We start from the raw sequence: 72,089 nt of genomic DNA, 5'->3' as shown, positions 1-72,089 counted from the left end.
GCAGCATGGGCAACTGCTGGTCTTCCATACAACCTTGCCCAGGCCTGCGCCCTGGACAGTGAAGACTTTCCAGGCGCAGGTCCATGGTCTCGCAAGACCAACGGATGCCAAGTATCTAGAGACCTCATCCTTAATAATCAACTCCAACATCTTCCCAACCATTGAGGTCAGACTAACCGTCCTAGTAAAGTGTAGAGTGATATTTGCAATATCCAGTCTTCCAGAGCCATTCCAGAATCTAGTGATTCTTGACTGATGCTTACTAATGCCTCCACAATCTCTTCAGCCACCTCTTTCAGAACCCTAGGGTGTACATCATCTGGTCCATGTAATTTATCTACCTTCAGACCTTTCAGATTCCCAAGAACCTTCACACTAGTCATGGTAACTTCACACATTTCATGACCCCGACACCTTGAACTTCCACCACACTTCTCGGGTCTTCCACATTGAAGGCCGATTCAAAATATTTATTCAGTCCGTCTGCCATTTCCTTGTCCCCAAATTCCTACTTCTCCAGCACCATTTTCTGGCAGTCCGATAGCCACTCTCATCTCTATTTTACACTTCATGAATTTGAAGAAACTTTTGGTATCCTCCAATATTATTGGCTAGCTTACTTTCATATTCCATCTTTAACTTCTTAATGACTTTTTTAGTTGCCTTCTGTTGGTATTTACAAACATCCCACTCCTCTAACTTCCCACTAATTTTTGTTCCATTATGCACCCTCTCTTTGGCTTTTATGTTGGCTTTGACTTCTCTTGTTAGTCACGGTTGTGTCAACTTGCCTTTAAAATACTTCTTCCTCTTTGGGATGTGTATATCCTATGCCTTCTGAATTGCTTTCAGAGATTCCAGCCATTGCTGCTCTGCTCTCATCCCTGCCAGTGTTCTTTTCTAATCAGTTCTGCCCAACGCATCTCTCATGCCTCTGTAATTCCTCTTACTCCACTACAATACTGATATATCTGACTTTAGCTTCTCAAATTTCATGGCAATTTCAATCATATTATGATCAATTCTCCTAAGGGCTCTTTTACCTTAAGCTCTCTAATCAATTCTAGTTCATTGCACAGCACTAATTCCAGAATAGCTGATCCCCTAGTGGGTTCTACCACGAGCCACTCTAAAAATCAATCTCATAGGCATTCATAGAAACTCCCCCCTCCTGTAATCCAGCACCAATCTGATTTTCCCAATCTACCTGCTTATTGAAGTCCCCAATGACTATTGTAACATTGCCTTTTAGCATGCATTTTCTATCTCCCATTGTTTTTTGTAGCCCGCATCCTTACTACTGTTTTGGGAGTCTGTATATAACTCCCATCAGGGTCTTCTTACCCTTGTAGTTCCTTAGCTCTATCCACAATGACTCAACTCCTTCCAACCCTATGTCACCTATTTTTAATTATTTGATTTCATTTTTTACCAACAGTGCAATGCCACCCCCTCTGCCTTTATGCCTGTCCTTTCGATACGATGTGTATCCTTGGACATTAAACTCCCAGCTATAATCTTCTTTCAGTCATGACTCAGTGATGCCTACAACATCATACCTGCCAATCTGCTATAAGTGCTACAAGTTCAACAACCGTATTCTGTATACTGCGCACATTCAGTTACAACACCTTGTCCTGTATTCACCCTTTTTCGATTTTGTCCACCTTTTACATTGCAACTCATCCTGTTCACTGCATTTTTGCCCTATTAGATTAGATTAGATTAGATTATGAGGACAGGCAGTCCTCTTTTATTGTCATTTAGTAATGCATGCATTAAGAAATGATACAATGTTCCTCCAGTGTGATATCACAGAAAGACAAGACAGACCAAGACTGAAAAACTGACAAAGACTACATAATTATAACATATAGTTACAACAATGCAAGCAATATCGTAATTTGATAGAAGAACAGACCATGGGCACGGTAAAAACAAGTCTCAAATTCTCTCAGAAGTCCCAACATCTCACGTAGACAGTAGAAGGAAGAAATCTCTCCCTGCCATGAGCTTCCAGCGCCGCAAACTTGCCAATGCAGCATCCTGGAAGCACCCGACCACAGTCTGACTCTCAGTCCATCCGAAAACTTCGAGCCTCCGACCAGCCTTCCAACACTGAGCACCGAGCACCATCTCTGCCAAACGCTTCGACCCCAGCCCCGGCCGCCAGCAACAGGCAAAGCCGAGGATTTGGGGCTTTCTCTTCCGGAGATTCTCGATCGCACAGTAGCAGCGGCAGCGAACCGAGCATTTCAGAAGTTTCTCCAGATGTTCCTCCGTGCTTCTCACATCCGTCTCCATCAAATCAGGATTGTGCACGGCCCCTATTTAACAAATACAATATCACTTCACCAGAGAGGCCGCGCGCGCTGCGTCGCTCTGCCACCCTCTCTTCCCTCCCTTTTCAACTGCCTCTCATTACCGCACATCGATGTGCATTGACGTGAACAGGTGCATATTTAGAGCTTGTTTATTAGCCCTGAAATTTCTAGATAACTATCTGATTTCCCATTTCTTCAGAGCTGCAATAATCTCAAGAATAAACCCTTCCCCCACGATGATTCAAGAAGGCAGCTCAATAACTTGGGATAGACAATAAATACTGGGTTTGCTACTTAACACTATAATTCTGAAAACCATAGAAAGAAGTGCTAATTGTCACTTGCAGATCTCAACACCCTGCTGTTGTGATAAAGCTGCCAACTATGTGATAGCAACTGCTGGATGCCAGAATCATTAAATTTAAGCAGACCACATGATTCTGGTAAAGTATTCAGTTTAGAACGTAGTCACTGAATTTCTTCCAGTACTGTTCCCATGTGCAGCAAGACATGTTGAAGATACTCATCGAGTCTGGTACAGTCTTTAGAGAGAGAGAAACAGAATAAATGTTTGCTTGGGTTGCGCTAGTATGATGCTGGATCATGGACAATCTAGGCGTACGTAACATTTCAATATGAAGGACCAGCACTGCAGAGGAGTAATCCACTTGACTGTGTAAGTAGTGCAGTCAGGTATGTTTCCTTAAATACTAATGAGTCCTAATCAGGATTGGGATTCTGACCATTTTCCTTCTTGTGGCTCCTACGCTAATAGTAAAGCGCAGTTGTGTTTTGCATAAGAACAGCCCACATGCAAATTGGACTGGAGTTTCTATTCATTGTCTGGCTCAGCACCAATCTGAGTATGCACTGAGCCATTGGCTGGGATCAAATCATTCTCAACTTGTAAATTAAAAATTTAAAATGAATAGTATTTGTAAAACATTCCTGATGGCTTTTGACGAGCTACTTTCTGAATTATGATTGTATTTTCTTTCGGGTATAATTTACATAGCATCCAGTAATCTTATTTGAGCCTTGCATCTGAATTGACCCCTGCTTCATTGTACATGGTTCACCAGTGGGATTAATAAAACATACATCGAGAAATATAGAATCATAAAGAGCTGTAGATGTTCAAAGGAAAATTTTATTACCTGAGTACATATGTGTCACCACATACAACCCTGAGATTCTTGTTTTCTGTGGGCATACATAGTAAATCTATAGAACAGTAACTGTAAACAGGATCTATAAACATCAGGAACTGCAAACTGTGCACATGCAGATAATAAATAGCAATAAATAACAAGTACTAAATATAAGATCCCTTAAATGAGTGTAGCTATCCCCTTTTATTAAGAGCCTGGTGGATGAAGGATAGTAACTGCTCTTGAACCTAGTGTTGTAAATCCTGAGGCACCTGTACCTCCTACCTGATGGCAGCAGCGAGGAGAGAGCATGAACTGGGTGGTGAGGATCTTTGATGATGGCCGCTGGTTTTCTACAGCAACGTTTCATGTAGATGTGCCCAATGGTTGGGAGGATATTACCCATAACGTACTGAGCCGAATCCACTACATTTTGTAGGATTTTGCAATCAAAGACATTGGTGTTTCCATACCAGGCTGTAATGCACCCAGTCAGCACACTTCCCACCACACATCTATAGAAGTTTGCCAAGGTTTTTGATGACATGCTGAATCTCTGCAGAATCCTGAGGAAGTAAAGGCACTGTCGTGCTTTCTTTGCAATTATATTTATATGATGGATCTTCTGAGATTGTGACACCCAGAAATTTTAAGTTACTGATCCTCTCCACCTTTGATCTTCCAATGAGTACTGGCTCATGGATCTCTGGTGTCTCTCTCCGGAAGTCTACAATCAGTTCCTTGGTTTTATTGATATTGAGTGAGAGGTTGTTATGACACCACTCAGCCACTGTGGATGTAAGTGCCACTGGCCGATTGTCATTCAGAACCACACATCAAGAAAACTTGCCTTATTGATGGTACATGCTCATCAATAATTCTACTTGCTGCTGTTTGGCCCATATTCTTCTGACAGTTTTTTTATGCCATGGATTCTCCATGGACCCCAGGTTGGGAAACCCCATCTCTATGTAGTTTCTTTCCAAGTGCCTTTTAAATGTTGTTGATGTACCTGCCTTAATACTTCCTCTGGTAGCTTATTGCATATACTAACTACTCTCTGGGCGAAAATGTTGTCCCTCCGGTTCCTATTAAATCTCTCCCCTCTCACCTTAAACATATGCCCTCTAGAATTAATTCCCCAACCCTGGGAAAAAGACTGTGTATCTTCACCACATCTGTGCCTCTCATAATTATATACTCCTCCATGAGATTGATCGTCATTATCATAATTATATGCACCTCCATAGGTTCAACCCTCTTTATCATAATTATGTCTCCATAAGATCAACCCTTATTATTACAATTACATATGCTTCCAAAATATCTCTGGGAAACAGAAACTCTCTGTCTACACTATTTATGCCTCTCACAGTCTTATAAACCTCTATCAGACCTCCCCTCAGCGTCCACCGCTCCAGGGCATGCTCAAGGGGACGAATGACCTACTCCTGTACTCAAACAGAATAACAGAGTTGAAGTGGACTACTAACAGAAACAGAGATAGATGCTAAGACAGTCCGTACCAAGATAGGAGGAGGGAAGGCCCTCTGTAATTGCCAGTCAGTGTAAGCTGGAATGGCAATTACAGAGGTGTTTTTATTACAGATTTCAATAATTTGTAGTATTGTGCTTTCAGATAGGAGTATAGCCTGCAGTTCAAGAAGGACTGGCTGTAACAGTCTGGTGGCTGTGCAACCAGAATAGGCCAGAGGCCTGGTTGTAAGGCTTAAAAGTTGAAGTCGGATATGGACATTGAAGAATATAAAGAAAGCAGGAAAGTGCAAACAAAGAATTAGGAGGGTCCAAAGGAGCTATGAAATGTTATTGACAAGTTGGTTTAAGGAGAATTCCAAAGTATTTAATTTGTTAAACAAAAGTAAAAGGGCTTGCCATTCTTTACTACCTGACCTACTCATACTGTATTGCTATCTTTAGGGAGATAGGGAGATGCACACAAAGATCCCTCTGTACATCAATGCTTATACTTTCCTGTTGCATATAATCTCTCAAAATGCATCACTTCACACTCGTCCAGACTGAAGTAGGCATTATGTACACTTCCAGTCATCAGTTCAGGTATTGAGTAGAAAAGTTGTGAAGCTGTTGCAGCTGTATAAAACTTTAGTTTGAACAAACTTGCAGCATCATGTGTAGTTCTAGTCCCCACATTACAAGAAGGATGTAAAGGCCTCAAAGAGAGTGAAGAAAAGGTTCACTGGAATGACGAGTATGAGCTCTAAGGAGAGGCTGAACAAACTAGGATTATTTTCTCTGCAGCCTTGGAGGTTGAAGGCCAATCTGTCAGGAGTAGAGGCCGTAAATTTAGAGAAAAATAGATTGGGTGGAGAGACAGTCTTTTTTCTGAGGAAATGTCAAAAATTAGAAAGCATAGATTTAAAATGAGAGGGGGAAAGAGGACATGTGCTAGTCAAGAATTGAAATGCAAGTAGTGATAGGTGCTTGGAACATGCTGTCAGAGGATGTGATAGAAAAGTTTAAGAGGCATTTTGACAGACTGAACAGGTAGAGAAAGAAAGGATACACACCAATGCTGGCAGGTTATTTCATTCGGCATTATTGTTGGCAAAGGCATGGTGTTAAAGGGCCTGCCCCTGTGCTATACTGTTCTACGTTGTAGTACAAGGAACTTGTCAAATCCATCCAAAACTATTCAGTGATTATAAATTCAGTATTTTAAAAAATCTGAGAATATAAATAATTATATCAATTTGAGTGAAGCCACTGAATTGTGGTGATAAACCAACAATTTTGCTGAAATGTAGAAATAAGTCAGAATATTTACAGCTTCAGTAACACTAACTTGGTTAATCTTAACTGCACTCTAAAGTGGCCTGGAACCCCTCAATTTTAGTAGGCTGGTTTCCCAGTGACATGTACACACTGAATATACTGTAGATGCTGTTTAAGAGCCAGTGGAAATTGGGTTGAAAACAACAGCTGGAATTAGCCAGCAAATGCAGACAGAGAACCCACAGATGCTGAAGCAGAATTGTTTTTCGCTGATTATTGCGAACTCTCTTAACACTTTTGACCGTATCTGCTGAGATTGGGATTCAGGTCAAGCAGGTGTATTGATTGATGGCCAAGATAGTGATACACTTGCTTTCTTTCCTAACACAGTATGGTCACAATGAAGCTCCATTTCTGTCAGTCAACTGTGCTATAACAATTTGAAAAAATGTATGCCTCCATGCTTTGCCTACAGTGGAAGATCTAAATTGTTTGATATAATATCCATGGGAGAACAGTGATCCCGGAGGCGGGGAATGGATGGACTGTTGAGGAATGTAATGGAAGTGGAATTGAGAATAAAATAAAAAACAAATCACCAGTTTTACTCTCATCCACCCAGTGAGAAAAAAGATGGTTGCGTCTTCCAGCCGACCTGCAACAGGAAAATAGGTAGAGTTTGATGTTGTGTATCAATAATGCTTTAACCACCTCAAATGCAGCCTAATACTACACAACCAATCCTAAGAGGGCTGTTGATGCAGGGCTCACAAAGCAAAATGGAAGTGAACTGTCAACTTTAACTATGGATCACAGCACCTTCTGCTCAGGTGTGAGGATTCCCAGTTTATAGATCACAACCTAAATGTTAGTGCCTCGCATTCCTTTCTTTTTTACAGAACCTTTCTTCATTCTAGCCCAGACAGGAAGACACACCTTTATAAGATGACTTTCATGGCTCAGGCTATCCCAATGTACTTTACAGACTGTGAAGCTATTTTGAAATGTAAACAGTAATTGCTTTCTCAGAGTTGTGTCTGAAAGTGAGCTTATTTAAATTTGTTTATTATTGTCACATGTACTGAGATGCAATGGAAAACTTTTGTTGTGCCGTCCAATCAGATCAAGCAATAAGTTGTCAAACCTGCACAAGGAGGCACCTCTCAGCTAACAGGAGTCACCTGTGTTTGTTTCCAACTCATAACCTGCTCACATCCACAGTCCTTGTTCACCATCGAACCAGCCAGCCTCAACCAGTTACTCCTAGCCTTCAGTTCTCGTGCTGCCTGTTGGGTTAAGTATCTGTTCTCTGTTGTTTGGTGGCCCCTCATGGCTTGCTACTTTGCAGTTTATCAACAAAGTATTGTTTACTGCTAAATTGTATCTGCTGCTCTGCCTCCTCTACATTTCCTGACAGGATGGGTGAAACCATGATTGAGCCAGCAGAGTTTGCTTGACTACAAGAACTCATTGGTTGACAATTGCATATGATCCAGAAGTAGGATGAAACCATTGACTATCTCCCTTCCACTCTCCATCTCGTTACTGCAACCCTGTGCCAGTCAACCTCTTGCCCCGGATTCTGGTGCCTGAATGCTTTGACGGATCTCCAACCCATTGCTGCAACTTCCTGTCCCAATGCATCTTCCACTTGGAGCTCCAGCCATTTCTGCATTCTACAGACCAAGCCAAGATTGCCTCTGTCATCTCTCTCTCTTGAATGGGTGAGCTCTGACCTGGGCATGAGCATCAGTGGAAAAACTTGTGTGCTTACTGGGGAGCAGCTGATCATCCACACATCAAATGCCCACCACGTCCAGGAAATGGCATCACAGATAGAGACAAGGGGCCTTCTATTGGGTAAGCCCCCCACCGCCCTGCCCGGCCCTGTTCCAGCACCGTACCCCGACTCACTCTCTCTATCCTCCTCCACACACCGACAGCTCTACGTGCACAGGAGGTTCTGATGGATTCCAATGCAGCAGGCAACTTTCTAGATCAGACTCTGTGTGTGCACTTGGACTCACTACCAAACCTACCTCTCATCCTTTTTGCATCACAGCCATTGATGGATGTCCATTGGTGTCTGGGATGGTCAGAGTGTGCATACCACCTGTAGGCATGAGCATCAGGGAGCACTACGGGTCCATCCAATTCTTCCTTATTGACTCACCCCACACTTAGCTCTGTCACTGCATTGACTCATTACGAACCGTTACCCTCTCCCCTTGATGGATAGCACACTGCTCCCATTCGCTGCCATCTGAACCCCTCGTGGTAGAGTTAGACGCATCTGACGTGGGCACTGGGTACCATCCTCTCCCAGCTAGGACTGGATGGGAAAATGCACCTTTGTGCCTTCTTCTTATGCACGTTCACCTCTACATAGTGCTGTTATGGAGTAGAGACAAGGATCTACTTGCCATTAAATGGGGCTTGGAGGAATGGAGATCTTGGCTAATGGGAAACTCCTGATCTGGACAGAGTACCAGAGGCTCATGCCATACAACAGACCCGCCAACTCAACCCATGTCAGGTTCTCTGGGCCCTCTTTGAGCAACACAACTTCATCTCCAATAAGTTCTTCAGTTTTAAGAACACTAAGGCAGACACCCTGTCTTGACTGTTTGACCCAGCTGAAATGGATATCCACCCTCAGCCCATCATCCTAGTCTTGCAGATCCTTGACCTGATTGTCTAGGATCCTGAGAATCAGATATGCCAATCCTATACCATGGGCCTTCTCTGGCTGACAAACCTGAGAACTGTATTTACATGCCAGTAGTCTTGTGAACTGAGGCACTCCACTGGACCCACTTCTCACCCCTCTCTGCTCATCCAGGTGCACAAGGGACTCTAGTTCTGAAGGCCCACCTGATGGCAGATGTATGTCAGTTCATTGCTGTCTGCCATCATTGTACCCAGTCCAGTTTCTCCAGCCAGAGGTCTTGTGGACTCCTACGGCCTCTACCAGTGCCCTGATACATGGCGGCCCACTTTACTGTCCTCCCCTAACTTCCATCAGCCGCTGAGACGGAGGACCTGCTTCTCCAACATGCAGCCCACCTCCACAGTTTCCCTCAGGACATCATGTCGGAGTGGTGCCCAAAATTCATCCCCTGCTTCTGGCAAGCCTTCTGTTCTCTCCTCCGCAGCTCAGTGAGTCTGTCTGCTGGCTATCACCCGCAGGCCAACGGTCAGTCGGAAAGAGCCAGTCTGCATGAGGAGAAGAAGCTGTGATGCTCCCCACGTGGGCAGGAGAGTCTGCCCTGGTCGGAACTGTCCCGCAGTCTACTCAGCCCCTCTGCCGCAGGTACAGTAGATATCCCTTTGAAGAGCTTCATGGCTACCAACCCCCATTGTTCCCCATGGAGGAGTCAACAGCTGAGATCCCCTTCACCCGGGCCTTGGTTTGCCACTGAGGGAATGCTTGGAAGCAGGCACAGAGGGCCATCTTTGCTGCCAACCATGCCTACTGCTGCCAGGCCAAATGCCAGCCATAACACTCCAGCCTTGGGTACTCTCTGTTCACTTCTCTCTTGTTTTGTGGCCCCTTGTGGCTTGTTATTTTGCAGTTTATTGGTAACATATCATTTACTGCTAAATCATCTCTGCTGCTCTGTTTTTGGGTCAAGCCTCCTCTATGTTTTCCCGACAAAAGGAAGTTTTGAGATAGTTTGCAGAATGGACATTCTACAATGCAAGTAGAATGAGAAATGAAGAGTTCCACTTTAACATATGAGAGATCTGTTCAAGAGTCTGGTAAGAGAGACACAGAAACTGTCCTCCAGTTCTTTCACACTTTTGTATCATTTGCACATTGGGAAAGTGGGGAAGTGGAGAAGAGAGGGAGAAAGATCCTTGATTTAGTTAGTTGCTTTTCTGAGGCTGTGACAAGAATAGACAGCTTGCATGCATTCACAATACTCAGAAGGACTCTCTGACAAGTCAGGCCTTTCGGTGCCTTTTATGCCAACTTTGCATCTTCTGTCTGCTATAGTTGTGCATTTCGCCACTTATTCTGTTCCATGCTGAAAATGAGAATAATATAAATAGGAGCTGAAGTGGGCGAAACAGGCACTAAAAACAATGGATGATTTGATTTGTACTTTCTTGCCTGTACCCTATAATACTTGACTCCGATTGGATCAGGTCCATATCATTTTAAAGGGCTCACCGCAGCCAGGACTCTTGGTACATATTGGCACCAATGACATAAGTAGGAAAAGGGAGGAGGTCCTGAAGAGCAAATTTAGGGAGTTAGGTAGAAAGCTGAGAAACTGGACCTCGAGGGTAATAATCTCTGGATTGCTGCCCGTGCCATGTGCCAGTGAGAGTAAGAATAGGACGATTTGGCAGATGAATGTGTGGCTGAGGAACTGATGCAGGGGACAGGGTTTCAGATTTCTGGATCATTGGGATCGTTTCTGGGGAAAGTATGACCTGTACCAAAGGGACAGGTTACACCTGAACCCAAGGGGGACAAATATTCTTGTAGGCAAGATTGTTAGAGCTGTTGAGGAGGGCTTAAACTAATTCGGCAGGGAAATGGGAACCAGAGTGATAGGGCTAAGGATGGGGCATTTCGTAACTAATAGATGCAGTGTGCAGTGAGATGGTCAGAAAGGACGAACCGATGACAGGGCAAAAATGGCAAAGGAGGTTGGGGTAGCTCTGTTGTTTTTTTTAAAAAACGAAATCAAATCCTTAGAAAGACAAGACATAGGACAGGAAAATGTAGAATCCTTGTGAGTAAAGTTAAGAAACTGCAAGGATAAAAAGACCCTGATAGGAATTATATATAAGCCTCTTAACAGCAGCCAGGGTATAGGCTACAAATTACAATGGGAGATAGAAAACACATGTCAAAAGGGCAATGTTACAATATCCATGAGGAATTTCAATATGCAGGTAGATTGGAAGAATCAGGTGGGTGCTGGATCCCGAGAGAGAATTTCTAGCATGCTTATAAGTTGGCTTTCTAGAGCAGGTTGTGGGTGAGCCCATTAGGGGAAAGGCTATTCTGGATTGGGTGTTGAGTGATGAACCGGGTTTGATTAAGGAGCTTAAGGCAAAGGAACCTTGAGGAGACAGTGATCATAATATGTTAGACTTCACCTGATAACTTGAGAGGGAGAAGCTAAAGTCAGCTGTATGAGTATATCAGTGGAGTAAAGGGAATTACAGAGGTATGAGAGCGGAATTGGACAAAGTTGACGAGAAGGAAATACTAGCAGGGATGATGGCAGAACAGCAATGGCTGGAGTTTCTGGGAGGAATTTGGAAGGCGCAGGATAGATGCACCCCAAAGAACTATTCTAAAGGCAGGATGATGCAATTGCGGCTGACAAAAGAAATCAAAAGCAAAGCAAAAGAGAGGGCATATAACAGAGCAAAAATTAATGGGAAGGTAGCAGATTGGGAAGCTTTTAAAAACCAACAGAAGGCAACCAAACATGAGAAAATTCAAGCAACATGCACAAAATGCTGGTGGAACGCAGCAGGCCAGAGAGCATCCATAGGAAGAAGCACAGTCAACGTTTCGGGCCGAGACCTTTCGTCAGAACTAACTGAAGTAAGAGATAGTAAGAGATTTAAAAGTGGGACAGGGAGGGGGAGATCTGAAATGATAGGAGAAGACAGGAGGGCAACCAAAAAAGCCTTTAGGAGGGAAAAGATAAAATATGAAGGTAAGCTAGCCAATAATATCAAAGAGGATACCAAAAGTTGTTTTTTTCCCAGATATATAAAGAGTAAAAGAGATGAGAGTAGGTATCAAACCACTGGAAAATAACACTGGAGAGGTAGTAATGGGGGGTGTGCAAATAAACGGAAGGCACTAGCAGAATGCCACAAGTTCGAATGTGTCAGGGCGTAGAAGTGAGCGCAGTTGCTATTACTAGGGAGAAGGTGATTCGGATGTTGAAAGATGTGAAGGTAGATAAGTCACCTAGATTAGATGGACTACACTCCAGTTTCTGAAAGAGGTAGGTGAAGAGATAGTGGAGGCATTAGGAATGATTTTACAATAATCACTACATTCTGACATGGTTCCAGAGGACTGGAAAATTGCAAATGTCACTCTATTCTTCAAGAAGGAAGGAAAGCAGAAGAAAGTTAATTGTAGGCCAGTTAGCCGGACTTCAGTGGTTGGGAAGATATTGGAAACGATTGTTAAGAGTGGTATCAGGGGTATTTGGGGGCTCACAATAAAACAGGCCAAAGTCAGCATTAATTCCTTAATCTTGCTTCAGGAAATAACAAGCAGTATAGACAAAGGAGAATTGGTGGATGTTGTGAATTTTGATTTTCAGAAGATCTTTGACAAGGTGTCACATGTGAAGCTGCTTAACAAGATAAAAACCCATGGTATTACAGGAAAGATACTAGTATGGATAGAAGATTGGCTGATTGGCAGGAGGCAAAGTGTGGGAATAAAGGAAGCCTTTTCTGATTGGCTGCTGAGGACTAGTGGTATTCCGTAGGTGTTGGGGCCACTTCTTTTTACGTTATACGTCAATGATTTGGATGACAAACTTGATGGCTTTGTAGCCAAGTTTGTGGGTGAGATGAAGATTGGAGGAAAGGGAAGGTAGTGTTGAGGAAGCAGCAAGGCTGCAGAAGGAAGACTCTGAGAATGGGCAAAGAAGTAGCATATGGAACACAGTGCCGGAAAGGGTATGGTCATGTACTTGGGTAGAAGGAACAAAACCGTAGCTTATTTTCTAAATGGGAAGAAAACTCAAAAATATGAGATGCAAAGGGACTTGGGAGTCCTCAGGCAGCATTCCTTAAAGGTTAACGTGCAGGTAGATTCAGTGGTGAGGAAGGAAAATGCAATGTTAGCATTCATTTTGCAAGGACTAGAATGTACAAGCAAGGGTGTAATGCTGAGGCTGTATAAGGCATGGTGAGGTCTCGGTTGGATTATTATGAGCAGTTTCAGGCCCCTTATCTAAGAAAGGATGTGCTGACGTTGGAGTGGGTTCAGAAGAGGTTCATAAGAATGATTCTGGGAATGAAAGGGTTATCATATGAACATTTGATGGCTCTGGGCCCATACACACCGGAGTTTAGAAGAATGAGGGGTGGGAGGGGGAAGATTCTCATTGACACCTATCAAATGTTGAAGGGCCAAGAAAGAGCAGATCTGGAGACTGTTTCTAGAGTGAGGGAGTCAAGGACCAGAGGACACAGCCTCAGAACAGAGGGAAGTCAATTTAGAACAGAGATGAGGAGATATTTCTTTAACCAGAGCATGGTGAGTCTATGGAATTAACTGCCACAGACAGTTGTTGAAGCCAGCTCATTGGGTGTATTTAAGGCAGAGGTTGATATGATCTTGATTAGTTAGGGTGTGAAACGTTGCAGGGAGAAGATAGGAGATTGGGGTTGAGGGAGAAAATGGATCAGTCATGATGATATAGTGGAACAGACTTGATTGGCCTAATTCTGCTCCTACCTCTTATGGTATAACAGACTCCCCAATTTTCTCAGAATATCTATTTCTGATCTGGTGCTCCTCCATGTTCTTCAGAATTTTCTCGGGCGTTCAGTCCATTGTACAACAGAGGGTAGTAGGAGATTCTAGATTTCAGATGGAGCACTGACTTAATCTGCTAGGCTGGTAGCAAAGACACTAAGTTGAATGAAAGTTTATGTGATATTTTCTTTTTTTAAAAAAATCCCTGGTGGGATTTAGGCCCTGCAGGCAAGCTCACCATTGATTAGTTAGTTCAAATTGCTCTTGAGAGGGTGGTAGTGAGTCACATTCTTCAACCTTGGTGAGGTTCATTTTCAAGATGCGTATCAATGATTTTGACCGAAGTATATAGGGTATGATTTAGAAGACTGCAGCTGATACAAAAAAAATGTGTTTTACATAGAGAAAGAAAGCTGAAGTGTAGGAGTTTGTCAATAAAATGATCAAGTGGGTAGAAGAATTCTATCCAGTGGCATGTGAAAATCATTATCTAGCAAAAATATTTACTTAATAAATAAGTACAGAGAAATGAGAAACAGTGTCTATCAACATTCCCTGTCGTTTAGTATGGTTGTGAAGCCAACTCGCAGATACTCTTCTTTATCAGGTGAACAAAGATTAGACTCATGAGAAATGTGCAGTGTTGGAAAACTTCAGCTCTGGACAAGAATTGGGTTGATTGATATTGACTGGAGCTGACGAGGGTCATGGGAGACTTAAGTGAGATACATAAAACTTAACAATGCCTAGGTGGGCTGAAGGGAAAAAAACTATTTCCCGAATGACAGAAATAAAAACAAAGTGCATAGCTTTGAGGATTTGGTAGAAGAAATTAAGAAGAGCTGAGAACATTTTCACCCCAGAAGGTGTTGAGATTTGAAATTCACTAGTTAAGGGGGCAGTGGTGGCAGAAGGAAGGCAGAATACATGTTCACAACCAAGAAGTGGAAAACAGCAACAGATCGGATTGCTCTTTGTAAACATCCACCTCAAATGTCCATCATTGGTTTCATGACTTCCCAATAGCAAATAATTTAAATTTCACATTGATTTTTCTTAAACAAACACTTAACAGAGGAGAGCATTCAGCCCACTACATCCATCAGGACTGCCAGGGTGTCAATCTCATTATCTCCTTTATCCTTGCAAACTCACACATGCTTACCTACGCTCTTCTTACCATTAACTGGTGACAAGGTAATTTACAGCAACCAGTTAATCAATCATCACATCTCTGGGATGTGAGAGGGAACAAGGGGAAACCCACATCTCACAGAGACCATGCAAATTTCACGCAGACAACCCTCGAAGTTAGAATCAAACCCAGGTCCCCTGAACTGTGAGGTACATAGCAGCACTTCGCACTGTTCCACCTCGTCCAAGTCCATTCGTCATCAGGAATTTATCAAAATAATTTTGGGAACATGACCATCTCTGACACAGAGTCTGGAGCACAACACAGTGGTGGAAACACTTCTGATGTGTCATTATTGACTCTAATTCCTCAACCTGTTATGAAAATTCATGTAACAAGCACAGCAGTACAAAGAAAAATCAATGATAAAGAAACTAAATGGAACAACTTTCCAGCCAGAAAAGGACTGCATGCGGCATGAATTTCATAGCTTTTGTAGAACATGAAGTAACAATGAAGACAATAATTGTTTTTGCACATGATCAGAGTCTGAGCTCCAAACCGTCGCTGACGCATACATGAGGGTGGACTTTGCAAGTAAAATCCAGAAGACAGAGACCTCTACCAACTTGCCCCTGCTGCACCACACTGCCCACTGACCGTGAAGGTTCATGGTGGGTCACTGTAAAATGTGGACCATTTCCATATTCTGGGGGTCGTTCTCTGGTGAAGGCAAGCATGGATGATGAAATTCAGCACTGGTCAAATGGAATTTAATTCAGAAAAAAAGTGAGGTAATATATTTGGGACAATGCTACAAAGCAAGGGAATAAACAGAAGAACAGTGAGGAAAGGGATGTTTGAAAATGAAGATGTCAGACTCGCAGTCTACTGGGAAGCAATGATTCCTGGCATCCTATATGCTTCTGAAACCTGGGCTATCTACAGCAGACATCTCAAGTCACTTGAAAAATATTAGCAATGAACCTCGGCAAATTACATCCACACCCCCACCCCCTGAGCTTGTTCGCCAGATACTTCCTACTCCACCTACCAACGAGCTTGTAGCTCACATACTGATCCCAGCGGACTGCCTAAGAAACTGTACTGTCAGCCTGCTGATGTCTTAATGTTTTTCAAATCATATTAAACTTAGAAGTGCCTGGTGCAATGCAGGTGTTGAAGTCTAGTGCTGGAACACTCAGTTTGTAAGGAACATGATTAACTTCCAGTCTAAATTATCCCAACTCCCTGGAAAGCCTCAGGGCAGGACCTCTATGCTCACAGAAGCGTAGACATGGTGTTAATTTAATTTAGATGTATGACATAATGAAAACATTTGATCCTATCTTCATGAATCAATTATTTCAACTGGCTAATTTATGCAAGGGCAAAACTATTTTCAATGACTCTGTTCTGAGAAACATTAGTCAGTACAACAGCACCACCTTCTGTAGGAACCATTGATTTGCTGCATCCCTCAACAGCAAGCCAACCATTTCTTACTGAGGTGCCATGGAACAGATGGATACATGTGATGTGATCTACAGGAATAATTTTTGATCATGTAGAGAAGTTCAGCATTTCCCCCTCCTTACTGATCAGCCTTCTATTATTCAAAATCTATGACACAGTACACCACTCAGCCCATTGTGCCTATGCCAGATGAAGTATTTATTTAAATACTATGTAAACAAGACAAGAGTTTTTGTTTCTACTATCCTATCTAGGTACTCCACTCTCCTTGGTCCTCACTCTTCCAAAGAGAACATTTCATTCAGCTTATCCAACTTTTCCAAATAGCTTTCATTTTCCTGTTGCAACAGCATTATTGACTGCAATCTGTCCACCACAAAATTATCTCCTCTGTAACATGACCCAAACTACATGCTGCATTCAAGATGTGTTCTGGGTTTGTACACTCTCCAGCATAATTTATTTCCTTGTGCATTTTGTCTTTACTAATAAAGAATTGTACCTTTTGTGTCATTTTATGTACTTTATTGATTTTCTTCCTGTTGTTCTTTCGCACCATCTAACATGGTCTTTATTATTTATTCCCTTGCCTTGGTGCATTGTTTCAGATACATTACCTTACATTTCTCTAGATTAAATTGCATTTGCCATTATTTTTTCTGCCAAACCATCATGATATCTACATTATGTTTTGCTGCAGATCAAAATTATGCTTCCTTGCCATTAAACATGGAGCCAATTCTTCTGTTATCCACAAAACTCTTGATTAAGCCTCCTACATTAAATTATTAATATGTACTAGAAAAAGCAAGGGCTCAGAACTCATACCCTGGGGAACTCAACTGGCAACAGCTTCGAAATCACAAAAACACCCATCATCCATTACCCCCTTGCTTCCTGCCACTGAACACATTTTAGATCCAAGATGCTATTCATACTTGAATCCCATGGGTTCCTACTTTTCGACAAAGCTGTCAAAAGCCTTTTCTGAAATCCACACAGACTACATCAAACACACTACCCTCATTCTTGCAGCTTCAAAAATTTCAATCAAAATCCATTCTGCCTCTTACTAATCAGTGCCTTTCTAAATGCAGGCTTATAATATTCCTTAAAATGGATTCCATTGATTTTCCCATCACAGAAGTTAATCTAGCTGGCCTGTAATTACTTGGCATGGCCCTACTTATTTCTTCAGCGAAAGTTCAATGTCAGAGGTCCTTCCATCCTCTGCCAGAGCTCTTGTAGCTAGACTGAACATTTTAATCAGAGGCTATGCAACTTCCTTCCTTTGACAACCTGGGATACATGTTTTCAAGCCTGGAGAATTATCCGTCTGCCAAGAGGGCAATAGTGCATTCCTGTCATTCACCTGATTTGTTCTGTAGTTCAATTTATATAGCCTCATTTAATGATCCATCAGTTACATCAATTGTTGACATCACTGTAATATTTTACAATATTACCACTTTCTTTATAACCCTCTACAACTCATCTGAAAGCTACCAATCCTGCCCACTAAGCCAAGTTTCAATAGTATATCCATAGATCCATCTGTCTACAAGTACCCTCAACTCAACCAACTCAGTCACTAGATTCCTTACAGTTATGTATTTATCATAAGCACAGCAGACACTTTCGAGGTCGGAGGAGGCGAGGCAGGTGAAGGAGCGAGTGCGGGGATTGGCTGAGAAGGAGCGGCTGATTTAAAAAGCCAGTTGTGAGCAGCGAGCTAACCAGACCTTCGAGGTCGGAGGAGGTGAGGCAGGTGAAGCTAATTACCGCAATTATCAGCTAATATAAGCAAGGCTCGCTCTAGGGGAGTGGCCTTGTCGAGGGAAGTGCCTTGTGAGATAAGTGCGAGTCTTTGGCTCAGGAGTCTTCGGCGAGGAGGCTGAGAGTGGAGACTACACCACAGTCGGAGAGGGTGAGAAGTGGAGAAGAGATGACCGCTAGGCTGATTCAGTGTGCTGCATGCATGATGTGGGAGGTCAGGGACACTGATGGTGCCTCTGGCTCCTACACCTGTGGAAAATGTGTCCAGATTCAGTTTCTGAAGGACCGTGTTGCAGCACTGGAGAGGCAACTGGATGACGTTAGGTTAATCCGGGAGAATGAGAGTTTTCTGGACAGGACCTACAGTGATGTAATTACACCCAGGATACAGGAAGAGAGTAGGAGTGCGACGATGAGCAAGGAAAGGATGCTTGAAGTACGGGAGACCCCGGGAGATGTGTCTCTCGTAAACAGGTTCTCCCTCTTGGAAGCTGTCGGGACAGAAGACAGTGCCAGTCTGAGAGGCGGATGGGTCTGCGAGTCAACAATTGGTGCTGAGGCAAAGTCGAGGAGACAGACGTCAGACAGAACCGTGGTAGTGGGGGACTCCATAGTGAGAGGTACAGAAAGGGGTTTCTGTGGCAACAGGCGAGATTTAAGGATGGTGTGTTGCCTCCCTGGTGCCGGGATCCAGGATGTCACGGACCGATTGCAGGGAATCCTCAAGAGTGAAGGTGAAAATCCGGAAGTGGTGGTGCATGTCGGCACAAATGACGTGGGGACGAAGAGGAAAGACATTCTACAGCGCGACTTCAGAGAACTCGGAAGAAGGCTGAAAAGCAGAACTTGCAGGGTGGCTATCTCCGGTTTGCTTCAGTTCCCCGTGCTGGAGTGGTCAAGAACAGGAGATAATGGATCTGAATGTGTGGCTGAGGAACTGGTGCAGGAAGCAAGGATTTACATTCTTGGACCACTGGGGTATGTTTCGGGGTAAGGATGAATTGTACAAAAGGGACGGGTTGCACCTTAATAAGCGGGGCACCAGCATTCTGGCAGGCAGGTTTGCCTCTGCAACACGGGTGTGTTTAAACTAAGTTGTGGGGGGGAGGGGATGAACTGGAAACATAAGGATGGAGATAAAGGGAAAGTGAGAATAAGAAAAGTTAAGAATGACAGCAGAATCAACAGAGCAGAAAGCTCAAGAAGGGATCATACAGTATGGCCAAGTGAAATAGGAATTGATATGGGAGGTGAGGGGAGTAATGAATTAAAAGTATTGTATATGAATGCACAGAGTATAAGAAATAAAGTGGATGAGCTTGAGGCACAGTTGGAAATTGGTAAGTATGATGTTGTGGGAATAACAGAGACATGGCTTCAAGTGGACAGGGCCTGGCAAATGAATATTCAAGGGTATACGTCCTATCGAAAGGACAGACTGATGGGCAGAGGGGGTGGGGTGGCTCTGTTGGTGAGGAATGATATTCAGTCCCTTGCGAGGGGCGACATAGAATCAGGAGACATAGAGTCAGTATGGATAGAACTGAGAAATTCTAAGGGTAGAAAGACCCTAATGGGAGTTATCTACAGGCCCCCAAACAGTAGTCTGGATGTAGGGTGTAAATTGAATCAAGAGTTAAAATTGGCATGTCGCAAAGGTAATGCTACAGTTGTAATGGGGGACTTCAACATGCAGGTAGACTGGAGGAATCAGGTTGGTGCTGGACCCCAAGAAAGGGAGTTTGTGGAGTCCCTCCGAGATGGATTCTTAGAACAGCTTGTGCTGGAGCCTACCAGAGAGAACGCAATTCTAGATTTAGTGTTGTGCAATGTACCGGATTTGATCAGGGACCTCGAGGTAAAGGAGCCATTAGGAGGTAGTGACCATAATGTGGTAAGTTTTAATCTACAATTTGAGAGGGAGAAGGGAAACTCGGAAGTGTCAGTATTACAGTTGAACAAAGGGAACTATGGTGCTATGAGGGAGGAGCTGGCCAAAGTTCAATGGAACAATACCCTAGCAGGGATGACAGTGGAACAGCAATGGCAAGTGTTTCTGGGAATAATGCGGAAGGTGCAGGATTAGATCATTCCAAAGAGAAAGAAAGATCCTAAGGGGTGTAAGGGGAGGCCGTGGCTGACAAGGGAAGTAATGGACAGCATAAAAATAAAAGAGAAGTATAACATAGCAAAGACAAGTGGGAAGCCGGAGGATTGGTAAACTTTTAAAGAGCAACAGAAGGTAACTAAAAAGGCAATACACGGAGAAAAAATGAGGTACGAAGGTAAACCAGCCAAGAATATAAAGGAGGATAGTAAAAGTTTCTTTAGGTATGTGAAAAGGAAAAAAATTGTTAAGACCAAAATTGGGCCTTTGAAGACAGAAGCGGGTGAATTTATTATGGGGAACAAGGAAATGGCAGACGAGTTGAACAGGTACTTTGGATCTGTCTTCACTAGGGAAGACACAAACAATCTCCCAGATGTAATAGTGGCCAAAAGACCTAGGGTAATGGATGAATTGAAGGAAATTTATATTAGGCAGGAAATGGTGTTGGATAGGCTGTTGGGTCTGAAAGCTGATAAGTCCCCGGGACCTGATGGTCTGCATCCCAGGGTACTTAAGGAGGTGGCTTTTGAAATCATGGACACATTGGTAATCATTTTCCAATACTCTATAGATTCAGGATCAGTTCCTGTGGATTGGAGGGTGGCTAATGTTGTCCCTCTCTTCAAGAAGGGAGGAAGAGAGAAACAGGGAATTATAGACCGGTTAGCCTGATGTCGGTGGTGGGAAAGATGCTGGAGTCAATTATAAAAGATGAAATTACGACACATCTGGATAGTAGTAACAGGATTGGTCCCAGTCAGCATGGATTTACGAAGGGGAAATCATGCTTGACTAATCTTCTGGAATTTTTTGAGGATGTAACTATGAAAATGGACAAGGGAGAGCCAGTGGATGTAGTGTACCTGGACTTTCAGAAAGCCTTTGATAAAGTCCCACATAGGAGATTAGTGGGCAAAATTAGGGCACATGGTATTGGCGGCAGAGTACTGACATGGATTGAAGATTGGCTGGCTGACGGAAAACAAAGAGTAGCGATTAACGGGTCCCTTTCGGAATGGCAGGAGGTGACCAGTGGGGTACCACAGGGTTCAGTACTGGGACCGCAGCTGTTTACAATATATATTAATGATTTAGATGAGGGAATTAAAAGTAACATTAGCAAATTTGCCGATGACACAAAGCTGGAAGGCAGTGTGAAATGTGAGGAGGATGTTATGAGAATGCAGTGTGACTTGGACAGGTTGGGTGAGTGGGCAGATGCATGGCAGATGCAGTTTAATGTGGATAAATGTGAGGTTATCCACTTTCATTGTAAGAACGGGCGGGCAGATTATTACCTAAATGGAGTCAAGTTAGGAAAAGGGGAAGCACAACAAGATCTAGGTGTTCTTGTACATCAGTCACTGAAAGCAAGCATGCAAGTACAGCAGGCAATGAAGAAAGCTAATGGCATGCTGGCCTTCATAACAAGGGGAATTGAGAATAAGAGCAAAGAGGTCCTTCTGCAACTGTGCAGAGCCCTGGTGAGATCACACCTGGAGTACTGTGTGCAGTTTTGGTCTCCAAATTTGAGGAAGGACATTCTTGCTATTGAGGGAGTGCAGCGTAGGTTCACAAGATTAATTCCCGGGATGGCGGGACTGTCATATGTCGAAAGATTGGAGTGTCTGGGCTTGTATACTCTGGAATTTAGAAGGCTGAGAGGGGATCTTATTGAAACATATAAGATTATTAAGGGATTGGACACGCTGGAGGCAGGAAGCATGTTCCCGCTGATGGGTGAGTCCAGAACCGGAGGCCACAGTTTAAGAATTGGGGTAGGCCATTTAGAACGGAGTTGAGGAAAAACTTTTTCAGCCAGAGAGTGGTGGATATATGGAATGCTCTGCCCCAGAAGGCTGTGGAGTCCAAATCTCTGGATGCTTTCAAGAAAGATGGATAGAGTTCTTAAAGATAGCGGAATCAAAGGTTATGGAGATAAGGTAGGAACTGGATACTGATAGCGGATGATCAGCCATGATCACAGTGAATAGTGGTGCTGGCTCGAAGGGCCGAATGGCCTACTCCTGCACCTATTGTCTATTGACACCTTTAACCATAACGTCCCTGCCTTTGAAACTATCATCATTGTTTCATCTTCTAATTCCACTTCGGAATTTCCTTCCTTTTGGATAGTTGCTCAGCTTCCCATTCCTTGGCCACGTTGGTTCAAATCCCCAACACTATGAGTATCACCAAGAGCAATGCTTCCAGACCTATTGAGGTGACCAGTCTGTCTCATCTTCTCCAGAAGATATCTCAGTAATACACGTGCACCATCTGCCAAGCTGCATATTCTAGAAACATAGAAAATCTACAGCACAATATAGGCCCTTCGGCCCACAATGCTGTGCCGAACATGTACTTTAGAAATTACCTAGGGTTACCCATAGCCCTCTATTTTTCTAAGCTCCATGTACCTATCCAAGAGTCTCTTAAACGATTCTATTGCACTGTAATTCTCTATATACTGTATACTTCCATAATTAGTGATTTTCCCCATTACTTCAACACATTTCGGCTTGTTAGGAACAGTAGTTTGGAAATGTGTGGCCTTTTTTTAAAAAAAGAAGACAAAAAAAAAAGTATAAACCCCATTTTTACCGTGTGTCTCTGGAAATGCGGCTGGTTAGACCCTTGCTAACAGCCACTGGACTCAGCAGCGTGGAACCCATCTTCCTCAGGGTTCCTCGTACATCTAGGATGTACAGTATACAACTCTGGCCCTGCCAAATCTGTGAGGTTGGGATGTCTCGCCCACCCAAACCTTGGTTTGTGTGAATGCCGTGTGATTTACTTCCCCCGGCAAGAAATAACAGCTCTTACACTGCAGTTATAAAGAAAGTAGATTTAAGAATGTTAACTTAACCAAACAATTATTGAAGAAGAGAAAGGGGGGAAAAAACACAAGGGACCGTCGTAACTGAACAGCAAATGTGCACATAAGTTGGTGGTCATCTTGCAGTTTTCGTTAATTTACGCGCTGGACCCTCGGTCTGCGTGAGAGCACACATCACCTTCTGAACGACCCTCGAAATCCATCTCGAACAAACAGGTTCTCCCAAGGGCGTATTGGTCCTTCCTCCCAGAAGCCATTCATCTGCACAAAGCATTTTGTGCAACAGGGACAGCATCCTTAGCCATCTTTCCTCCTGTCTCCTCCCCACTCCCACCAAAAAGACCTCGACCCACACCAGTGTCTGTCACAAAGAAAACCTCTCCGCCCAGCATTCTCTAGGACCTTCTCCCAATTCCACCATCCTGATTGGCTGACACTACTTTCTTAAATTGAATAACAAAGCCTCTTATTTTTAGCTCAAACCTACACAGGCTGAAAGCAGAACCCACTGCTCTGGTCGAACTGCTAAAATGAAATACCTGTAGACCAGCAGTAAAAATCTTAATCAGGGTGTTACATGTACAGTGGCATGCAAAAGTTTGGGCACCCCGGTCAAAATTTCTGTTACTGTGAACAGCAAAGTGGGTAAAAGATGACCTGATTTCTAAAGGGCATAAAGTTAAAGATGACACATTTCTTTTATATTTGAAGCAAGATTACATTTTTATTTCCATCTTTTACAGTTTCAAAATAACAAAAAAGGAAAAGGCCCGAAGCAAAAGTTTGGGCATCCTGCATGGTCAGTACTTAGTAACGCCCCCTTTGGCAAGTATCACAGCTTGTAAATGCTTTCTGTAGCCAGCTAAGAGTCTTTCAATTCTTGTTTGGGGGATTTTCCCCCATTCTTCCTTGCAAAAGGCTTCTAGTTCTGTGAGATTCTTGGGCCGTCTTGCATGCACTGCTCTTTTGAGGTCTATCCACAGATTTTCAATGATGTTTAGGTCAGGGGACTGTGAGGGCCATGGCAAAACCTTCAGCTTGCACCTCTTGAGGTAGTCCATTGTGGATTTGAGGTGTGTTTAGGATCAATATCCTGTTGTAGAAGCCATCCTCTTTTCACCTTCAGCTTTTTTTACAGATGCTGTGATGTTTGCTTCCAGAATTTGCTGGTATTTAATTGAATTCATTCTTCCCTCTACCAGTGAAATGATCCCCGTGCCACGGGCTGCAACACAAGCCCAAAGCATGATCGATCCACCCACGTGCTTAACAGTTGGAGAGGTTTTTTTCATGAAATTCTGCACCCTTTTTTTCTCCAAATATACCTTTGCTCATTGCGGCCAAAAAGTTCTATCTTAACTTCATCAGTCCACAGGACTCGCTTCCAAATGTATCAGGCTTGCTTATCATAAATTACCTTCAAAGTCAAGCTTTAAAGATGGCTTGTTTAGAAACATAGAAAATAGGAGCAGAAGTAGGCCATTCGGCCCTATGAGCCTGCACTGCCATTCAGTATGATCATGGCTGATCATCCAACTCAGAACCCTGTACCTGTCTTCTCTCCATACCCCCTGATCCCTTTAGCCACAAGGGCCATATCTAACTCCCTCTTAAATATAGCCAATGAACTAGCCTCAACTGTTTCCTGTGGCAGAGAATTCCAGATTCACCACTCTATGTGTGAAGAAGTTTTTCCTCATCTCGGTCCTAAAAGGCTTCCCCTTTATCCTCAAACTGTGACCTCTCGTTCTGGACTTCCCCAACATTGAGAACAATTTTCCTACATCTAGCCTGTCCAATCCCTTTAGAATTTTATACGTTTCAATAAGATCCCCCCTCAATCTTCTAAATTCCAGAGAGTATAAGCCTAGTCGATCCAGTCTTTCATCATATGAAAGTCCTGCCATCCCAGGAATCAATCTGGTGAACCTTCTTTGTACTCCCTCTATGGCAAGAATGTCTTTCCTCAGATTAGGGGACCAAAGCTGCACACAATACTCCAAGTGTGGTCTCACCAAGGCCTTGTACAACTGCAGTAGTACCTCCCTGCGCCTGTACTCAAATCCTCTTGCAATGAATGCCAGCATACCATTCGCCTTTTTCACCGCCTGCTGTACCTGCATGCCAACTTTCAATGACTGGTGTACAATGACACCCAGGTCTCGTTGCACCTCCCCTTTTCCTAATCGTCCACCATTCAGATAATCAGTTAGTCTTGACGAAGGGTCTCGGCCTGAAAAGTCGACTGCACCTCTTCCTACAGATGCTGCCTGGCCTGCTGCGTTCACCAGCAACTTTGATGTGTGTTGCTTGAATTTCCAGCATCTGCAGAATTCCTGTTGTTTCCATTCAGATAATAATCTGCTTTCCTATTTTTGTCACCAAAGTGGATAACTTCACATTTATCCACATTAAATTGCATCTGCCATGAATTTGCCCACTCACCCAACCTATCCAAGTCACTCTGCATCCTCTTAGCATCCTCCTCACAGCTATCACTGCCGCCCAGCTTCGTGTCATCCGCAAACTTGGAGATGCTGCATTTAATTCCCTCATCCAAGTCATTAATATATATTGTAAACAACTGGGGTCCCAGCACTGAGCCTTGCGGTACCCCACTAGTCACCGCCTGCCATTCTGAAAAGGTCCCGTTTATTCCCACTCTTTGCTTCCTGTCTGCTAACCAATTCTTTATCCACATCAATACCTTACCCCCAATACCGTGTGCTTTAAGTTTGCACACTAATCTCCTGTGTGGGACCTTGTCAAAAGCCTTTTGAAAATCCAAATATACCACATCCACTGGTTCTCCCCTATCCACTCTACTAGTTACATCCTCAAAAAATTCTATGAGATTCGTCAGACATGATTTTCCTTTCACAAATCCATGCTGACTTCGTCCGATGATTTCACCGCTTTCCAAATGTGCTGTTACCACATCTTTGATAACTGACTCCAGCAGTTTCCCCACCACCGACGTTAGGCTAACCGGTCTATAATTCCCCGGTTTCTCTCTCCCTCCTTTTTTAAAAAGTGGGGTTACATTAGCCACCCTCCAATCCTCAGGAACTAGTCCAGAATCTAACGAGTTTTGAAAAATTATCACTAATGCATCCACTATTTCTTGGGCTACTTCCTTAAGCACTCTGGGATGCAGACCATCTGGCCCTGGGGATTTATCTGCCTTTAGTCCCTTCAATTTACCTAACACCACTTCCCTACTAACATGTATTTCGCTCAGTTCCTCCATCTCACTGGACCCTCTGTCCCCTACTATTTCCGGAAGATTATTTATGTCCTCCTTAGTGCAGGCAGAACCAAAGTAATTATTCAATTGGTCTGCCATGTCCTTGCTCCCCATAATCAATTCACCTGTTTCTGTCTGTAGGGGACCTACATTTGTCTTTACCAGTCTTTTCCTTTTTACGTATCTATAAAAGCTTTTACAGTCAGTTTTTATGTTCCCTGCCAGTTTTCTCTCATAATCTTTTTTCCCCTTTCTAATTAAGCCCTTTGTCCTCCTCTGCTGAACTCTGAATTTCTCCCAGTCCTCAGGTGAGCCACTTTTTCTGGCTAATTTGTATGCTGCTTCTTTGGAATTGATACTATCCCTAATTTCTCTTGTCAGCCATGGGTGCACTACCTTCCTTGATTTATTCTTTTGCCAAACTGGGATGAACAATTGTTGTAGTTCATCCATGCAACCTTTAAATGCTTGCCATTGCATATCCACCATCAATCCTTTAAGTGTCATTTGCCAGTCTATCTTAGCTAATTCACGTCTCATACCTTCAAAGTTACCCCTCTTTAAGTTCAGAACCTTTGTTTCTGAATTAACTATGTCACTCTCCATCTTAATGAAGAATTCCACCATATTATGGTCACTCTTACCCAAGGGGCCTCTCACGACAAGATTGCTAATTAACCCTTCCTCATTGCTCAATACCCAGTCCAGAATAGCCTGCTCTCTAGTTGGTTCCTCGACATGTTGGTTCAAAAAACCATCCCGCATACATTCCAAGAAATCCTCTTCCTCAGCACCTTTACCAATTTGGTTCACCCAATCTACATGTAGATTGAAGTCACCCATTATAACTGCTGTTCCTTTATTGCACACATTTCTAATTTCCTGTTTAATACCATCCCCGACCTCACTACTACTGTTAGGTGGCCTGTACACAACCCCCACCAGCGTTTTCTGCCCCTTAGTGTTATGCAGCTCTACCCATATCGATTCCACATCTTCCCGGCTTATGTCCTTCCTTTCTATTGCGTTAATCTCCTCTTTAACCAGCAATGCCACTCCACCTCCTTTTCTTTCATGTCTATCCCTCCTGAATATTGAATATCCCTGAACGTTGAGTTCCCATCCTTGGTCACCCTGGAGCCATGTCTCTGTGATCCCAACTATATCATATTCATTAATAACAATCTGCACTTTCAATTCATCCACCTTGTTACGAATGCTCCTTGCATTGACACACAAAACCTTCAGGTGCTCTTTTACAACTCTCTTAGCCCTTATACAATTATGTTGAAAAGTGACCCTTTTTGATGCTTGCCCTGGATTTGTCAGCCTGCCACTTTTACTTTTCACCTGACTACTTTTTGCTTCTACCCTCATTTTACACCCCTCTGTCCCTCTGTAACTGTTCCCATCCCCCGCCACATTAGTTTAAATCCTCCTGAACAACAGTAGAAAATGCTCACCCTAGGACATTGGTTCCAGTCCAGCCCAGGTACAAACCGTCCTGTTTGTACCGGTCCCACCTCCTCCAGAACTGGTTCCAATGCCCCAGAAATTTGAATCCTTCCCCCTTGCACCATTTTTCAAGCCACATATTCATCTGAAATATCATCCTATTTCTACCCTAACTAGCACTTGACACTAGATGTCCCTTTGCAGACTTCTGACGCTGAATTTTGTGGTGAGGACGCAGGAAAAGTTTTCTTCTGATGACTATTCCATGAAGGTCATATTTGTGCAGGTGTCACTGCACAGTGGAACAGTGCACCACCACTCCAGAGTCTGCTAAATCTTTCTGAAGGTCCTTTGCAGTCAAACGGGGGTTTTGATTTGCCTTTCTAGCAATCCTACGAGCAGTTCTCTCCAAAAGTTTCTTGGTCTTCCAGACCTCAACTTGACCTCCACCGTTCCTGTTAACGGCTATTTCTTAATTATATTACAAACTGAGGAAACGGCTACCTGAAAATGCTTTGCTATCTTCTTAACACCTTCTGCTGCTTTGTGGGCATCATTTATTTTAATTTTCAGAGTGCTAGGCAGCTGCTTCGAGGAGCCCATTGCTGCTGATTGTTGGGACAAGGTTTGAGGAGTCAGGGTATTTATAAAGCTTTGAAATATGCATCACCTGGCCTTTCCTAATGATGACTGTGAACAAGCCATAGCCCTAACAAGCTATTTAAGGTCTGAGACCTTGGTAAAAGTTATCTGAGAGCTCAAATCTCTTGGAGTGCCCAAACTTTTGCATGGTGCTCCTTTCCTTTTTTCACTCTAAAATTGTACAAAACAAAAATAATACACTAATCTTGCTTAAAATGTTGAAACGAATGTTTCATCTTTAACTTTATGACTTTTGGAGATCAGTTCATCTTCTACTCACTTAACTATTCACAATAACAGAAATTTTGTCCAGAGGTACCCAAACTTTTGCATGCCATTGTATGAAATTCTCCTGCCCAGATTTACATCAGAAGGCAATGATGAATGCGAAAATCCCACTTACCACAAAAAGTAAAACACCAAATGAATGACAATTTTAATAATTAACACTGCTATACAATGCAAGTTTTCAAGATTCATTGTTGTGTTAGCAGTTCCACTGTAAAAAATTTACTGTGATTCAATCACCTGAAGTTTAAAATCATTCACTTTGTACTTTAGTATACAGATGGCCAACACATTGCCCTAGTAGTGCTGGTTGTAATGGACATATATTTTCAAAAAAGGTTATAACACCTACTGGAAATAAAAGGTTTTAAATGTAATCATTTTACTTAATAATTCAAAGTCCAGCAATATTTTTAAAAACCTGATTTCAGTTGAGATGGTCTATAAAAATTACAAAATACTTGTGATGTGATTCTACCCATCATTTGAAAGGCTGAGTATGCATATTGTCCAGTTGCCCCAAAACCCCACAAGTTTGATCATTATCGGAAACAACTATGATTACGCATGCTAATTACTGGCAGAGGTATAGATGAATCTAATGAGATCATCACACAAATGCACAGCACCAGGGATATTACCAGACAGTCACAAATTCACTGCCAGAGGTCTACATTAACCAACACAGATAATTGTTGTATTTAATTTGTGTCATGGTACAACAGACAAATCCATAAAAAAGCATCAGTGGTGCATTTTTTGAGAATGTCAAAAAAAAATTGTACTGACCTCCTGTAGGACATATACAATGAACAAAAAATGTAAAATTCATATTCATCAAAATTATTTGCATAAACAGAGTTCTTGTGCCGATTATTAGAATATGTTCAAAAATGTGCGTTTGTGATGCTGGCACGTAAATTACTACATCTTACTTGTAGCAGCAGACTTCAGCCAAGCAGGATGAAATGTACACTGAAAAACAAAAAGGCCTGGGAAAACTAAATGATCCCACACTGCAATATGAGCAATATTCTCCCAAAATATCATCACATGATGTAAAAGTCTGACACAAGAACATTACAATAATTTTATCAATTTTGATTGCAAATCAGAATTAACTATTACAGCAGAAGTGCTCCACAGCAAACTACATTCACTATTTATTCAATTGAAATTAATTACAACATACAAATGTTTATCGCAGCAGCACACACAAAATGCTGGAGGAACTCGGCAGGTCAGGCAGCGTCTATGGAAACGAATAAGTAGTCAACATTTTGGGCCGACACCCTTCTTCAGGACTGAGAAGGGGGAAGATGCCAGAATAAAAAGGGGGGGGAAGTGGATAGCTGTAAGGTGATAGGTGAAGCCAGGGGTGGGAAAAGTCAAGGGCTGGAGAAGGAGGAATCTGATAGGAAAGGAGAGTGGACAATAGGTGAAAGGGAAGGGGGGGGTTAGGGGGATGCAATAGATAGGTGAGAAGAGGTAAAAGATCAGAGTGGGGAATAGAGGAAGGGGGGGAAATGTTTTACCAAAAGGAGAAATCGATATTCATGCCATCAGGTTGGAAAACAACCAATATTTTCTGGCATGGGGGAGTGAAGAGTTGGGTTAAGTAATGAGGGAAGAGGAGGGTTAAAGGTCATTACTATTCTAATGTAAGAAATGATCCAGGCATGATTTGTAAGATTCAGGGGTCTCTTCACTGAAATCCCTCAACCAAGCACCATTAGGAATTCACCTTGGTCTCCCATGAAGAATGCATATCGTGGAGCAGGCATGCTTGCACCTTTCCATGGGCAGATGCCACCAGTGTTCCCTTCACTGCCTTTGCAAGACAAATTAAATGAATAAACTGTTTTCTCATCACATTAGCTCTTCACACTCCAGGCTTTCTCTCCCAAGAAAATGGACCACCAAATCTCATCCAGTGCTGCAAAATCTGTAATTCACCTATGGATCAAACGGAATATGATAACTTCCAAAAAAAAAAGTCCCTGAATTGCTATCTCCTCAAATGCTGATGGTCCGACGAGTTAGATTTACAGATTATCTTTATTATTGTAGTCCCACATCCACGGTACCAGGAATGCAGTAGCAGAGCCAGACATTTCTACAGAACACTTTGGGTATAGGACCCAACTGCACCACAAATTTTAGTTGCAAGTGAAATCAGGAACTAATTTTCAATAAGAAGTGAAAAGGAAGTGGGGAATTTCTACCTTTCACCCACCTCAAAAATTTGGCCCATGTGTAGGAATAAAAATATATGCAATAAAGGCAGGGAAGTGAAAAGTGGTACAGCCAAGCCGTGGTTTATTTGTACAAGAAAACAGAAATGACAGGCTGAATAGAACACTAATGTTGTTGCAAAATAAGAATTTGGGTCTATTTGCTTTAAGCAGATTGGTGCATTTTTAAATAGTTAAAATGCCTATATTTGCTTCGGAATTAAACAATAAATTAGAGAAACTGTGCATGTTTTGTCACATGAGGCGTTGTTACAATTGGAAGTCACAATCTTATGGAAATGAATAAATACAAAGCTAGAAAATATGCTGGCAGAATTTGAAATGATTTTAATAGAAAACCACTGGCACATTTTTCCTCAATTCTGCAGTAAGTATCATGAAAATTCACTATAATAATCCCTAATGTTTGAAAAATAAAGGAAAAAACTGCAAATCTGTATTTATAAAAGACAGGAACACTGATGAAACAGATCTGTGGTGTATAATGGCCCTAAAATTTCAGAACAACCTTTCTTCAAATGCTGATTTCCTAAATTAATTGAGCATTTTTTAAAAGTTTTTTTATTATCTCAATCTGTGCAAGTCTGTCAGTGGGAAAGGCCCTATTTAGCCAGCTACTTTGTAAATTATTCAATTGGTTCCAAACACTGATTATAAACCTTATCCACAAAAAAAAAGACACTATATGAAATAGAAATTTCATGGAAAAAATATCCATGGGGAAATTCCAATCCAACCAGAATTTACTGACAAGACGGTGTTTCATTCTGTAGTAATCGTCAGATATTTTCCTGCTATTCACAATAATCAATAAATGAATCATAGTCGAGCAAACATTAGAGTGGGAATAAAATTCTGGGGAATGTGCGCATGTGAAATTTCAAAAATAACAATTATTTGTTCAGGAAAAGTGGCAAATGAACTGTATGAATTTGTATAGATCTTGCAGTGTTACAATAAAGTTTTACTTCATGTCTAGACATGTAAGTTTTCAAATATCCCTGTAACTGAGAGATATGTTGTCAAAATTCTCCCAGTATGCAAGTTATATTTGGCTTATAAAGTTTGTTTTTCTACATTATTAACAATGTAGTTCCTTTATTGTTGCCTTTCCTAGGAAGATCACAACTTAAATGTTTTATGGGAGAGATCCTTTAGCCATTTACAACAAAAGAGTTCAAATTCCATATGGTTTCATCTTCTAGTAATAGGTATTCAATTGTTCTCCTTTACTTGTGGTAAGTGCTCTACCTCTAAACCAAAAGCTCACCATCTATCAAGTATTCTCAGAAATTAGAGATGACATAATTTCATTCATGTCAGTAAATTTTTAAAAAAATCAAAACGTTTTTAAATGTTACATTGTCTGCGTGATTTAAGTTCTCGATTTCTTGGCAAACTTGAACTAGGTTGTGGCAATGTGCTTTCTCTTTTCAGCTTCCTCAATATTCTTACTGTAACACTGACATTACATACTTATAAAAATGTCAGAAATACAAAAACAACAAAACATCTATTTTGAGAATGAACACACTCCCAGGTAAACAATTAAATTAAGAAATAATAGAATAAAATTACAGCATATTAACCCTCCAATAAATACTCAGTTTGCTAATACTGTCACAAACAAATGAGGTGAGTATGTTTTTTTGCAAAAGAATAAACACAGTCAAATCCCATACATCTTAACAATTTGAACTGTAGGTCTGAGATTCCAGAAGTCTTTGCCTTACAGCCGAGAGCTCATCCCTTTCTTCATCAGCAGATCTGGTGCCATCATCCATAGAATCTGGCTTGGTAATAACTGGAAATATGTGGGGGAAAAAAGTTCTTTTTAGCTGTCTGTATAACAAATTTTTTAAAAACTCCTCAAAAGATAAACATGGTTCAATTTTAGACACTTCATTGGCACTTTTCACTTTCAATGTTAATAGTTTCTGCCCCTCCAGCAACCCTTGGATGTATCACTTAGGTCCCCATTCATCAGACAGTTTTTACTTGACATGACACCTGGGTCAATTAATATGCATCCAGGAAACTAGGAGTTTAGTCTATTTTAGACTTAAATAATTGTTTGCAATTCTTTAAATCCATAATTCAAAGTAAAATTGTAAGTAATTAAAAATGTGTGTTAATTAAGGAAAGGTGCCTTGTAATTACTTAAGACAAGGTGTGCTACACAAATTTAGGAGTCCTTTGAAAAAGCTACTGGCCACTATAAGATTAGATCCATTGCACATAAAATCTAAACACATTATAAAAAGGCATAAGCATTTAGAAAAAAAATCAAACAAATTTGGCTAGAAATGAATGAATTTGTTGGATGGTTAGGAAGCAAATAGTTAGAAAAGTAAAGAAAATGAAGTCTTTTGATAATCTAAAATTAAAAGAAAACAACTAAAAAACATTCAAGTCAGGAAACCTCCGTGAAGAGAGAAAGAAAAAAAAAACTTCATGTCCAGTCTTTCATCAGAACAAGGTGAAGGACAAAGAGAGATCTAAGACTCTATGATTCTATCTTGGGGGCAGAAGCTGTGCTTCAATATGGGCACCCCTGGAACATGAGCTGTTTCTCCCTCCACCACAATGTACATTGTACAATTCCTGCAGTTTCTGATTTTATTTCAGATTTTCATCATTGGCAGTTTTTTTTTACTTCGTACAATCAAATTTGTTGACATTTCTCTTCTTGGAAATTCACTCTTGGAAAACTTCCACTCCTTTCTCTTGAGGATGTTGACTGCCTCTTAGCTCAAGTTCTGATGTAGCATTAGCGATCCGAATTATCAACTGTTTCTCATCACGGTTGAGCCTGACCCTACAGAGGATTCGCAGCAAAACACGGATATGTTGTGAAATGAATAATATACTCCAGATCAGTGTGTGGCAGAGTACAGCCAAGGATGAGGGAAAAGCAACTGGTGTTTGTATCTGGGAGAGTGGGAGAGGGCAGTGGAATAGATTCCATCAGAACCATTAGAACAGTAAATAGCTTAGTGGCACAAGTAAAGACTTAATGGCATGTTCTCAAATTGTCTCTCAGACAAAAACACCTGAAATTAACAGCACTTCCAATGAAAGAAGTTGATAATCCACAATGGAGAGAAAAAAAAAATTCTACTCTGGTATGCTGGACTGTGCCTGGCCTATCAAATACTTCTCAGCAGTACCTTTAGTGAGATTGGAAGATCCTGTCCAGACTCTGCCAAAAATTCATTCATTAAATCAGCAAATCCTGGCAAAGTAAAATGTTGCTGCAGGGCCATCAAGTGGCTAATGTGTAGACTTCAGGTCAATTCATAAAAATATATATGTAAATATATATTTACATATATATGAAGTAGGTACAGAGGAGATGTCAGGGGTAAGTTGTGTTTTTTTTATACACAGAGAGTGGTGAGTGCGTGGAATGGGCTGCCAGCGACGGTGGTGGAGGCAGATACGATGGGGTCTTTTAAGAGACTCCAGGATAGGTACATGGAGCTCAGAAAAATAGAGGGCTACGGGTAACCCTAGGTAATTTCTCAGGTAAGGGCATGTTCGACACAGCCTTGTGGGCCGAAGGGTCTGTATTGTGCTGTAGGTTTTCTATGTTTTTATGTAATTGAAAACCTATTCCTATTAATGACATGATCATTTAAAATGCCAAATACATAAAGGCATAAATGATCCTGCAATACACATTTATATTTTTATAATGTTATCTGGCATAGATTTTAATACATTTTAAACCGAATTGTGAAACAGTTATGTTTCAATAGCCCTCATCAACATTTTCTGCTACAAAGGATCTATTTCTTTAATTCAAATTATATTAATTAATATTACCCAGCAATAAACTCTTAATATTGCATCACTTGTCACAACTTAACTGTAATGCGAAATGTCTAAGTTATTTGGGATAGTCCCTGGTGATGATAGGACAGTGTTAGAATGAAGCAGGTGGCCTACTTTTACCATGTCCCATGACCACAATTTCCCTCTCTGAATCATTCACAGGAAAACAGAGAAGAAGAAAGGTCACAAGCACTGCAAGTCTACCAAAAGCCATGGTGCCTTCTATTTCTGGGACCTCTGTCCTACTATTCCTATTAAGTAGATAACAGAGAAATGAGGTGAGGAGCCCAGATCACCCCTCCTATCTCATTAAATTGTCTCAAAGTGGCCTGCCGTCATTGGAAACATCGGCTGAGCTCCACCCACCTCTGTAAGAAATACAATAGCATATAAGACCATAAGATAAAGGAGCAGAAGTAGGCCATTTGACCCGTCCTGTCTTCTCTGCCATTCAATCATGGACTAATCCAATTCTTCCAGTCATCCCCACTCCCCCGCTTTCACCCCATACCCTTTGATGCCCTGGCTTATCAAGAACCTATCTACGTTTGTATCTCTGCCTTAAATACACCCAATAACTTGGCCTCCACAGCGGCTCGTGGCAACAAATTCCACAGATTTACCACCCTCTGACTAAAGTAATTGCTCCACATCTCAGTTCTAAAAGGACGTCCTTCAATCCTGAAGTCCTGCCCTCTTGTCCTAGAATCCCCTACCATGGGAATTAAGTTTGCCATATCTAATCTGTTCAGACCTTTTAACATTCGTAATGTTTCTACGAGATCCCCTAACTTTAAGTATCTGAGGAGCAAACATCTGTCAGTCCAGAGTCTCCCTGTATCCCTGATCTGAGGCTATAGATTGGCCTCTGGGGTTAAAACTCCAAAAGAAAACCTTCATGTCCATAGAGGACAGTTTAAATGTTATCCTAGATAGTCTTCTCCTTTGTACATACTAATATAAACTCTTACAGAGTGATTTTATTTCTATGCAATTACTTCTACAGGCACCTTTGTCAGCATCTGAAAGCCTGCTTCTGTGCTCTATAACTCTAAGTACTGGACATAGTTGGCACGTGGCCAAGTGGTTAAGGCATTGGTCTAGTGGTCGCTAGTTCAAGCCTCAGCTGAGGCAGCGTGTTGTGTCCTTGAGCAAGGCACTTAACCACACATTGCTCTGCGACAACACTGGTGCCAAGCTGTATCGGCCCTAGTGTTCTTCCCTTGGACAACATCGGTAGCGTGGAGAGGGGAGACTTGCAACATGGGCAACTGCCGGTCTTCCATACAACCTTGCCCAGGCCTGCGCCCTGGAAAACTTACAAGGCACAAATCCATGGTCTCATGAGACTAACGGATGCCTATTATTAGACAGAGATAGCATATTCAATGTTATACCTTTCACTGTAGGTCTCTAATCAACAACAACCAACTCCCAACTCATTCATGTACAGTTCTTGTTTAGATTTACGACCCTGCTTTAGCATTGAATTACAACATTTTCAATCTAATTTTTTCCCCATATTGTGGTCACAAAAATGGTCACTCTATTTCTATTACCATCAGTGTTACAGAAGGAGCTGGCACATGGGAACACAAGTCACACACTTTCCCAAGTTAGAAATATACTGTCATCCCTACACCATCACTAAAACAAAACGCAGGAACTCCCTATCCACCTGCTGGTACGGTAGTTCTTCACCACACAGACTGCAATGGTTCCAAGTTGTGGCTCACTGGCAACTTCTTTTGGGCAATTAGATTTGGCAATAAAAGCACATCCCACATACGAATAATGAAGGAACTTGAGATGCTCCTCAACAAATAAAAATCCAAAGCAACACACACAAATTACTGGAGGAACTCTGCAGGTCAGGCAGGATCTATGGAAATTAACAGATAGTCGACGTTTCAGGCCAAAACTCTTCTTCAGGACTGAGCTGGAAGGGGAAGAATGTCAGAATAAAAATTTTGCGGTGGGGGGGGGGAAGGGAAGAAGGCTAGCTGGAAGGTGATGAGTGAAGTCAGGAGGATGGGAAAGGTCAAGGGCTGGAGAAGAAAGAATCTGTTAGGAGGGAAGAATGGAGAAAGGAAAAGAGGAGGGGACCCGGGGGGAAGGGATGTCAGGTAAGAAGGGGTAAAAGATCAGAGTGGAGAATAAAAACATATTCCCGCATGAATGATTAATGTATTGTTATTAGATTACTCTATCATTTTAATCCACACAATCTATGAGGGAGAATAAAGAGAACATAAACTTACCTTTCAGTTGTGTTGCATTCAGATCTGCATCAGACTCCGATTTCCGCTCAGCTTTCTTGGTTTTGATCAAGCCATCTATCATATCTGACTTGACTTGTCCCAGGGCTATTAAACGCAACATTGCATCCATCACTGATGGAGTCTCCAGCAATTCCTTCGTTTTTATGAGTTCCAATACTTTAAGACACTTATGAGATTTCACTTCACTAATGTTTTCTTCCAAAAATAGAAGGTAGAGGTTTAAGTCATTCCAACAACTTTTAGTAACCATGATCACCTCAAACTGTGGTAGAAGTTCGTAGACCTTAAGAAAAGTGAGGTTGTTTCTTAGAGGAAAAGACATACTGTACATTGTAACTGGAATGAGAATGATATACACAGCAATGTTAACAATACTCAGAAGTTGAAATATTCCAACTGAAATAAGCTTACACTGAAAAAATTCTGGTACACTTGTTTCATTTCCCAAAATGCCTGTTTTGATTGAACATTTGAATTCATCCGTAAGGAAGGTCAGAGAGATGTAATATCCCAAGTAGATACAAGTAAAGACAAGAAAAGTGAGAGCGAGGCCTTTGCGTATAAGGTACATCATCAACATGCTGCAGGAATCTTCTTTCGATTTCAAATAACGCTCCACAACTGGAAACTGAAAAAAGTTCTCTCTCTTCTCCTTGGAACTATTTAAAAAAAAAGATCACTTAAAATAAATTACAGTGCTCTTTACATTTGCAAGATACTAGACTTTTACTATTTCCTTTGGCAAGCAATGTACCAATACAGGATAAAGTATTACTCAGGTGCGACTGTATAAACATTATTTACATCAAGATAAATAATGCCCTGCAAACGTCAAGAACTCCCCCCATTGAAATGAGATAGAAAACTGCAAACACAAGGCACCAATGACCACCTTGGAAAAAATGTGCCATGCAGGCTCCCTATCCTACAGGTGGTTTGGGGATTTGTTAGCCACAGGAATGAGCAGAACTATTCTGAAGGGGAGTTATGCCAAAGGGTAGGTTTGTACCCAGGCTGCATGCTGCAGAAGTGGGGGTTACTGATGACCATCAGAGTGCTATGGGAAAGGTCACCAGTGCATTAGAGTAATCAGGACAACGACAGGTGGTGATGAGAAATATTCACCTCCCATTTAGTATTGGTGAAAGACCACTGTTGTGCCAGGGCCACTGGGTATACAGTACACACACCAGAACAATGTGGTCCAGGTTCCACAGGAAATGATGTCATCCTGCTCGAAATTTCAAAGTGATGTAAAGGGATCTGAAATGGTCATTATTGGGTTTCATGGTAGAAGAAAATAGCAATTTCCAAAAGACTCATGCTGAAAAATAGTACTACCCAATTAAGAGCTGTTAAGGCAGCACTTACCCAGACAAGCGGAGAGCATTCCAATACAGAACTGAACTGTACCTTAGTCGGAATGTTTTGGTCAACTATAGTCAAACATAGAATACAGAACAAGAATAGGCCCTTTGGCACACAATATTGTGCCAAACTAATTAAATGCCTAACTAAACTAATTCCTGATGCAAACAACAGGAATTCTGCAGATGCTGGAAATTCAAGCAACACACATCAAAGTTGCTGGTGAACGCAGCAGGCCAGACGGCATCTCTAGGAAGAGGTACAGTCGACGTTTCAGGCCGAGACCCTTCGTCAGGATTAACCGAAGGAAGAGTTAGTAAGAGATTTGAAAGTTGGAGGGGGAGGGAGAGATCCTAAATGATTGGAGAAGACAGGAGGGGGAGGGATGGAGCCAAGAGCTGGACAGGTGATTGGCAAAGGGGATATGAGAGGATCATGGGACAGGAGGTCCGGGGAGAAAGACGGTGGGGGGGGGGGGGGAGAACCAGAGGATGGGCAAGGGGTATAGTCAGAGGGACAGAGGGAGAAAAAGGAGAGTGAGAGAAAGAATGTGTGTATATAAATAAATAACGGATGGGGTACGAGGGGGAGGTGGGGCACTAGCGGAAGTTAGAGAAGTCGATGTTCATGCCATCAGGTTGGAGCCTACCCAGACAGAATAAAAGGTGTTGTTCCTCCAACTTGAGTGTGGCTTCATCTTTACAGTAGAGGAGGCCGTGGATAGACATGTCAGAATGGGAATGGGATGTGGAATTAAAATGTGTGGCCACTGGGAGATCCTGCTTTCTCTGGCGGACAGAGCGTAGGTGTTCAGCAAAGCAGTCTCCCAGTCTGCGTCAGGTCTCGCCAATATATAGAAGGCCACATCGGGAGCACCGGATGCAATATATCACCCCAGCCAACTCACAGGTGAAGTGTCGCCTCACCTGGAAGGACTGTCTAGGGCTCTGAATGGTGGTAAGGGAGGAAGTGTAAGGGCATGTGTAGCACTTGTTCCGCTTACAAGGATAAGTGCCAGGAGGGAGATCGGTGGGGAGGGATGGGGGGGATGAATAGACAAGGGAGTCACATAGCGAGCGATCCCTGTGGAAAGCGGGGGGGGGGGGGGAGGGAAAGATGTGGTTAGTGGTGGGATCCCATTGGAGGTGGCGGAAGTTACGGAGAATTATATGTTGGACCCGGAGGCTGGTGGGGTGGTAGGTGAGGACAAGGGGAACCCTATTCCTAGTGGGATGGAGGGAGGATGGAGTGAGAGCAGATGTGTGTGAAATGGGAGAGATGCGTTTGAGAGCAGAGTTGATGGTGGAGGAAGAGAAGCCTCTTTCTTTAAAAAAGGAGGACATCTCCCTTGTTCTGGAATGAAAAGCCTCATCCTGAGAGCAGATGCGGCGGAGACAGCGGAATTGCGAGAAGGGGATGGCATTTTTGCAAGAGACAGGGTGAGAAGAGGAATAGTCCAGATAGCTGTGAGAGTCAGTAGGCTTATAGTAGACATCAGTAGATAAGCTGTCTCCAGAGATGGAGACAGAAAGATCTAAAAAGGGAAGGGAGGTGTCGGAAATGGACCAGGTAAACTTGAGGGAAGTGTGAAAGTTGGAGGCAGATAAAGTGTATTGAAACCTTTTAATCAAAACACAGCATCGTAGGTGGAGACTGAAAGCCTGCCGTTTGTTGTGGTTTAACAGCTGATTCGGGTATTCTCCCGATTCCTTTGTGCCGCTTTTGTTACCCTGCACACATTATATTTTCATTATCTTAATGGTATGTAATAACTTTTACCATAGGGTATATAAGTGTGATGAACAAGTGTAAGACAAAAACTGTTCACTGGTACCACAGAAATTCAGAGTCTGAAATGAGATCCCAAGCCATCTCATTATATATTCCAAAATCCAAAACACTTCCAGCCCCAAAGATTTCGGACAAAGGTGCTCAGCCTGTACTTGCCCTGCATATCTCCTTTAGACGTCCCCTTCTCGCTTTAAATGCATGCCTGTGAAAAAGATACCGACTGTCTATTCTATCCAAGTCTCTTACAATCAGATCTCCTCTCAGTCTCTGCCTCTCTAGTTTATCCAAACTCTCCTTATAGTTCAAGAAGTGGCCCAACCAGTCTTATAACGCCGCAACATAACCTCCCGACTCCTAAACTCATTGCCTCGAATAATAAAGGCAAGCATGCCATACACCTTCTTTACCATCTTATCAACCTATGCAATCACTTTCAGGGAGCTATGGACTGGCATCCCAAGATTCCGCTCCACATCTGCACTGTTAAGGGTCCTTCCAATTTGTCCCTTCAAAGTGATCTTCCAAAGCGTAACACTTCACATTTTGCCAAGTTAAATGGCATCATCCATTTCTCCACTCACATGTGCAACTGATCTATATCCTACTGCGTCCTTTTATGATCTCCTACACCATCCACACCACCACCTATCTTTGTATTATCCATGAACCTACTAATCCACCTGTCTAGAGTTTTGTCCAGGTCATTCATATTTATCACAAACAGAAGACCCAGACGCATCACTGCAAAACACCGCTAGGCATGGACCTCCAGTTAGAATAAGCGCCATCCACCTCTACCCTCAGCAGGATATAGAGTCATCAAGTGATTATGGTCCCATACAATCACCAAAAAACTGTATTAAACAAATCACTGTTTGGCTGTACCAAAATTTCTCCAGTTAAACAAAGAGAAAACTGAAATAATTGTTTTTGTTGCCAAAAAGAACAATTAATAGTCAGTGCTCACTTAGAATCCCTGTCGTTACCAACCACAATCATGCCAGAAGCCTTGGTGTTATGATGGACTCCAGCTTAAATTTTAACTGCCCCGTTAAGACAATTACAAAGTCAGCCTACAGCCATCTAAAAAATATAACATGAGTTAAAGGGCCTATGTCTCAGTAAGATCTAGAAGAACTCATCCATGCATTTATTTTTAGTAGGCTTGATTACTGTAATGGTGTTTTCACAGGTCTCTGTAAAATATCCCTCAGACCGCAGCAGCTCATTCAGAACGCTGCTGCTAGAGTCCTCACTAAGACCAAGAAAGTAGCGCACATCACTCCAGTTCTCAGGTCACTACACTGGCTTCCTGTCCATCAGAGGATTGACTTTAAAATATTACTTCTGGTTCATAAAGTCCTGAATGATCAAGGGCCAAAATACATCTCCGATCTCTTGCTGCACTGTGAACCTTCCCGAGCTCTCAGGTTGTCTGGGGCAGGTCTGCTTACTGTCCCCACGGTCAAAACTAAACATGGTGAAGCAGCTTTAGTTACTATGCTTCACATACCTGGAATAACCTTTCAGAGGATCTGGTCTGCCCCAACTTCAAGCTCTTTTAAATCAAAGCTTAAAACTTTCCTTTTTGCTGTAGCTTTTAATTAGAATTTCCTGCACTGTAACTTTTATTTCTTTGTTTTTATGTGCGATTTCATTCTCTTCATGTTGTTTGAAATGTAATGTTTGACTTGTATACCTTGTTCTATGTAAAGCACTTTGAATTGCCTTGTGTCTGAAAAATGCTACACAAATAAACTTGCCTTGCCTCAGTCATCGATGGGCAAGCTAATTCTGCATCCAAATGGCTACGTCACCATGGATGGTAGTCTTCTGGATGAGCCTGCCTTCAGGTACCTTGTCACACTCCTTATAGGAATCCATGTGAACAACATCCACAACTCTACCTTCTATCCTACCTTCACCAATCAGCGTCTTGGTGTTTTTGTGAAACCAACAGGGACTGGAGTTCCGTTAGTAAGTTTCAGACCACCTCAGGATCAGTGACTTGATGGAAATAATTCTTCGTTAAACAATTCACCAAACTACAATAGAAAACCGGATCGATTTTCTAATGGGCTAATGATCCGGTTGGCACTAATGCAGTGAAGAACAAGATTTATAATATCAGTTCAATAGCTTCAGAGCTCTTATCGCCAAGTTACATATTTGACAACTTGAATCACCTCATGCTTTCTTTTTTAATTAAAAATATTTCGAGCAAACAGATTACATGTGACCTGTAATGTGATTTACAAATTCAAATGTCTATTATTGGGGTAGAGGAAGGTTTAAATGGAATAATTTGAACTTCTAATATATTTTCTGCATGTAAAAGTCAAGGCTGTCAACCAAGAGACATTCTGAAATGTTTCAATACCTTCACTCCCACTGCAATTGTAAAAAAAATTGTTACCACTGCAGTGGGGGGGGGGGGGGGGTTAGAAAAACTGGGTGAGGCCACCTATGCTTCACTAACCTTAATTTGCCTCCAGAAACTTCAGCCAGGTTTTCAAGGTTCTGGACTACTTTAACTCTGGCTGCCTCTTCTAACAAAACATGTTATTTACTTCTTTGGTGATGCGAGGCTCCAGATTAGTGTTGGGAACAAAGGCTACCATGCTTCCCAAAAGCCTGACCCAGGGCTACACCACCATCCCACCTATCAAGCCTGCTGACATTGGGCTTGGTTTTTATTTTTAAAAAAAACATGGTGCTCTTCAACCAAATTATTTACTGCTGCTCACATTTATTCTTGTTAAAGGTAGCATTAAGAGTATCAGTGGATCATTATTAAGATTGTATCAGTTGGTTACTTCTTTTCTGTCCTTGACAATAAAATTACGTGTTTCAAGACTTTTACAATTCTGCAGCGAGATGTGAGCAACTATTAACAGGACAGAGCCACAGGGGGAAAAATAAATGTTGGGATTTATTTTGTCTCTTGCATGCAATTCAATATGAAATAGGTATAATTAATGTAATTATTCATAAAATATATACTACAGAAAAAGCTTCTGGTAGACAATCCACAGGCATTGGATAACTGTAACATTTACAACCATATAAATGTTGGTATACTTACCCACTTTGTTCTCCAAAGGATTCAAAGTAGCTGAGGGTGTCTGATCCACTGGTGTGGACAATGTGCTGGGCTAACCTGATTCCACGGTTGTAGGCCTTGTCAAGCTCCTCTATGATAAAGGTCAAGTCACCATACAGCTGAGGTGCCGCAGTAAACCTCCAGAACAAGGCTGGAACATACATGAGAATAGCCACCAGCAGGAGTATATATGGAAAAACCTACAACCAGAGCAAGAAAAAACTTCGTGAGTATGAGGAAAATTCAAAAGCAAACTACAAATGGTGGAAGTTTGCAAATAAAAGCAGATAATGATGGAAATACTCAGGAGGTTAGGGAGCACAACAGGAGTAAACACCAGATTAATGGTGGTCTGCTAGTAGTAGTCCAATCTGCATTCATCAGCTGCCTCAGACTTACTAAAAATTCTCTAGTTTTGTAAGAACAAAGCAGTGAAAATCAGGGGAAAAAAAGCACTTCAGAGGTTCTGAAAACCTCGGGAATTCTAATTCACCAAGTTTACAATTTATAAAATGAAAGTAAATACTGAGTTAAAGGATTGAGCAGAAAAAGAAATCAAAACCTTGACAGGATCAGAGAGAGATTACCACCTGGATAGTCACCATTCAGCAGACTGAATCTGTGCTAGCTCTATACCAAGGACAATCCTACTAGTCATGCTCTAGTCACATGCTCTCTTCACAAGTTACTTTCCTTACCAAACTCCCCTTTGAATTCAATGATTAAACGATTGAATCCGCCTCTGCCTCTTGCCGTGTCATGCATTCTGGACCCTAACCATTTGCTTTGTGAAAAAAATTATTTTCTTGTCACTTTCTTTTGCCATTCAACTTCATCCTGTGGACTCTGGTTTTTGACCCTGCCACCAATTAGAACAGTTCTTTGCTGTAAATGCTTCACAACTGTAATTGTATCGATCAGATTCGCCTTTTGCCTCTCTTGGTCCAACAATAACAACCAGTTTCTTCAGTCTATCAACCTAACACAACTCCTTCATTCCTGCAAACCAGTAAAACTTTTCTGCACTTCATATCTTTTTCAAAAGGATGGTTCCCAGAAATGGGCGTGATACCCCAGTTCTTGCCTTCCATACCTTATTTTATAAAGACCAGAATCCCATGTTTTTTAATCATTTCTTAAACTGCTCCGCCAATTTCAATGCACTATATAAATTTACCCACTCTCTCTGTTCTTGTGCTCCGTTTAGAATTGTGTCCTGTTCTTTACATGGGAGATAAAGCATAGAACAGTACAGTACAGGAACAGCCCTTTGGTCATGATGTTGTCCAGGTCAAACTAATTAAATCAGGATTAAATGTCTAATTAATCTAATTCCTTCTACCTACACAATGTTCAAATGCCCCCATTTTCTACACATTCATGATGTAAGAAACTCTTAAACACCTCCATCATGTTTATGGACGGGAATAAACAGTTGATATTTCAGGCCAAGACCTTCCATCAAGACTAGAAAGGAAGGAGGCAGAAACCAGAAGGTGGTGGTGGGGGGGAAGGGGAAACTAGTACAAGCTACCTTAGAGAATCGGTGTTATCGCTTTCTAGGTGATCCTTTCTCATTCTTCTGTTCTCGGGGTAATATAAATCCAATTTCTCCTCACATCAGTCCTACCATCCCAAGAACTGATCTTATAAACCTTGGTTGCACGAGAACATCCTTCTTCAACTAATGAGATGAAAAATACAAAGAAACCTCCAGATGGAATTTCACAAAGGCCCTGGGGAGCTGCAGCAAAGACCTGTAATGAAGGCTAACATGCAATTTGCATTCCTAACGAGCTGCTGCACCTGAATGTGTGCGTCTTTCTGAATTCAGAACCAAACTGGATAACTGCACGTTTATACACATTATAGTAAACCCACTCTATAACTATATTTAAAAAAATCTCTTTTCAGATTCTTTCCCTACTTTAAATTTAGTCCTTTACTGTGGATTCTAGGTCCTTTTACCTGGCCTGAATTAAACAGCATATAAACTCACTATTTAGGATAATCATCAAAATGGGACTTCTAACCAGGAAAGATACAGTAATTCATCAGTGAAAGCAGAAATAAGTATTATTTTATCATATGTTCAGTCAATTAAATTGTGACTTTACTAGTGAATCCATGAAGTACAGTGTTCAGACTCATCCCAAACCACAGAAATTCTTTGATGGAAATTGAGTACTAGTAGAAAAGGATAAACTTTGCTGCATGTAGATTTATTTATAAAAATGTGTGGTTTGCGTGGTCGATGGTTGGTTTGGGTTGTTGTCCCATCTTGGCAATTTACTTGCAAAAGTTTTGTCACCATACAAAGAAACATCATCAGTGCTCTGTTAATCATGGTGTGTCCTCCAAATGCTTGGCCATTATATACTTATCAATCAGCCGATTGCTCATCATTGCTGAATCATAATTGTGCTGTAGGGAGGAGATTTCATTGCTGATTGGTTGTGTGGTGAACTTTGAGCGTTGTGCTCAGGAATTTTGCCCGCATTGGCTCATAAATAGGATAGCGGTTTACATGCAACACACATCAAAGTTGCTGGTGAACGCAGCAGGCCAGGCAGCATCTCTAGGAAGAGGTGCAGTCGACGTTTCAGGCCAAGACCCTTCATCAGGACTAACTGAAGGAAGAGTGAGTAAGGGATTTGAAAGTTGGAGGGGGAGGGGGAGATCCAAAATGATAGGAGAAGACAGGAGGGGGAGGGATGGAGCCAAGAGCTGGACAGGTGATTGGCAAAAGGGGATACGAGAGGATCATGGGACAGGAGGTCCGGGAAGAAAGACAAGGGGCGGGGGGGAACCCAGAGGATGGTTTACATGTCTGTTTATAGATTTGTTCACGGAAAACCATACTTCTAAGAATTCTGTTGCATGCCACGTATTTGCTTGCCCATGACCTTCACTGATGCCCAGTTGAATTTGTGCCCCTCTCGATCTCCACGGGTAGAGACTAGGGAGAGTTGGTCATGCCACTTGACAGCCAGTTGATGTTCATGGGTCCTTGTGGGTAGTTTTCTCCAAGTTTGGCCAATGTAATATTTGCTGCAGTCCCCGCAATGGATTTTGTAGACCACACTGGTCTTGTCCAATGGCTAGGTTCATCTTTTGGTCTGCAAAGTACTCTCCTCAAAGTTGCTGTTGGCTTACGCATAACCGAAATTCTATGTCCTTGGAGCAATCGGGCCATCATCTCCAAGATATTTCGAATGTATGGAAAGCCAACTCATTTGGTTACTGCATTGTCAACTTTGCAGGCATCTTCGTATGAGGGACTGCGGGTATCCATTTTGTGCAAATATTACAAACAGATGTTTCTCGTGTGTCTCTGCTCTTCCTGTGTTCACTTGGGTGGCTGCTGTGATAGTTTAGGATCTGATCTGTCTGTGTTCCTTTGCAAAGTGCCATCTGTGTTCCTGCTGACAAGCACATCCAAGAATGCTCGCTGGATGCTCTGTGCTCGGTAGGATGTATTAATAGGAACAAGTCTCCAATCCAAAGGCAGCAATGGGAATTCTACTAAACAGGTGCTCAGCTGGCTTTAAAAGTGTTACCCGTACACATTTCTGGGAGAAGTAGAATGGCAGTGCTGAACGAGGAACCCGTAGTAATTAATATCTCAGCATTTTTCTACCACACCCACACAAGTGACAGAACGAGATAGATCTTCAACCATTCCAGGAGAAGAGGTGTCTGGGGTGGATAGGGACTTTGACTATGCTGGCTGCTTTACCGTGGCAGTGAGAAGTGTAGAGGGAGGGCTTATTCTATGATGGGCTAAGCTGCATCCACAACTTTCTGCAATTTCCTGTGATCTTGGACAGAGCAATTGCCATACCCAGCTGTGATGTATTCAGACAGGATGCTTTCTATAAAAATTGGTGAGGGTCAATGGAAATAGGCCGAATTTCCTTAGCCTTCTGAGAAGTAGAAACCCTGGTGCAGTTCCTCGGCCATGGCATTTACATGGTTGGAGCAGGAAAAGTTATCGGTGATGCTTACACCTTGGATCCTGAAACTTTTATCGATCTCCACCTCAGCACCACTGATATAAACAGGGTTGTGTGGCCCAGCCAGCTTCCTGAAGTGAGGAAGGAATTGAGTAAGGACTTTCACTTGCTTCCTGCGAGTATTCTGCTCATCTGCTCAGGAGGATAAATAACATCAAGGTATAGTGGTCGAAGAATCAGAGCAGATGAAGAGCCTTCCCTCACTTGAGAAATCAAGTATTATAATGTGAAGCACGGTAGAGGCAAAATTGCCCATATGTACAGCAAGAGTCCAAACAAGACCACAGCAGTCCGGTCATAGCGCAAAAAAAAAATTACCAAGCAAGAGTAATATTACTCGATATTTTGCTGTATGAATATACATTTGCTTCATTTAACAAAATTAAACAGATTTGGAATGGTAGTGCAACTGAACAAAGATTTTCTGAATCCTACTTGGACAACAATGCCACAAAACAAAACATTTAATTAAGGCTTTTTCTTCCTCAATATAGAGGTTATATCCAGGTTTACTCATATCTTATAGTGAGAGCCTCCATCGGTCAGAGTTGACCATGGGTATTGCACCCTAGCTTTCTAGATACACAAACCTGGGCAGTACAATATGGAGAGTAAGCTGCTGCCCACGTAGCAAGCTTCCCCTCTCCACGCATCTGATGAACCCAAAGGAACGGCAGAGACCGATACTGTTTAGTACCAGCAGTGTCGCAGGAGTTGCCAGTCAGCGTTGAACCCAATGTAGGGCTGCCTTGGGACTCCAGCTCTGGATTTTTCCCTCAGGGTTTACTCTCGAAGCCTTCCCCATGAGTGGGTATAGCCACAAGGCAGCGGAGGTTTGAGATCAGAGTTTTCCTTCTCCTAGCTGAGCTGCCAGCCACAGCTGATGAGCCCCATCTGCCTGAAGCGACCAGTTTTAAGGCCAGTAACCCGCCTTTGCTTCTTCTCCTGTCAGCAGAAATGGTTCCGCCAGGCTCAGTAGCTAAGCCACACGTGAAGGCCAGGAGCTGGACTTGGGTGTCAGAGGCTATTTGAGGTGCACGCCATTGGGAGTATTTAATAGGTAGTGGGACCTTGTCCCCATTACTACCCCCGACTATATCTTATAGTAGAAGATCTTATAATCTTACAGTAAAAGATCTCGTATCTTATAGCAGAAGCTAAGGCATAAAATTGGATTTTAGCAGTGATACACATCACTGATCCATTACGCAAGCTTCCAAATGATTACATTCTACTAAGTCAAAAATGAAGGTGTTGCATCACGTAAAACTGATGCATACTGTAGACAAGCAGCAAGATTCCAAACATTCCCAAAACTATCACTGCCGCATTTAAAGATCATACAAACTCTAAATCATCTAGGAAATGTGGAGTCCATTTGACATATCTGACAAAAAGAAAATGATTCATCCATGCTTAAAACATTGTTTACCTGGGCAACAATTGCTAGCATTTTTATGCTTTTCTTAGTCATATTACAAGAAGTGACAGCAGCTGGTTGCTAATCCAGATATGAATTAAGAAAACAACTCTGGGCAAGTTTGTTTTTTTCGGCAGTCAGGTCCACAGTTCCATAATTGAAGGGCAAAGAACAGAAAGAAAAAGTGGGACAGTCTACATCTGAGATTCCAAGCTTAATAGGACCATTAGATATAAGAGCAGAATTAGGCCACTTGGCCCATTGAGTCACCATGGCTGTTCCTCTCAGCCCTAATCTCCTGCTTTCCCTCCATATCCTTTCATGCCCTGACTATTCAAGAATCTATCAACCTCTGCCTTAAATATACATAAAGATTTGGCCTCCACAGCTGCCTGTGGCCATGAATTCCACAGATTCACCACCCTCTGGCTAAAAAAATTCCTCTTCATCGCTGTTTTAAAAGAACGTCCCTCTATCCTGAGAGTATGTCCTCTGGTCTTAGACTCCCCCACTACAGGAAACATCTCTCCACATCCACACTACCAAGGCTTTCGATAGGTTTCAATCAGGTCACCCCTCATTCTTCTGACCCAGAGCCATCAAACACTCTTCAAATGATAAACCGTTTAATCCTGGAATCATTTTTGTGAATCCTCTCCAGTTTCAGCACATCCCTTCTAAAATATAGGGCCCACAACTACTCACAATACTCAAAGTGAGGCCTCACCAATGTTTTTTACAATCCCAACATTACATCCTTGCTTTTAATCAGCATCACTCAGACATCATCAAAATGTTATTCCAAATACTGCAGCGTTTTATAGTGGAATTGGTTCATGTTGACCCCATTATGCCAGGAGCTTGCTCGCATTATTCCTCAGTTACAGCACACAAAAAATGCCAGTATGAAATAATTATCAACCTGATAATGAAATTAGTGGAAGATGCAATGCAGGTGAATGGAGATCAAGAGGGAAATGATCCACACATTTAAAATAAACTCTGGAACATTTATGGTGCACGGAATTAACCTTTGAGATAGGGAAAGTCCTTTGATTCCAATCGTACTATGAAAGACACCGTTAAAAAATTAGCACAACAGCAATACACCAGAAGGTACAAGCAGAGTGTGCAGTTTCTGCAAACACTGCTGGGTTAAAATTCTCTAGGATATAAACCATAGTGTGCTCTCAAAAACAAATTGCACAGCTCAACCTTCCTGGTGTAAGAACCCAATGTTACTCACAGTTACATTAATTGCGATACCAACCTATGGATTTTAGTTAACGGCAAAGTGGGAGGAATTTAAAACAATTGCATGGACTGTTTTTCCATGCAGAATAGTGTAACTGCAAAACCTTGGCTCTGAAACGACACAGGCACACTATATAATCTCACAAACACTGCATTCAATGCATTGCTGCTGCAGTGAGTAATTGGGAAATGTCGATGGCAAGAGTGATCATTCAGATTTAAGACTTAAGGCACAAGATGATCTGTCAGAAGGCAAGTAAGGAATTAATTAATCAGAAGTGTATAGAATGGCCCAGCGTGAATTGAAAATGGTTAAGGTCAAAACTGTACTGCTAGTAAAGCAGAATAATGATTGCACTTCCATTAGTAAGGTCAGATTAGAATGTTTAGTTTGCTCCAAAGTCCAGAGAAGCTTTCTTTCGCCCAAGAAGAGACAGATTTACTCTGTTCAAAAAAAAATATTGTTTACCTGGGCAACAGTTGCCAGCAATTTTGTGTTTATCTTAGTCATACTAAAAGAAGTGACAGCTGGTTGCTAATCCAGATATGAATTTTTTAAAAAAACTCTGGGGTGGCTTGTTCTTCAGCAGTCAAGTCCACAGTTCCACAATTAAAATGCAAGGAAAAGGGGGACAGTCTACATCTAAAATTCCAGTTTAAAAAGAAACAAGTACATCATCCTAACACAAGGAAATCTGCAGATGCTGTTATTTCAAGCAGCACACATAAAAGTTGCTGGCGAACGCAGCAGGCCAGGCAGCATCTCTAGGAAGAGGTACAGTCGACGTTTCGGGCCAAGACCCCTCGTCAGGACTAACTGAAGAAGAGCTAGCAAGAGATTTGAAAGTGGGAGGCAGAGGGGGAGATCCGAAATGATAGGAGAAGACAGGAGAGGGAGGGATGGAGCCAAGAGCTGGACAGGTGATTGGCAAAAGGGATATGGGAGGATCCTGGGACAGGAGGCCTAGGGAGAAAGGAAGGGGGAGGGGTGAAGCCCAGAGAATGGGCAAGCAGTATAGTGAAAGGGACAGAGGGAGAAAAAGGAGAGAGAAAAAGTATATATATATATATATATACACACACACACACACATATATATATATATATAAAAATAAATAAGGGATGGGTAAAGAAGGGGAGGAGGGGTATTAATGGAAGTTAGAGAAGTCAATGTTCATGCCATCAGGTTGGAGGCTACCCAGACGGAATACAAGGTGTTGTTCCTCCAACCTGAGTGTGGCTTCATCTTGACAGAAGAGGAGGCCGTGGATAGACATATCAGAATGGGAATGGGACGTGGAATTAAAATATGTGGCCACTGGGAGATCCTGCTTTAAGGCTGTCCTGCTACCAAATGATACAACGGCCCTTATCTGACAAATCCATGCCCATCTCTTTCTCTAACTAAGGCAGATAGAAGCCAAGTATAACGAGTAAGATTGGCTAGTCAAATAATATTTGGACTTCTCATCAAGAGAACTTATACATTGAGTAATGTCTGTCCCCCAAAGCCATTCCAAAAAAACTGCAGTTTTATGAAAAGACAAAGCTTTGAAATAAACGTTGTACCTTATGAAGCCACAGTGGTAAATGCTCCGAATCATTCTTATGGGAAGGCCGATGCAGTGAGGCCCAGCAATAAGCATCAACATAAGCTGCTTGTCGCCAAGAGAATGAACTTGGAGAGAAGCAACTGATTTGGGTACCTATCACAAAAGAAGAAAAATATGTGAACATATATTCATTTGATACAGAAAATGAAACCATAGGCAGATTACTTGTGGCAGATCCACTCTGTCACGTTACCCTCCCCTCTCTTCTGGTTTACCCAAGTCGGGAGTGATAGTCCACAGTGACACTCAAGCTGCCCGCTGTGTGACGAGTGTAAAGTAGGAGGGCTGCAGGGCTAGATACCATAAGGTAATGCAAACATTTTTATCTTCATGGTCAGGATCCAGGTCAAGGCGTGGTGGTCTGTCTCCAAAATGAACTCCTGGCCAATAATGTATTGTCTAGGGCCCACCTGATAGCCAGTGCCTCTTCCTCAACAGTCGAGTACCAAGTTTCCCAGGGTAGCAGCTTCCTACTCAGGTATAAGACAGGCCTCTTGTTACCCTCTTCTCTTGGGGCCAAGACAGGTCCCTGCTCCAGAAGTGTCCACTTGCACCAGGAAGGACTTATTCAAATTAGGACTAACGTGTACCGGTTCTTCACAGAGTGCCCCCTTTAAAGTTGCAAAAGCTCGTTCACACTCCTCTGTCCAATGTAGAGGATTCTTTGCGGACTTTAAGGTGAAATTAGTTAGAGGAGTTGCCACTCTAGTAAACTGTGGTATGAAACACCAAAACCATCCAACCAGTCCAAGGCCTGACTTGGTTCTCTGTGCAAGGGCGGGTGCTGTCTCGAATTGCGTGTACGTTTACTCACAGCTGCTGTCCTCTGCTGCCATGGCTGGGTCGAAACTGGCCAGAACCCACCCCCGCATTCAGGTAATGACGAGCCAGCTAGGTCGCAGCTAAGCAACCCAGTCAGATGTCCGTACATGGGTACAGGAACATGAACCTGCAGATGGCTCAGATGTAGCCCAACTGGCTCCAGAGTACCCGAATGTCTGGCGAGGGGTGGTCTGGCTGGAGTGTCACTGTTGGTTATTACTCCCGTTTACCCTCCTTGGGTAAACCAGAAGAGAGGGGAGGGTAACGTGACAGAGTGGGTCTGCCACAAGCAATTCTTTCTCTCTGACCGCCCCCGCCCCCCCTCCAGTGGCCCCGTAATTCTCATTCTCCCTGTCTGGCAGTGCTGACGTTATTCTTATCAGGTGTCATGTGGGCACTTGTGTTTGCACAATCCAGGACAGTGTATACTTTGGCACATCCTGTATGCTGTTGCTTCCAGTTTCAGGGAGGGGAACCTGAGTGATGGGTGGGGTGTCTTAAAAAGTCCCTGTCTGTGGCGGCACACACACGGCGCTGGCTCACTGGAGGAGTTTATTTTGCAGGATGAGGAGAGTGCCGGCTCCTGGGAAATGGTCAGTTGTTGATTGCTTTTGTTGCACAATGTCACTGTGACGAATGTATCTGTGGACAACTGTGGCGTGGCATGTTTCTTCAGACTGACATTTGGAGCTATAGTCCTAAAGATTTGATGGTGTATCTCTGTATTTTCTTTCTTGTCATTTTGCCATTTGTTTTCACTGTAAATACTTCACTTTTTTCTAATTTTTTTTTTCTTTTACCTCTGGCACACAATAAACACCTTTGCACTGAATGAACACTTGTGGCCTGCCATCTCATCTTTAAAATCCATACCTTCATAGGGGCATGTCACCCTCACCAAAACCCACAGTGTGACAATGACATATGTGAACGATGATAAACCTGATTCTGATATGGGTCTCTATTGTGGACTGAGAGTGGGAAGGGAGCAGGGAGAGGGGAATCATTATTGGGGAAAGGGGAAGGGAGAGGGGAGAGAGCAGGAAGCACCAGAGAATCAAATGACCTTGCTTGGTGTGTCAGCACCCACACCACCCCTTGCCCCTAGCACTCCTTCTCTGCCACACCTCTCCCATGGCGTTCCAACCTCACCATTCCCAACATCCTTTGTTCCCGCCAGACTTACAAACTCGCTCTCTGTTCCACATTGGCAAGCACTGTGCAAAGGTCTTAAGAACCCGAGCTACATCTGTGCCTTGAGACTTTTGCACAGTAGTGTAGGGGATGAGGTTGCACTTGCAGTACTGTGTACAGTATGTTAGAGAAAAGATGTGGTTAAACTGGAGTGCAGAGAAGATTTACAATGATGGTTTGAAGCCCAGGGGCTGAGTTATAGGGAGTGATTGGCCAGGCAAGGTCTTCGTTCCTTGGAATGTGGAAGAATGAGAGGAATAGGCCGATGGTAATAGTCCTTTGCCCAGTATCGGAGACTCCAAAACTAGGGGGCATTGGTTTAGGTAAGAGCAATAGAAAAGGGACATGACAGGCAACTCTTTTCATGCAGAAGGTAGTGAGTATAGGGAACGAGCTGCCAGAGGAAGTGATTGAAGCGGGCACAGTGGTATCATTGATGAAACACATGGATAGCTACCATGGTTGGCAGGGCAGGGCTTAGATGGTTAATCAGCCAAATATAGGAAACTGGGACTAGCTGTGGGCACCGGGGTACGGTCGATGGGTCTGTCTCCATGGTGTGCTGCTCAATGTCTATACTTAATCCCATTTAACTGCTATTCAATCTCTCCGCACATTTCTCTCTGTCAAATATTTAATTCCCTTTAAAGCTACTATTAGATCAATATTACATTCTGATCAGAATACAAACCAAACCCTTTTTTTGGTTAAAAAAAAAGCATTCCTTGTCAACTGCCTTAAATTTCTAACCTCTAATTATCAACCCTTCAGACATCTTTTCTAACTCTGTCTAAGTTACTTGTGATTTTAAACACCACTCCTTATAGCCTTCTTTACTAGAAAGAAAATTGTTCGCTTCTTCAGTCTTTCCACAAAACTTACTCCGTCTGCCATCTCCAAATCCTCATGTCATGTGATTCAGAAACAGACAAAATGCTCCATGGATAGCAGGGGGACAGAGTGAGCAGTTTTATGCATTCATAGTGTAATATTTTAGCTTTTCTTACAGCGCAGTAATAGGCTCTCCTGGCCTAACGAGTCCAATTACACGCATGTGACTGATCAACCTACTAACCTGCACGTCTTTGGAACTGTTGCCAAAAATCAGCTGGGGTACTATAGTACTTAGAACTACTACGTTCTAAGGAGATATGCTATATACCAGAGACACAACTGAGAGCATCCTGATTGGCTGCATCACTGCCTGGTATGGGAACTGTACTTCGCTCAGTCGCAGGGCTCTGCAGAGAGTGGTGCGGACAGCCCAGCACATCTGTAGATGGGAACTTCCCATGATTCAAGACATTAACAGAAACAGATGTGCGAAAAGGGCCCGAAAGATCATTGGGGACGCGAGTCACCCCAACCACAGACTGTTCCAGCTGCTGCCTTCTGGGAAATGGTACCGCAGTATAAAAGCCAGGACCAATAGGCTCCAGGACAGCTTCTTCCATGAGGCCATCAGACTGATTAATTCATGCTGATACAATTGTATTTTTATGTTATATTGACTGTCCTGTGCACATACTATTTATTATAAATTACTATGAATTGCACATTTAGACAGAGACGTAACGTACATGAAAGATGTAAGTAATGAAGTCAAATCAATTCAATACTATACCACGGTAGTGTAGTGGTTACTGTGATGCTATTACAGCTCGGGGCATTCCGGAGTTCTGAGTTCAGTTCTGGTGCAGTCTGTGGGATGCATGGGTTTTTCCCAGGTGCTCTGGTCTCCTCCCACGGTCCAAAAACTGGGTAAGTTAATTGGTCATTGTAAATTAATCCGTGATTAGGTTAGAATTAATCGTGTTTGTGGAAGTTTGCTGAGGCAGTGTGGCTTGAAGGACCAGAAGGGTCTACTCCGTGCTACATTGCTAAATTTTAAACAAAACGGATAAACCTTCAGGAATCGCATTCTATATCTTGCACCACATGCCAAGTGGTTAAGGCGTTCGTCTAGTGATTTGAAGGTCGCTAGTTCGAGCCTTGGCTGAGGCAGTGTGCGTGTCTTTGAGCGAGGCACTTAACCACACATTGCTTTGCAACAATACTGGTGCCAAGCTGTATGGGTCCTAATGCCCTTCCCTTGGACAACATCGGTGGCGTGGAGAGGGGAGACTTGCAGCATGAGCAACTGCTGGTGTTCCATACAACCTTGCCCAGGCCTGCGCCCTGGAAACCTTCCAAGGCACAAATCCATGGTCTCATGAGACTAACAGATGCCTATATAAATCTTGCTCCAGTCTAGAAAACAACCATTCACCACTGGTCTCTGGCTGTCAGATTTTTTTTTAAAAAATACAGTTTTTATCCATAAATGTACTACCTCTTCATAAGACCAAGATATTTTATTAAACACTAGTTCATATCCATAATATCAACAGCACTCGCCATGTCCATACCAAATGTTTGAAGAGCATTGCTGTAAGAAAGCTGTGCTGAATCTCCTTCATTAGCCCACGCTGGCTTAACTGAATGCTAATATTCTTTCGTAAGTTGTTCTTGAACCTTTCCCACTATCAACATTGAATTCTACCTTTCTTGCTTTTTTCAACAAGGGTGTAACATACTTTGACATAAACCTTGCCTCCATGGAGAAGGAACTGAAGATTGTGGTCAGAATTGTGGTCAGGATCGAAACAATTTCTAATCTTAGTTCCCCAAGTAACTTTAGAAAATGTGACTTGGCTACTGAATGAATTACTGGGTTTTCAGACCCCGAGCAGCCGCTCTCCCCCGGATTCGAAACTGCATTCTCGCCGGCATTGCTTAAACACATGCCTGTGAGCAGCCGTTTGCAAGATGAGTTCTATGGTATCGGAAAAGCCTAAAAGAGCTCGTAAGGGTATTATGCTTAGCATAAAACTAGACATAATTAAGCGTTTCGATCGTGATGAACAAAGTAAGGACAACGTGAGTTTGGCTTGTGGAAGCTGACGAACATGATGTTGAAGAGGTTTTGGGATCCCATGACCAAGATCTGATAGATGAAGAGCTGATGCAATTGGAAGAAAAACAGGATAACAATCAAAACTGAATTCATTAGTGAAATGAACGTGAAGCAACTGCGTGAGATTTTCGCTGCAATGATAAAGTACGACTTTAATTTTGAAAGGGTACGTAGGTTTAGGGGATATTTGCAAGATGGTTTGAGTCCTTACGAAGAACTGTGTGATAGAAAAATGCACGAGGCTCAGCAATCAAGCAAGCCTTCCACATCAGCCACAGCAGACGACGAACCTCGACCTTTGACATCGAGGCGGGCAGTCATAGGAGAAGATGAGCTGCCTGCTCTAATGGAAATAGACGACAAGATGACACCCCAGTGTCCCACCACCCCAACCCCCAGGCCACGGACAGATACCGATTTGCAGAGAATGCAGCAGCAGCTGGGAGACACACAGCACATCTTTAAGAAAAAAGCCGAAATAAACATGCTAATTAATTAGGTGCCGCCCGACACATAATTGTCGGCCCAGATCAGAGATGACGCAATCAGAAATCGGCACTGATCCGGGCGGCACCTAATTAATTAGCATGTTTGTTTCGGCTTTTTTCTTAAAGATGTGCTGTGTGCCTCCCAGCTACCGCTGTACCCCAGCATGCTTCGCGGATCGGTATCAGTTGGTGGCTCGGAGGGTAGGGGGCCACTGCACCACCCCAACCTGCGACAACTCAGCCTAACACACCATCATCAGTGTGCTCGGCGCTGTCCCGATTCTGGTTAAGTGATACTACACTGTACATACATTATTTCTACTTTATATAGGCTGTGTATTTATCATATCATTCCTGCTTTTACTATATGTTACTGTTATTTTAGGTTTTATGTGTCATTTGGCATGATTTGGTAGGTTATTTTTGGGTCTGCGAACTCTCACAAAATTTTCCCATATAAATAAATGGTAATTGCTTCTTCGTTTTACGACATTTCGGCTTACGAACCGTTTCATAGGAACGCTCTACCTTAGGATGGCGGGGGAAACCTGTACTTCATTATTTTCCATAGCTTTGGAATAGTCTTCGTCCTTGGGAAATTATAATGCAAAATATTCATTTAGTTCTATCAGCCCTATTCTAGTTGATTTTCATTTGGCTCCTGAACAATCTCCTCAGAATCAGAATCAGGTTTATTATCACCGGCATGTGTCCTGAAATTTGTTAACTTAGCAGCAGCAGTTCAATGCAATACATGATAATATAGAAAGAATAAATTAATAAATTACAGAAAGTATGTATATATTTATTGACTAGATTAAAAATAGTGCAAAAACAGAAATAATACGTTAAAAAAAAAGTGAGGTACTGTTCATGGGTTCAATATTCATTTAGGAATTGGATGGCAGAGGGGAAGAAGCTGTTCCTGAGTCACTGAGTGTGTGCCTTCAGGCTTCTGTACCTCCTACCTGATGATAACAGTGAGAAGAGGGCATGCCCTGGGTGCTGGAGGTCCTTAATAATGGACGTCGCTTTTCTGAGGCACCGCTCCTTTTTAGATGTCTTTGGTACTATGAAGACTGGATTCCCAAGATAGAGCTGGCTAATTGTACAACTTTTTGTAGCTTCTTTCAGTCCTGTGCTTTAGCAACAGCAACCACCCCCCCCTCCCCATACCAGACAGTGATGCAGCCTGTCAGAATGCTCTCCACAGTACATCTATAGAATTTTTTTGAGTGTTTTAGTTGACAAACCAAATCTCTTCAAACTCCTAATGAAATATAACTGCTGTCTTGTCTTCTTTATAGCAAAACCAATATGTTGAGACCAGGTTAGATCCTCAGAGATCTTGACACCCAGGAACTTGAAACTGCTCACTCTCTTTTCTTCTGATCCCTCTAGGAGTATTGGTTCATGTTCCCTCGTCCTACCCTTCCTGAAGTCCACAATCAGCTCTTTGACCTTACTGACGTTGAGTGCAAGGTTGTTGCTAGCTGGTATATCTCACTCCTGTACACACTCTCATCTCCATCCGAGATTCTACCAACAACGCTTATATCACCAGTAAATTTATAGATGGTATTTGAGCTATACTTAGCTATGCAGTCATGGGTATAGAGAGTAGAGCAGTGGACTAAGCACACACCCCTGAGGTGCACCAGTGTTGATCGTCAGTGAGGAGGAGATATTATCACCAATCTGCACAGATTGTGATCTTCCAGTTAGGAAGTTAAGGATCCAATTTCAGAGGGATGTACAGAGGCCCACGTTCTGTTTCTCAATTCCTCATTAAAATTAACATGGCTATGGCATAGGTAAAGTTTGAAAAACAATAAACTGCAAGATTCATATCAATGAATGTGGACAGATTACAAAACTCCAGTATAAATTCGTTAAAAGTCAAAGTGTGTCAAATTGATCTGCAATAACAGACAGGTAAACGAACAGAATTAAGTTATCTGACATGTACTTCAAGAATGTGGTTGATAAAGAGCCACAAATGTCCTTGTGATAAAAACATATGAATCTGGTGAACAAGTCCCTGTAGTCAGCTCTGACAATTTATAAAATGACGGCTGGTCAGTAACCTGACATCAAGACTGAAGCTCCCAGAATAAAAGGAGCTATAAAATGATTATAAAATTAATTAGGAAATAATAAAAGGCTCTTTTACCCCAAACTGGAAGGACTGCATTACACAGGGAGTTGGTACTAAGACTACCACACTTCTAATTCTAAAATTCAAAAATGGGTACAAGGGTGAATGTAGGTAGTTCATTACAGTTAAGGCATCCGTTAGTCTTGCGAAACCATAGATTTGCGCCTGGAAAGTCTTCACTCTCCAGGGCACAGGCCTGGGCAGGGTTGTATGGAAGACCAGCAGTTGCCCTCCCCTCTCCATGACATCGATGTTATCCAAGGGAAGGGAAGGGCCGATACAGCTTGGCACCAGTGTCGTCGCAGAGCATTGTGTGGTTAAATGCCTTGCTCAAGGACACAACATGCTGCCTCGGCTGGGCCTCGAACTCATGACCTTCAGATCACTAGTCCAATGCCTTAACCACTTGGCCACGTGCCCAACAGTTCATTACAAGTAACAAGAAAAAGACATAAATAAAGGCAGACTATAAGGGTGAGGAAATTATAAAATACTGGTTTGGCCACATGAGGAATATTATGTCCAGTTCAAAAATCAGACTTTCAGAATGATGCAAAGGGTGCAAAAAGCATATGCTTTGAATAATTTCAGTGATGAGGTACTTTGGTCATATGGAATAGATAGGAAAGAGTCTTTTTTAATTTCTCAACAGGCAGATTGCAAGTAAACCTAAGTGTTTAAAATCAAGGGTGAAGAGAAAATACAATGAAAGATACTGTTCCGGTTGAAAGAAGGGTCAAGATTGAGTGGGAAACAGAACATTCCCAATTGCTGTAATAATCTGGATTGGCACAAGGAACCCTTCTCTTCAAACAGAATATCAGGAAATGAGTCCTGAAGGGTCTCAGCCCAAAACATCACCGGTTTACTCCTCTCCACAGATGCTGCCTGGCCTGCTGGGTTCCTCCAGCATTTTGAGAGCGTTAATCAGGAAACACACGAAGAGGAAAACTCAAATGTGCAGCAGAATTTATTCCGTGCCGGCTGCTTACTTTGAAAGGAACACAAGCTTATCCAAAACAATTCCCACCACAAGAACACACAATAAAAATGACAGGATTCACTCTACAATGATTGTTCCCCAAGCAACTTTGCATAGGGAATTAGGGTCTTAATGAAACAAGGTTGCTGGGACCAACTCATTAATCACAGACAAGTCACTTTAAATGTGAAAACAAGCTGACACCATAAGATTAATGACTAAACACTTTTCGAATGTTGAAAGTTTGTGAATCATTGAAACATTCAAGAACAACTTCAGTCTGTTTTAGACATATACATATATATATATATATATATATATAAAATTGAAATTATGCTTATCCAAGTCTCCTTACACCTACTCCAATCTGGCAGAGGATCAGTGGTCAAATTCCCCAGAACATAAGAAACTACCTCAACTTCCAGCTCTCTTGCTATGCAAAGGGGAATGAATCATTGTTATTAGGACTTCCACATTTGTAAATTGGTGTCAGTTACATGGACTGACATCTATATCACACAAGATTTGTGAATGACATGTCACAAAATCTGGAACAGGTTTTCAATGGAAATTAAATAAATATTTAAAGAGAGCAACTGTTTGCAAAGCCACTTCAGACATGATTTGAGTGGCACTTTCCATTTCTTGAACACTGTATCTTTCTGACCTGTCGAATGTGTTCAGCGCGAGCATTATTTGCCATTAAGCAGAATGGCCTTTCTGAATGCTATATCAGTCCAGAGTTCTTTGATTTTCATGACCTACTTTAGAACAAATTAGTCAACAAGAACATGAACATTGAGCCAGACTGAGGTTGACTGAGCATGGAGATACAGGAGAGAATCAGAATCAAGTTTATTATCACAGACATGTCGTGAGATTTGTTTTGCAGCAGCAGTGCAGCGCAAGACAAAAGTAAGTTACAATAAAAAAAAGTGCAAAAAGTAAATAGCAAGGTAGTGTTCATGGACTACTCAGAAATTTGATGGCAGAGGGGTAGAAGCTGTTCTTAAAACATTGAGTGTGCATCTTCAGGCTCCTGTTCCTCCTCCCTGATGACAGCAATGAGAAGAGGGCATGTCCCAGATGGTGGAGGTCCTGAATGATGGACGTCACCTTCTTGAGACACCACCTCTTGAAGATGTCTTTGATGGTGGGGACATTTGAGCCTATGATTAAGCTAGCAGAGTCGACAACCCTCTGCAGCTTCTTTCAATCCTGCGCACTGGAGCTTCTATACCAGACACTGATGCTACCAGCATTTACAGTACATCTGCAAAAGTTGGCTAGATTTTGGTTATATCAAATCTCCTCAACTCCTAATCAAGTACACTATTGCATCAATATGTTGGTCACAGGACAGATCATTTGAAAGGTTGATGTCCAGGAACTGGAAGCTGCTCACCCTTTCCACTGCTGATCCCTTAACGAACACTGATGAGTTGTCCAAACATCCCCTCCTGAAGCCCACAGGCAATTCCCTGATCTCGCCGACACTGAATGCAAGGTTCTTGCAACATCACTCAACCAACTGATCCATCTTACTCCATATGAGACTCTGTCAACAGTGGTGTCGTCAGCAACTTTATGGGTGGAGCCTGGGCTGTGCCTAGCCACACAGTCATAAGTGTAGGGGGTAGAGTAGGGCGTTAGGCATGCACCCTTAAGGTGAACGGTGATGATCGCCAGCCAGATGTTCAGTTCTACAGATCCTGGAATATGGAACAAAAATCTTGCTGCAGGAGCTCAAGCAGGTCAATCGGCAACCATGAGACAAAGGGGTGGTACACATTACAGAATCACAATCTGAAACATTGATCATCCCTTGGTTTCCATAGATGTATTGAGTGTGATGTCCAGATCTGTTGTCCACCTGTAGCCACACTTACCGTGGTTGTAGAGAGGGCTGGGAGTCAAGCACTAAGATTTAAGACCATGGTGTCCACCCTCCTGAACAGGTCTTCACAGAAGGCAAAGCTGAGGGCACAGTCTTACCTCATGCCAAAGCTGGAAGAATTTTGCAATAGATTTTATATGTCTCTGATATATTTAAAACAGAGTATGATAAAAAATAAACTTTAAATTGCTGTTAGCAATGCTATTTGCACTTCAAATAATACAAATAAGAAAGCCATTCAAATACTACAAAATGAATAAAATAAGGTAGAAGACTGACTTTATTGCCTCCTATTGAAAGGTCTGAGATGGAAATCTCAGAATTTTCAGGCCCTGCTGCTGGATTCTACCCAAGTTCATTACCAGTTTGTGATGGTACTACATGTCTAGGACTTGTTACTCAGGGGTGATTGACCGCCACACAAATCCACCATGTTATGCTTGAACTGTTAATTTACCAAAGAAAAGCCCTAACTCCTTACTCCCAGATCTGAGGGTAAATAGAGTCAAAATCATATTTCCATTTTCTTTGGCTGATCTCCATTATCAGGAAACACACATAAAAGTTGCTGGTGAACGCAGCAGGCCAGGCAGCATCTCTAGGAAGAGGTGCAGTCAACGTTTCAGGCCGAGACCCTTCGTCAGGACGAAGGGTCTCGGCCTGAAACGTCGCCTGCTCCTCTTCCTAGAGATGTTGTCTGGCCTGCTGCGTTCACCAGCAACTTTTATGTGTGTTGCTTGAATTTCCAGCATCTGCAGAATTCCTGTTGTTTCCACTATCAGGATATGGTTTGTTTGAAAGCAAAATACTTAACACATTGAAAACTGTAAAAATGCTGTAAAATTCTCAACATTTTCAAGTCAATAACTTTTTATTAGAACCTCAACCATCCAAAAGTCATTGACCTAAATTATAGTCTGCTTTCCTCTCTCTAGATGCTACAGTACTTATCCACTGGCACATTCAGATTTATTATTACTCTCTCTGGCTATCCTTCATGCCATTCCGCAACCTCCCAATCTGAAGTATTCCCTAAATAGTTCAGATATGCAGAATTTAGTTGGTTCTCTTTTCATCATATTGGAGTAGTACATCTGCTTGCATTAAACAGTTCACACCACCGAACGTCGCATTATTATTTACAGGCAATGCAAGAAATGAGGAATTATTCCCAAATGATATGAAACCATCAGAAAATAATTTTGACAGACCACAAATTAGTGTCAGTGTTGCATAATTTACTGTGGAATAGTTTTAATATGTTAAAGCTCTTAGAAAAACAAATACAAATACAGGGTACAGAATTTTAAAACAACGTCACCTATGATGTGTAGTTCAGGCAGTAAAACATCACTATAAACTCAAGAAATTCTGCAGATGTTGGAAATCCATAGCAACACACACCAAATGCTGGAGGAACTCAGCAGGTCAGGCAGCATCTAAGGAAATGAACAAACAGTTGATGTTTTGGGCCAAGACCCTTCTTCAGGACTCTACAACGATATTTTAACTGTTGCTTGCGCATCATGTCTGGAAACAAGGCAAGTTATTATAGACATAGAACATAGAAATCTACAGCACATTACAGGTCCTTTGGCCCACAATGTCCTAACCTACTCTAGAAACTGCCTAGAATTTCCCTAGCGCATAGCCCTCTATTTTTCTAAGCTCAATGTACCTATCCAAGAGACTCTTAAAAGACCCCATTGTATCCGCTTCCACCACTGTTGCCAGCAGCCCATTCCACTCACTCACCACTCTCTGTGTGAAAAACTTCTGTACCTACTTCCAAGCACCTTAAAACTATAGCCCCTCATGATAGCCATTTCAGCCCCTGGAAAAAGCCTCTGGCTATCCACACGATCAATGCCCCTCATTATCTTATACACCTCTATCAGATCACCTCTCATCCTCCGTCGCTCCAAGGCGAAAAGGACAAGTTCACTTAACCCATTCTCATAAGGTACATCCTCCAATCGAGGCTACGTCCTTGTAAATATCCTCTTCACTCTCTCTCTCTATAGTATCCACATCCTTCCTGTAGTGAGGTGACCATAACTGAACACAGTACTCCAAGTGGGGTCCAACCAAAGTCTTATACAGCTGTAACATTACCTCACAGCTTTTGAACTCAATCCCATGGTTGATGAACGCCATCTTAACAACACTGTCAACCTGCGCAGCAACTTTGAGAGTCCTATGGACACAGACCCCAAGATCACACTGCCAAGAGTCTTACCGTTATTATTTGAAGACAGTATTATATTCTGTCTTCAAATTGGACCTAACAAAATGAACCACTTCACAATTACTTGGGTTGAACTCCATCTGCTACTTCTCAGCCCAGTTCTGCATCCTATTGATGTCTCGCTGTAACCTCTAACGACCCTCCAGAATGTTCACAACACCCCCAAACTTACTAACCCACCCTTCTACTTCTTCATCCAGGTCATTTCTAAAAATCACAAAGAGGAGGAGTCTGTTCCCAGAACAGATCCCTGTGGAAGACCACTGGTCACCGACCTCCATGCAGAATACAAACCATCTACAACCACTCTTTGCCTTCTGTGGGCAAGCCAATTCTGGATCCACAAAGCAAGGTCTCCTTGGATCCCTTGTGTCCTTACTCTCTGAATGAGCCTTGCATGGGGAACCTTATCAAATGCCTTACTGAAATCCATATTCACTACATCCACTGCTCTACCTTCATCAGTCTGCTTTGTTACATCCTCAAAGAATTCAATGCGACTTCTAAGGCACAACTTTCCCTTGACAAAGCCATACCGACTATCCCTAATCTGATTATGTCTCTCCAAATGCTCATAAATCCTGCTCTGAGGATCTTCTCCAACAACTTGTCCACCACTGAAGTCAGGCTCACTGGTCTATAATTTCCTCGGTTACCTCTACTCCCTTTCTTGAACAAGGGAACAACATTTGCAACCCTCCAATCCTCTGGTACTTCTCCCGTCCCTATTGATGACGCAAAGGTCATCGCAAGAGGCTCAGCAATCTCCTCCTTCACTTCCCACAGTAGCCTGGGGTATATCTCATCCGGTCCCAGTGACTTATCTAACTTAATGCTTTTCAAAAGCTCCAGCACATCCTCTTCCTTAATGTCTATACGCTCAAGTGTCTCAGTCCGCTGTAAGTCATCACTACAACGCCAAGATCTTTGTTTGTAGTGAATACTGAAGCAAGGTATTCATTAAGTACCTCTGCTATTTCCTCCGACTCCATGCACACGTTATTGGCCAAACACTTGCTTCAGAAACATTTATGCAATATCAATGTAGTGAAATCTTTGGAAGTAAAAAAGAATGCAAATTTCCAAGAAATAATTTGTATGTAAGTTATTACAGTAAAACAATCATTTGGAAATTGAAACTCCTAAAATGATGTTGATATGCAAATTATCTTGCAATTGCAGGAAACGAAAGCAGATCACCTCAGCTCAGATGACAAATGACAGGTTTTCGCTAATGCTTTCCTTTCAAGTCATGCAGGAAATCTGCATCATAGTCAGACGCAAGTACATTTAACCCTCGATACTTAGCAAAATTCTTCCCTCACTGAGATGTATTTCTGTACTCCGTAGTGTCTAACGGCCACACAAGTGCACACGACTGACGCTAGCTAGAAACTGTTCTGCAATAGTCTCCTGCCCAATTAAGTGGCATAGTGTATCAAATAGATGAAAGGCGATTTTCTCGATTAGTTTTTGTCCTTTAGGAACTGTTGCAAATGAACAGTTGCCCCATTTAACCAATGGCCCAATTAACTGGAATCCACTATACATGAATGGCAGTAATTAGTACTGCCTGATACATTTTTCTAAATTACAGGCCTTCTGTATTCTGCTGAGAAGAATGATTAATTTTGCTACTTAAGAAAGGGCCAGATCACACTGAACAGAACACAGTCACAGTCCCTGACATTTTGTAGCCCTATGACCTGCAGAACCCAAGATGTGAATAGACCTCAAGCAAACCAAATTAGAGTCCCACGTGGTCCCTCTATTTGCAATGTCTACAACCAGAGACATACAGAAATAGTTGGAAGATCACTCACTAAAATTCAAAAAGCAATGTTCGAAGAACATTAAAACCTTTATTAATCATTCATCAAATCAAAGTTTTATAATAGTTTCCCATTTTCAGTTAAGGTCCGTGACTTAATTCAGGGAATGCTAGATGTGCTAAGCAAGTTTAGAGTTGAGGGGCTGGATACAAAACATACTTGGGTGTTGCAGGTCAGGTCCACCCCACAGACTCATGTGCAAGGTGAAGGTCAAAGTTGAAAGCTAAATACACCCACGACTAATCTCCAGCATAGCTGACCAGTGGTGTAGTGAGACCAGTGGTCCCAGGTTCACATCCAGACAGTTGCTTACACACTTTCAATCCGTGCTGAGCGTCGAGTCTCATTAAAATAAAAACAGACAAGTGCTAAAGAAATGGCAAGTCTGCTGCCCCGATGCGCCACAAGACGCGGAGACACAAAGCTCCAGCATGCTCTGTACTGTACTTCAACGCTCAGTACAGGGGCAAGCAAATCTGAACTAGATGACCTATGTAAAGTAGCTAATTCTAACTAGCCCCAATCCAGTGCTGTAACTGTGGAAAACGTAGCCACAGTGGGTACTTCTCCGTACGGTGAATGAACAGCACTGGAGAACACTATGGTTCTCCGAAATCCATGCAGAGTAACGCAAGGTGATGATTAATGCATTTTCTAGTTAACTGCTCTCCACATTTCCACTTTTATTGAAAAAAAGTTACAATGGTTTCAGATAAATTATTTTTCTAATGCTCTTTTAGACTCTTGGGTAGTATCACTTTAGTTGCTATATAATGGACAATTCACCAGGAGCACAACCCTATGCCTCGCCCTGTGTCAAAATCAGTGTTATCAATAGATACTCAAATTCAAACTGGGAAGAAATCTGTCAAGCTAATTAGGTGGCAGCTAACAAAAGGAGAAAGAAGAACTCCCATGAATAATATAGCAAATAACAGCATGAGCTCATAGCCTGAAGGACAACAGGAAATTAAATGAAATAACTCAGAATTACAGCACTATGCAAAGGTCTTAGCCACACCCATATAACGTATATATAGCTAGGGTGCCTAAGATTTTTGCGCAGTACTGTATTTATCAATCTGGAGCAGATAGCAAATTTGTAAATCTGGCAGGAACAAGGAATGTTGGAAATTGCAAGGGTGGTGCATTGTGGGAAGGGTGTGGACCAGGTGGCAGAGAAGAAGTGCCAGGGCAGCGGGTGGCACAGGTGCACACGCACCCAGCCCTGAGACAAAAGGCAGGGTCATTTGATTCCAAACAATTGGTTTGCTGATCATTACAGAATAACTCTCTGGTGTTTCCCACTCCCTTCCCCTGTTCCCAATCATGATTCCCCTCTCCCTACTGTCAGTCTACAATAAAGACCCATATCAGTATCAGGTTTATCATCACTCACGTGTCATGAAATTAGTTTTTTCTTTGTTGCAGCAGTATAGCACAATACATAAAATTACTACAGTACTGTGCAAAAAATATCTTAGGCACCCTAGATTTATATATGTGCCAAAGACTGTTGCAGGTTACTGTGCTCATCTGAAAGGTGCTTTGGAATGGAATAAGATTGTGAAAGCTATCATATAAATACTTCACTTTCTTGGAAATCTTCTGTAGAGATATAGAACGTCAATCTATAGTTGTAGCCATATAAAACTTTCTGCTTAGGCCACATCTAGAATACTGCATTCCATTTTTGGTTGCCCCCAATGTTGGAAGGACATGAAGGCTTTGTGAGGGTGCAAGGCAGGTGCTATTAGAGGGCAGGTGTTAAGGGGAGGTGAACAAACTGAAACATCAACTGCTTATTCCCCTTCATATATGCCGCCTGGCTTGCTGAGTTCCTCCAGCATTTTGTTTGCATTGAATAAACTAGGGTTATTTTATCTGGAGCAGAGGAAGCTGAGAGGAGACCCAAGAAAAGTTTATAAATTTATCAGAGGCATAGATTGACAACGGGTATATTTTTCTCTGGGCCAAAATGTCTAACACTGAAGGGAATATATTTAAGTTGAGGGGGCAAATTCAAAGGGCAATATTTTTTAACAGGGTGGTGAGTACCTGTAATTCACTGCTGGGAAGGTGGTGATGGAGGCAGATACTATAGAGGCATTTAAAAAGCTCTTAAATAGGCACATGAGAATGCAGAGACTGGAGGGATATGGATCACGTGCAGGCAGAAGGACTAGTTTAGGTAGGTGTCATTATTTAATTAGTTCAGCATATCATGACCCAAGTTTGCATTCCTATGCTGTATAATAAAGTACTAATGATTACAACCCAACTACAGAGTGGCTGGCGTACAATACCCAAATTGATCTAACTTTGCTACATCCAGCACAAGGTGACAGAAAATCTGTCAAAGATGGGAAATTACAGCAAGCAATTGGCTTTTCTAAAATCTATTTAAGATGCTGAAGCACGCTGTTTAGAAAGGATGGTTAGGGTTGAGGGCACTCTCTCTATTGAGGACCTTCTGGTTCACATAATTTGCAATTGACAGATCACCTCCTAGCTAAGCCCCAGCGGCCAGTGAAAGTTCAATTTCTCACCAGCGCACATGTCAACACCACAAATGAAGCAAGCACTGGCCATTAAATTGATAATTTACCATTTAACCTGAGGCATGCCCGAAATAAATCTAGCCTCAGTGATGGCACAGCAATTAAAACAGTAATCCAGAGGGATGGACGAACCATCTGGAGGACCAGAGTTCAAATTCTACCATAACACTTGTGGAATTTGGAGCTTGGGTCTTAACTAATAAAATAATACATTTCTATGGTAGCTACAAAATCCCAAATTTCAGTTTAGGGAGATATAAAAGCCATTCAAAAGCCCATGCTCAATTATTCCATTTGATTTACCTCAGTGACATAACAAAACTGATAGTGAACCCTCAACTGTCAGAGGTGAGAGTAATGAAATAAACGGCAAGTACAATACTTCAATATCTCAATCTCAAACTCAATATATGCTAGGAAAACTACCTCAATGAAATTAGTTAGCGGCTGCCTGGCTGTATTATCTAAATGGCCATGGCCAACTGGCACATGTAGATTCGCTGTTTAATGAGCACTGACGGTAGTGTGACAAGTGTGTTTAAAATCGATATGGCATCTACAAAATGCAGATCGCCTGCATCGTCCTCCGACGCAAATGACGATTATAGTACAGACAAAATGCTGGAGAAACGCAGCAGATCAGGTGAAATCTATGGAAAGGGATAAACAGTCGACGTTTCAGGCCGAGACCTGTCGACTGTGTGCGTTGCTCTGGATTTACAGCATCTGTAGAATCCCTTGTGTTAATGACGGTGTGTATTGAAAGACCAGCGCCAGCCGTGAATAAACCGCGAGCCCACATGTGCTAGTCATGCATGGCTGTTTGGGTAATATAGTAAGGCAGCGGCGAAATGCACACTGACCAGTGTTCCTGCCCCGGACTTGGCTGAATTCTAACGGCATTGATGATGGATGGAGAGGCGCCCTCTGACCCGCATTCCCAGCGCCCAATCCCGGCGATCGCCCTCGCTTAACAAAAGCAGAGTCAAACTAAGCTCGGCCACTCTCGAGTTCATTTAACCATTAGTTGGGGGGAACTAATTCGCACCGATTTGTTTTCTACCAGTAATAATCTCCCTTGAAAATATTCAGGCCTGCAAGGCAGACGCCCATGGGGGCTGGGCTTGTGCTTTTTGTCCGCCTGAAGGTCTGGATCGATTCCGGGCGGAGGGCGCCGCTCCCGTCCCGGTGGAGAGGGAGAGACCCCTGTCCTCCGGTCTGTCGTTCGCCTTCCTGCGATTCCCTCCTCAAAGCAAAAGGCAACACGAACGGCTGCACTGCGAGCCGGGATAAAGAGCCGACTCCCAGCCGCGGCGGCAGAAGCCCCCAGGCACCGCCGTGACCAGCTGTGGGCGCGGTGGAAGCCTTACCTATGGAGATCTCTTGCGCGAAGGCCAGGGAGATCAGCAGCAGAGGCAGGCCGGCCGAGACCAGCGTCACCAGCTTGTCCACGGCCAGCTCCAGCCTCACCGCTTTCAGTCTGGAGTCGGCCGGCTCCTTGAGGAGAAAGTCCGAGAAGACGTACTCCACCGCAGCGTGTGTGATGGCCATCACCTCGCGTCACGGGGAAAAAACAGGGAGCTGTCTTCGGCTAAAGAACCGAGCTCATTGTTGTGTCCCTGTTCAGCGCGGAGCGTCAGGACTGCGAGGGCTCCTGCTTCCCTGCTCTGGGCATGGTCCGGATCCGATGCGGCTCCTTGTCGCTGCCCGTACTCAGCAGCACCTCGGCCTCTCACTTTCACATGTGCCAGCTCAGACTTTCTTTCCATGAGCCGCACTTCCGGATCTCCCCGGCTCTTGTCAACTGCCACGCCAGGAGGAGGGACCGATCTCACACAGAGCACGCCAAGGGAACTCCACGCGGAGCGAAAGCACCCGTCAGTCCGTCACCGCACCGCAGTGATATTTCCATTAGTACGCGTTCGCAGTATTAACATCGGGCTGCATAATTCAATTTGCCCAAGGCAAAAGCAGTTGTTTGAGGTCGAAGGCTTTTCAGGGCTTGGAAAACTGTGTATCAAAGATAAGTTTAAGAGGTAGAGATCCGAGCGGGTCCTGAGAACAAAGAGTAATATTGAAAGACACAATATGACAGTTTTAGATAACCAGCTTTTCCAGTTTGTATCAAAACTAATTCTCAAGGTGATTCATTTTTTCGTTCACGGTAGATGTTGCCTGACCTGGTGGGTATTACCAGCATACTCGTGTTTCAGGTCTCCTGCAACCACCTTTTTACACAAAAAAAACCTTACAGTCCCAGCGCAACACACACACACAAAATGCTGGAGGAGCTCAGCAGGTCAGTCAGCATGTGTGGAGATGAATAAACAGTCGACGTTTCGGGCCAAGACCCTTCTCCGGGGCTGGAATAATGCAAGGTGGAGGAGGGGAAGACACCAGCAGGAAGGTGATAGGTGAAGAGAGTATGGGCGAGTACGCGGTCGAAGAGTCGGAGGGCAGCAGAGATTAGTACAGATTTTCTGTTGCTTTCTGTTCCGCCTCGGAGATCAACAGTCATTAACAAGTTTCCACCACCCTCACTCAGATGGCACTACAGTCTTCTGTGCCATTCGGTCTCACTTGGTCTCCATGGGTTTGCAAACATTTGGAGTCATAAAACTGCTCCTTTGCCCCATATCCATACCAACCTGGTATTCTGCCTAAAGCCACCTCCCTGCACCTAGACCATAGCCCTCTTGCCCATATACCTATCCAAACTTCTCTTGAAAGTTACAAATAAACCTGCATTTACCATTGCTGGCAGCTCATTCCACGCTTGCACCACCTTCCCAGTGATGAAGTTCACTCCTCAGATTCCCCTTAAATATTTCAACTTCCACCGTAAACTAATGACCTCTAGTTCTAATCTCGTGTAATTTGAGGGGAAAGCCTGGTTACATTCAACCTATCTATACTCCTCAATTTTGTATACCTCCACAAGATCTCTGCTCATTCTCCTGTCCTCCAGGGAATACAGTCCTTACCTATTCCTATAACATCAAGTCCCAGCAACATCCTTGTAAATTCTCTCTGCACTCTTTAGTATAATTCCTGTAGGTAGATAACCAGAACTACACATGATGCTCCAAATCCAGCCTCACCAATGTCTAAGGCAACTTCAATGTAACATTCCAACTCCTGTAGTCAAAGCTTTGATTTATGAAGGCCAATGTGCTGAAAGCTTTCTTTATCTACCTGTGACACTGCTTTCAAGGAATTATGGTTCTGTATTCTCATATCCCCCTGTTCTATCACACTCCTCAGTGCCTTAACGATCACTGTGTAAGATCCACCCTGGTTGTCCACCCAAAGTGTAACACCTCACACTTGTC

General features: G+C 42.6%; 1 protein-coding gene across 1 annotated transcript; it reads right to left on the bottom strand.

Annotated features, from left to right (window-relative positions):
- Positions 1-29,821: 29,821 nt before the first annotated feature.
- panx1a (pannexin 1a) lies at positions 29,822-70,571 on the bottom strand. The gene is made up of 5 exons (XM_072263395.1): positions 70,128-70,571; positions 51,576-51,712; positions 43,299-43,516; positions 37,034-37,713; positions 29,822-32,739 (listed from the first exon to the last, which is right to left on the bottom strand). The coding sequence occupies exons 1-5, from the start codon at positions 70,306-70,308 to the stop codon at positions 32,621-32,623; spliced, it is 1,335 nt and encodes a 444-aa protein (XP_072119496.1). The 5' UTR covers positions 70,309-70,571; the 3' UTR covers positions 29,822-32,620.
- Between the last annotated feature and the right edge of the window lie 1,518 nt (positions 70,572-72,089).

The sequence above is a fragment of the Mobula birostris genome, chromosome 7, assembly GCF_030028105.1.
Source record: "Mobula birostris isolate sMobBir1 chromosome 7, sMobBir1.hap1, whole genome shotgun sequence".
Classification (NCBI taxonomy): domain Eukaryota; kingdom Metazoa; phylum Chordata; class Chondrichthyes; order Myliobatiformes; family Myliobatidae; genus Mobula; species Mobula birostris.
The sequence above is the reverse complement of the archived record's forward strand: the minus strand, read 5'-3'. Positions and strand labels throughout refer to the sequence as shown.

What these genes read in the sequence shown, in the direction of transcription:
- panx1a (XM_072263395.1), bottom strand. Translation starts at nt 70,308, where the DNA reads ATGGCCATCACACACGCTGCGGTGGAGTACGTCTTCTCGGACTTTCTC. An exon ending in CGCGCAAGAGATCTCCATAG is followed by an intron (nt 51,713 to 70,127) that starts GTAAGGCTTCCA and finishes CTTTTGTGATAG; the next exon opens with GTACCCAAATCAGTTGCTTC. An exon ending in GAATGCAACACAACTGAAAG is followed by an intron (nt 32,740 to 37,033) that starts GTAAGTTTATGT and finishes ACATATTTCCAG; the next exon opens with TTATTACCAAGCCAGATTCT.